Below are 58,359 nucleotides of genomic sequence, written 5' to 3' on the forward strand. Positions count from 1 at the left end.
TAAAAAAATTTAAAGTTTCACAGGTTTACATGTTGCATGTTTAAACTACGGAAATGGGATTTAAACAGTAAACTTTGCCTTTACGCGAAATCGACAATAACTTGGTATGCAGAGCTTGTAAGGAAAATGTTATACCCCCAAAACGTAATATAATTAAAGTTTTCAGTTCGGGAAAAACTCAAAATGCCCCAAAAGAATTTTTACCATCCGGTGGAAACAGTTTCATAAAAAAATTGAGTCGAAATGTGCAAAACAACATTAGTGAGACAAACGTGAAAAACTGTCATAGTACTTGAGTCAATTATATACATAAAAAAAAAACATTTTCACAACCCACAAACTTACCATGTAAAACAAAATATTATAACCACCACAGCACCAATTGGTTTTTCGTTATTCACAGGTAAAACTAAAGAACAGCATCACTTGGGTCTAGCACACATAACAAATATTCATAGTAACTGTGAAGGTATTATTTTAACAAAATAGAAGCAAGCTCAAACTTTACAAACTTATCATGTACAACACAAGTACCACAATTTCCTAAGCAACAATTATAGTTTGGCTATTCACATGTAAACACTGCTACCTGAGTGAGTAACGCATCACGTCAACCGTGGTCGTTTGAATTGACCAAACCTGAAATAAACGTTAAGGGTTTTATCCCTATTGTCGCGCATAATAACCTTAGTACCAACTGCAACACTATCCTTGTTTTACAAAATAAAGCAATTTACTGAAACTTTGCGGTCGCCAACGCAGAGAGCAGCCAGTCGCATTAGTTGTTGCCACTGTACCATAAACCAAAGGAATGAGACAAAATTTTAGGAGTGACAAGAGCGATCAACTGAAAATGGCCACTTAAATCGTAAACCGTGTTTTCCTGACTTAAAATATGAACATGCATTAAAACTATCAATTGAAATTTGTGTTTATTTCACACAAGCTTCTAAACTCCTTATCCCGCCCACATAAGCACGTGTATGTTCCGAGCTAAACATACTTAAAGCCCGTTGACACTGAGCGTAGCGTAGCGAAGTTAAGCGAAGTTGAGCGAACCTTTCGCTACAATGGATTTCAATTGGTCTGTTTACACTGGACGCAGCCTTCGCCGAGGTTTCGTGAGCATAGCGAAAAAGTTGGGTGAAGTTGAGCGAAGTTGGACGAAGGTTCCTGTACAGTCGTAAATTTTTGCCAGAAACCTTGCCGAAAACTGTACAGTAGGCTGAGTGAAGGTTTAAAAGTAACAATTTTGCTTTGTCAGTAAAAACTAGAATAGTGGTTTTCTTATATTGCCAGTTTATATATACTACATCATATTTAACGATGCATCACATATCCCATTTACTATGTTTATAATGGATATATATTTCGCACCTACATTTCATTGGGTCCCTATCTTTTTCCTGGCACTTTATACCATAATTGTTTCTGCAAGCATAATCTAATGGGTCCCCACACATGTGCATATGCGATTTGGTAACAGTAAAAATAGGGCACAATCATTGTTAGATATTTACCAACTTACTATACACATCATTTGATCTACACATATGATTGCTTTGGCAAGCAAAAACGAATGGGTCCCCACACGAGCGTTTGTGCAGATTTATGGTAAACAAACATTCTGGTTATTTTTAGATTCCTAAGGAAAAACTTTAACAACTTTAGCCTTAACCCAACTTCAAAAGTTTTTTCCATATTCTTTTTGCATCATTATTGCCATATAGTCTAATTACAAAAAGCAGTAAATAAGAACAGGAAAAATACTTTCAATTTAATCTCATGCTTTGACCTTGATATCGTCGTTCAAGGTCAGTTTTTAAACACAATTTTCCAAAACTGAATATGTGCTTGATAACTTAACGACAGCATATGCTGCGCAAAAACAGCTGATTTCTAACCACCAACACGACTGTCTCGTAAAACGTCCGTCCTTACGTTAAGCTGAGCACTCCCGCTGCATTCACCCGCCTTAACCGTAAACAAGTGAATTCTGAGCACTCCCGCTGCATTCACCCGCTATAATCGTAAACAAATGAGTTACTACCTTGAGCGTTGAGACTTCTATCTGACTGACAGTGTACACATATTATGGGCTGTAAAAGTAACTTTTTGGCCAATTAATTTAGGTTTTTAAAAACCAAACGAATAACCTACTGCAAACAACTGTTTAACATTTCAGCACATTAGAGCCTGTATTTCTTGCCTAAAACTTATTATTTTGAGGTTTAAGCGGTAAAATTGGGTGAATGCAATAAAAAGTACAGCCGTTTGTAATTTCCCAGGCGGAAACGGGTCATTGCCATGCGATCTCTTGGTTATTGTCACCAAAAGAATTTGAAAGAAATGTTTACAAAAGAAAAGTTGAAACAGGACGTATACTGCTGGAGATTACAGACATCGTTGTGCGGTGACGCGCAAGTCTATTAAAAAAAAATTGCAACCAATTTTCGCATAACGGGACAAGTAGTCTCCTGCAAAAAAATAAATAAATCGCCACTATATCCTACAATCTACATCAACACATTCCACTCCTGAATTTGTATGTAGCCTAAGCGGTGATTATGAAAAATGCTTTGCTAAAAACACCCAAGAATTTTTTACATAACCCTTGCAAAAATCTATGAAGAAAACAGCAGTTCATTTCAAGTGTGAATGTTCATTGAAATATCGCAGAAATTCGTAGGTTAATGATAGAATTACACTAGAAAATCGTACGTACTCGTTAGACCAGAACTTCTGTAATAATCGCACTATATTTCTGGTATATCATGTATGATTCGGAGATAGCCCTTGGATAAAGTTCGACTGGTTTTTTTCGTTTTGGGGGCCTGTGGGTGAACCGCTGGGTCGTTTTTGGGTCAAAATTAAGGAGGATTAGGAAAAACCACTAACATCTGCGGAAATTTGAATAAATTTAAAGCACTCTTTCTTGAACAAGCGCATTTAACAAACCACCGTTTGACAGAAACGAATATTTTTAGGTTTATTGGGTGAAAATAGGTAAGTATTTTTTTAAGGAACAGAACTCTTTGAAATACCTTATATTGCACCAAACAACAAAGCGTATAACTCCTAAATGAAGTAATTTAGCACGTTAAACCGTTTTAAACATTTCACGTTTTGGGGGGCTGTGAGTGAACCGAGGGATCAAATGCGGTCAAAATTCACATGGACCATCTTTAGACTAATATCTATAATGTGTGTAAATTTGAAAAAGTTTGAATCAATTTTTCTTGACCAAAATCGGGTAACAAATCCGCGTTAGACGAAAAGTGGAAAAAGAAAAAGGAAAAAAATATATAGACAAAAACAACATGTGTCGCCTTCAGGGAAGGAGACCCATAACAAACAGTTGACTGTCTAAAAAAATGTTAAACTAGTATGTGATTTTTTTAAATGATTTTTTGTGTGATACACAAAAATTTTTTTTAAATGAGTTTTGTGTGATGTATAGTCATGAAAACCTATGTTTTGTGTAGCAGGTACAATGAAGACATCTATTACAATAAAGACATCTATCTCTCAACTTCGCTACGCTACGCTGCGTCCAGTGTAATTTCGTCCAATTCGTCGAAAGTTCTTTTACACTGCCTAGTGCATTCATATAGCATGACAGCAATCAAAGACACAAAAATCGGCCATAGTATGAGTTTGGCATGCTTTTTTCTTGAATATTGACAATATGTGGCCAATTACAGAAATAGGAGAAACAATCGGCTATGTGTTTCAGTTTGTGGGCTCATACATTTCACACGACCTTGCATCACATAAATTGTAGAAACAAGATTTGACTCTACAGAAAATTTCATTTTGTTGAACGTGTCCAGACATGTCGTTCGGCATCAAACAACAAAATGACGAGAGGAAGTAACGATTTCTGGAAAACGTAAAAATACGAATATAGCGGCCGGAAGTAATAATAAAATCATCCTTGCTGCGATGCAACGAAGCTTAGTGCCGCAAACGGGCAAAAGATTCATTAGTGTAACCTATACAAGTTAACAGACCTTATCAAAATCCACAATGAAATAATTACACCATTGAAAGTCATATCGATACCAACTCAAATAAATTAAATTAGAAAGGTGACAAGCACCTGTGGCGAAATACGTTGATTCGTTAATCACGAGACTCACCAGGTTGCACAAAACAATCCTATGTAACGATAGAAATCGTTTAACTATTGGAAAAGCAATGCAGGCAAAACAACACGACACACTTTTGTTGAGATTCAGTCCGCAAAAGAAGCCCTGTGGCATTTTTTCAAATTGCGTTGCGCAACATTTGCACTAAACGTTGCTTTGAAGCGTGATAAAAGACGCACGAGTTTATGGCTTTTTAATATGTATTCGGATACGTTGAATTAGAGTAGTGAGTCTTTAGAGTAGTGAGATATTTCAGACAGAAAATCAAATAATCGTCCGTTATTACATTAATTTTTATCTGAAATTTATGTGAAACCGCAATGCATGCCAAGCACATTTCACACAATTCAGCACTTGAAATACAACAAAACGCTTGAAAACCAAACTGTTCTTGGTCGACTAAAGTGCCAATCGCTCCATGATATTGTTGATCTAAACCTCGTTCTCAATTTAGCAAATGGTGATAACGTTTATTATCTCGCTAATAATAAAACACTTGTATTTTATAAGTTGTACAAAAACAGTATTGTTTGCTGTTTTTTATCGTCCTCATGGGCTTAAACACACATATTACCTCAGAGGTTATCTATTGCATTCACATCACGGTACTGAAAGTGAGCGAAAATTTTCTTTGCAAGGGAAATTGTTGGTGAATTTGAATATATTTTAGTGTTATTAATGCGTAAAGATTAAACGTTTAGGATCACTTTTTAATGCACTCTTAACTTGCGATGTGGCACTAAACGCCAGTATTCCATTTTTTTGTGACAAATTGTGGTTAAGCATTACTGATTAGACAAATAGTGTAAAATAAATCTTGGCAAGACACACATTCAGAGAATAACGTAACATGTACAAAACTGTTTTTGTCTGTCAGCATGACATGAACATCATTTTACCACCAAGTTTTCTTCAGACAGCTACAAGTGTATCAAATGTGCAACATAACATGTAAAAAAAATCCTGTATCATCAACGCAGCTGCACTGATTGGGAATCCAAATAATAAGATAAACCAAATAGCAAAACAAAAGCTAAAATTAACAACTATAAGAAATCTTTCCGTTTTCTGCACCAATATGCAGACTTTTTACCTATTATTTCGAATTATTTCAATAGCGGTTTGCGCAAACAATTACATTTTTGATACTTATGATGGAATAAATATTGCAAGGCACTGGAAACGCGTGTACGTTCCGTATAATTACACATATTAATTAGCACGAGCTTACATCACGTAACATCGTACAAACACTGCCAGCTTTTGGCGATCTTTTTGACCAGACTCAACACAACGCACAAATAAAAAACCTTAGTCATAACAGATACTGACTAACCGCGCTGAGTCGCTAAAGGCAAACCAATGTAATAAATAAAACAAGCGATAAAAATTTACGCTTTTAGCGCAAACAATGTTTTGACACATATTTATTGTCCACAAACAGGTCAAATTTTATCAAAATTTCTGAATACTTAACACCTAAACACATTATATAAATTTCAAATGAGTCTAAAAAGGAAAGCAAACACCAAAAAATACAAAGAAGTTTGGGATTTACTGAATAGTTAAACAGGGGCGTTAAGTAATAGCTGTTGTTTTAATTTCACGCAAACACATAGCAGCATACTGCTTCGTTACCAAGATTGCTTATTTTTTTAAGTTTGTGACACCCTCGAAGCAGAAATGTTATAAAGGTTTACAATATTGCATAGGCGTTCAGGTGAAACCAAATAGCGTGCCAAAAACACTTCACACAACCTGCTTTGGAATGTTTAACAGCGTCTTTTACACATTGATCGCGTCATGTATGACGAGATGGCAAAACAAATCGTCTGTAAGCGCCCCAAAAAACTCGCCTTAACGGAAAAAGTTGCGTTGTTGTACGTGGCCAGCAGAGGGGCGACGGTCGTATTGTAGGATCCAACCGGGCTATGGGCGAACCTAGCAGAAATGATAAACAAGTTCCGTCTGCTTGAAAACCAAGCCGACGTAAATGTCAATCCGACGCAAAAATCTTACATTTTAAACGAAACTCTAATCTTGGTAACTTAATTGGCTTTAGAAATTTTTAATGTTTACAAATTTTATTCGTCCATGGGGTACTATATAAACAAATTAGTTTAAAACCTAGAAAAGTTTGCACCGCACTTGTAGCGTGCGATCGTTGCATGCGAATAAAGTAACACAAAACCCGGGTGTCAAGTGTAGTTAAACATACCATATTTGTAGTTAAACATAATACGGGCTACGCAAAATTTGCAGCTAGAATTTAGTTGGCCTATATACACTTATTTAGTCGCAAGACCTGACTTTACATAAAATTGTAGAAACAAGATTTTTGGTCCCATGGAAAAACGCATTTTGATGAGTGTAACCAGACAGTCGGTCGGCGACCCGTGGTTCGGTATAAAACTGTACAACGGCAAAAAAGGAACAATAAGTAACGGTTCTTGCAAACGTAAACACACAAAAGACAGACAAAAAACAAATTAGAGTTACCGGGGGAAGCAAAAATAATCACGCCGATAGAAGTGAACAGGGTATGTCGAAATCCACAATCACATAATTACACCATTGAAAGTCATCTCAAAACGCACAAAGAATAAATTAAATCAGGAAGGCGGCCAGCACCTGCAGGATAACGAGACTCACCACGTTGCACAACAAGCCCTGTTGCAATTTCTTCTTTCCGAATTTGTTGCCTAACATTCACATTTAAAAACTGCTGTGAGACCTGATAAAAGACGCAGATTTGATTTCGACACGTTGAATTATATTTTTGGGCCAGTGAGGGTTTCTAGACAGAAAATCGAATAATGTGCGACATTACATCAAAATTTTTGTGAAACCGCATTGCGTGCCAAGCCCACTCCACACAATTTGTGTTGGAATGCTTTACGTCATGACTTACATAGTTATCACGTCAGGTGTGACGCGAAGTCAAAACAAAAAGTTTCAAAGTTCCTAAAATAAAACCTCTGTATAGGATAAAGGTGTGTTGCTGAACGTGCCCAGCGAGGGGTCTGAGTACGAAGTATTATTTACCATTGGACCATTCACTAAAGCAAACCTGACAGAAATAAGTATCAAGAAATGACCTTTTGCAAACCACTAAGTTTATGTGTCAACCGCCTCACGAAATTATTGATGTGAACAACGTCTCCAATTTAGCAAATGGTTATTACGTTTATTATCTTGCAAGTAATGAAACACTTGTATTTAATAAGTTGCAAAAAAAATATTGTTTGCGATTTTTCTCATCGCGATTTTTTATCGTCCTAAGGGTATTAAACACAAAAAATGACTTTTGAGGTTTCTATCTGCATCAACATAAAGACAGGTAGCAAAAATTTTCTGCAAGAGTTTTCACACTTAACACAAGTTGTCGTTAATATTCTAGTCTTGAAAGAGTGTCAAAAAACCTTAGCAAGATACACATCCAGAGAACAACATGACTTGTACACAAATGTTTTTATCTGCCACAACAGCATGGTAAAAAACTTATTTTACCACCAAAGGTCTTTAGGCAGCTCGACTGTTCTACATGTGTATTATCGACGGAACAACACAACAAAAAACCCATCAATGCATCCAACACATCTTGTTATGAAGACACAGACACAAAACTAGGCGGAACATACGTTACTTTATCATGCGTAATGATAAAACATGAATGGGAAGGTAACGTAAACGTCGCAAAATTCTACTCTAACTATACCCACGATAAAGTAGCAATAATCCATTCATAAAACAAGCAGAATTTGTTCATCTCGTGTAACCTTAATCCATGCGCAAGCCATATGCAAATAGAACAAGTAAAAGTTAAAATATGTGGAACTCACAAAATGTAATGATAGTAAAAGGGTTAAAAATATTTTGCAAACCATTGTCACATGTGACAATAACGAAAAACGGAACAATGCAAGGAAATATATAGGCAACATAATTCTATGGACGTTATAAAAACTCGCAAACACATCACCCTAATTTCTACGTTAGTAAGCGTAAAAGAGGAAACATGAGAGAAAACTTTTTTCAACAGTTCTTTGCCCTTGACCGAAGCATAAATTTAGTCACCAGCTGCATGGAAACTAGCAAAGGCTGTAAAGAAGGCCGCGCAGGTCGACAATACCAAGTAGCGACGAACGCGCAGACGACCTTTACATTTACAAGGTTCAAAAGCAGGTGCACCCCCCGAGCGCCACCGCGTACCACCCGTGCATAGAAAGTGGTATTTTCAACCAGACAGTTGTTCAACACATTCTGAATCTAAAATTTTGTACAACGAAAAGCTCAACACACTTGTGCGCAATCTGTAAGTCAACGCTTTCCACCATCCAATTAATGCGAAGCAAAACGTCATTTAACAAAATGTTTTGGAAGGTATGTTTTAGCTTCAACATTGCACGAAAAAAACATGCTAATATGGTACGCGTACCACAGCTCTACAACAAGCGATCGACCTTCAGAAGACTCAAAATCCAGACCTCGGTCCGTGTGGTCCTGCCCGGCGAATTGGCCAAGCACGAAGTGTCTGAAGGCACCAAGGCCGTCACACAACAGCTCCAATAGTTGATTTCGGTAGTTGATTTTTAAAAGTCGTACCTTATCGCTAACAGTTTCACAGCAACATAAAATGTAGAAACTTTCAACTACAGTAATTACTACACAACCAGCTCGAAGAAATACTACACCAACACGAACACCTAACAAACGAATAAAGCAACGATCATCAAGGCGCCTACGAAGTGGCAAATTTCAATCAAAGAGGAACGAGTGCTTTTGGCTGGAAAGCAAATCACTAAACTGAACCAGTTTCCACAGGAAACATGATTAAAGTTTTCAAGAAACGAAAAGAAAACAATGTAGACAAAAGTTTAAATAATAGTAAACTTTATGATACTTTATAAGTAATAAAACTATTTAATAGATGAATATTAACGTATATAAAACAGTAACATCTCTGTTCAAATATAAAAAAATAAAAAAAACATTGATAACAAACATTTAAATAATGTACTACTTTTAAAAAACAAAAAAAAGTTCGTCACAACCTGTGTTAAGTATCTGACTTAAGCGCTCAGACCTACAGCCACCATAAAAAACAACTGCACACAAATAGGTAAACGTAACTCGCATTTAAAAGGTGCCTGGAACACAACACCAGAGGAAAAAAGGCATTTTGTGTGAGTCCCCAGGCGGCAGGTTGACATTCGCTGGCAAAATGTACTCGGTAAGCTTTGCAATAAGAATGCAAACGCATTTTCCCATCATAACAAACTGGACATACTGAAAACTACAGTGTTATTATTTTTTGGGTATCTCATCATTAAATTGCCACCTGCAAAACGAAACTTAACAAGGCAATGAACAAAATACAAATTAATTGAGGAAAACACGATTGCATGTTTTGAACAAAAACTGCAAAGGGTTTGTGAAGACTTTATTCTTTAATGCTCAGTTATGTGGCCTAATTCTGAGTTTATGGAATTCATTACCTAAATCCTATTACGCAGGATTGGCGACTGACAGCAGTTTGTTGCTCATTGAAACCGAATTCAATGATGTATTTTTCGATTTCGTTAACAAGATGCAAATGTTGCAATGCATTTCAACCAAAAAGTAAAATTTGACATACTTTAGGGGTGAATGGGAGCAACTACAAACGTTTTGAAAGTGCGGAACTGTTAAACTAAAGTGATAAATTCTAACTTTGTAAACTGCCGAGAAGCTACCGTGGAAAAAAATTAAAAGGCTCACCAAACTGCGCTTTAGTCCCATCAAGCGGCAAAACTTGAATGCAAATGAGGTCACAGCTCGTGATAAGTAATGCGGTGGCGGGGCATCACGAAGTGATAAACTCGCCGTGTCTTTGGTATGACAAAACAAACGCCAGAACGCCGACGTTCAAAGCGACACGAAAACATGCTTATTTGAAAATACAGTTTATCACCTAATTTTCTAGTTGTACCATCACGACTACAAGATAACAACTGTTTCCAGCTATATGGTTTACGCCGTTATTTATGCCGCATGATTGAAAAAAAGTCCAAACACCAAGGAAAACAGGATGCACATATCGTGTGCTCACTCAACCGTTAAGAAAGTTGTCTCCCGGATGCGTCGTGATACAAACATGACTCTCCGAACGCCGTGATCGTGAGTCGCATGTTAGGTGAAAACAATTTTACTTGTTCGTGACCATTAGTGTTCAAACTTTTGTTTGGTAAAATCGTTGTTGATTTATACTTGCTTGATACCGAGCTTTGTGTATTCAACAGTAACAGAGTTTTAAAAATTCGGTGAAATTGTTTGATATTATTGTTAACAATCTATTATTTTTTACTAGTTTTAACTTAAATCTGTTTTATGTTTGAACCACATGAAGGCAGCCCCTTTAACAGAGTGGCATTTTCACATGAGCTTTATTCGTGATACCAAATGGTGTCGCATTTTACAACCACTGCTTTTACCTCATTTGCATACAAGTTTGGCCGCTTGGTGGGAACAAAGTGTAGATTGAAAAGTTTTGCAGTCTGGCTGTGTGAGCTGAGGTGCTAGATCCATGCCACAGAACCTGGATTTGGTTTTCACGGGGTTTTTAAACCAAAGCATGTTAATAATATTAGTCTAACACAACCCAGCTGCAAGTGCACAATGTTTCAACATGTAAGTTTTCATCAGTGCAGCTAATGACAAGACATTGGCCAAAACAGGGTGCACTTTCTGCAGCTATCTTTTCCTTGTTATTGTCCGTCGATTTCACACTTATCACAGAGTTTGTGTAAAATCGATCGACCTCAGGGCAACTTTAAACTTGATTTGTCGATAATTCAATTCTACCATTATTGCTCAGTTCCAACCTTAACCTTGCTGTGCGGTGTTGTGTGCAGTTGTAGAACTTTTAACCTTCCTAATACTGCAGATTTATCACTTAATGAGCCTGCAAAATTGACATGGTCAATAAAGTTAAGTTGCCCATCTTACCCCGCATCTATTCGTGTTAATTTCAAAATTTTCTACATCTTGTGTCAGTAACGTTGTCGTTGGACGAATGTAAAAGTATAAACCAAACGTTGTCAGTCAGTGGGTCGACTTTCTGTACGCAACTGAATCAGTATAGGACGGTTCGAACGTCATCCCTGGGAAGTTTGATGTTTTAGGTTTTAAATCCCGCCCGAAGGAAATTTCTACTTTTTGTCCCACAAAAAGCAGCGTTATGCCACTTGAGTTCAAACTACGCCCAAAGTTTTGGGTTTGGGCCGGGTTCTAGCTTGAATCGGGTTTGACTTTCGTATATTTACTAATTTGATGGGAGAGGCAATTAAGTCGGGTCTTGTGTTTTCTGTATAATTCGGGTTCAGGTCAGCTTTTATACCTATGTAAAGTTATCAGCTATTGCTCCGAGGAGAAATGTGCGTTAAGCTTTCATGCCGCGCTACCTTAACACTTAAGTTGTTGTTTTGGTGAATTTAAAACAATGCATTGCCTTGCAGCACGCTGGGAAACTCCGTCTATACATATGTCAGGTCTGCGCGACTGAAATTGCTTCACGGCTCCACATCGAAAGTTCCCAAACAATCGCCGTCTCACTGCGCGCTCTCGATCAATGGAGGTGACGCGTTTCCTGACAGGAATTATTGGCTTGGATTAATTAGGGTTCTTTACTGTGGAAAGCTTTTTAAGGAAGTTAACTTAAAGTGGCCAGGTTTCAGGCTTGCTGGATGACAAGTTGATTTCTAAACTAGAATTATCTGATGCGCTAATTACATTACCACATCTTTAATTTATTCCACCCCTGTTGTCACACCCAGTAGGCGTTGCCTTTTGCGCCCCTCGCTTTTCCAACGAGTTCCCCAATTTCTCTGCCACGTGTTATTTGTAAATGTAGTCTTAAGGGTACGGCTGCTGCGTCTTTTATCATTGTCTTAAATTTATGTACATATTCTTACATTGGTGCATTTTCAACCGCGAGCTTTTTGCTGCCGTTTCCCAATTCTGTGGCACTAGTTATGTTTCTGTACAGTTATGTGCTTTTTATATTTTCGTTATTTTTTATGTTTCGCAGCTAAAAAGTTTGCGCTCACAACACTACGCATGTAAATCTGTTTCGATAATAATGTTGTTGGCTCTTAAATGGTAAAATTAAATTTGTGCACTGTTTTAAAATGCAATTTGGTTCCACCATGTGGTTTGAACATAGCCTGTCAATTTTCTGTTAAAAGTACTAAGCGACGAATACAAACTCGCCAGGTTGTTGAAACTCAAAAGTGCCGCTTTGTTTTCTAGTTACGGCAACTCGTAGTTTGTTGTCGCGTATTGCGTCATCGGGTTGCATTGATTTCCCCAAGTTCCTTCATAAACCCCAGGCGGTTTTCGCACATAGAACTATGATAGTTGATAGTCGAGGCGCTTCTCATTTTGCATTTTATTGAATTTGTGTTGAATTGCTTTTCACCAAATCCTACTCAGCTGATTGAAACCATGTATGGCAAAACTTTTCATGCATTTGATTTTCCAAACTTGTTACATGATTGTTGTGTTTAGTTCAGATCTTTTTTTGATATAACACTGACCACAAATTGTTAACACGTTGACTTGCCACCTTCCCTATGTTTAACTTCACATCGCAATGTCCTTCATGTTCTACTAGTATGTTTTGGGTTTGTAATTACTATAATTGGTTGCAATGCGGTTTGCTAAGTTTGAGAGACATGCCAGTTTATGTGGAAAATAGACGCACAACATGAAACACAGCGATTCCACATAGCGAGGACAACACTGTTCCACCGCATGTTGAATCGTGTTGAACAAGGTTTTCTCTACATTTCGTGATCACTTTGCGTTTAAACAGGATTTGCCGTCAGGTCGTGGAGCAAACCTGTTTTCAAATCTTCACTGAGGTGAAAAAAGGCAATGTTTAGCAGCCTGTCGAGGCGCGAGAAACAAAGTGGCGGTTTGCAGTTTGCTATAAATTGTCAGCAAGTGCTCGACTAAAGAAGTGCGAACTTGGTTGAGTGAAGGAATCGTGAAAAAGGCAAGATGCGAAGTAAGTTTTGTTTAACTTGAGTACTTTAGAGTGCTATTGAACTTTGTTCGGTTTACCAGTAATTGTTTAGGCAAAACATTGTAACCAGGACCTACAATTAACTCTATGTAATGTTACAGTCCGTGTTTACGGTTGTCATGCAGTTTGTACGTTTGTCATTTTTCGCACACTGCCACATGTTTTTTGTCGATGATGGGCTAAAAGTATTGTTATACTTGGTGATTGTAATGTTGCAATGAGGAATAGTGTAGGCATAGATACTGTTTGTGTCTAAGTTTATATCTAGTATTGCCAATTTGTTCGAGATGTTTTACTCAATTCACGAAACCTCAATATTTTTTAAGTTTGTGGAAAAAAACCCTAATAAATACTTCGTAAGATTGGCCTTTGACAGAAGTTGGTTGTCAGAACGTTACAACGACGCGTTTTTTGTTTTCGGCACAATATTCGATAACTGTGTGTGAGATAGACTTTGTAGTCATTAAGATAACAACGATCCGCAACATTGCCTTGAGGAATCTAGGTGGTTGTTGGCACAACCTCGGCGCAGTTCAGTGGTGTGAGTGTACGTGTGTTTCTCATAAATACGTGGAAACGGATGCTTGTTTTTCTGCTTATGTTGCTGTAGTGTAAAGGTGTGTGAAAGAACTCTCGCTAATAGTTTGACATTACAACATGATGCATATACTTTATACGACTCAACTAAATTTTTAATCTACATACACATGTGATGCATTTGGCAGCACCGAAAATCATAGGAAACCGCCGGTAACTTTGTATGGGATAAGATTGCTTGAGCATTTTCTTCATACTTTGAATACATTTCATTTTGTTCGGTTATGGCAGTCCGATATGCCACTGTGATAAGCGTAATAGTTCTGTTATTGACCAGTTAAAAGCGGTTTTCAAATTGACAGCAATAAATACAAGAAGAAAAAGATGTTGACATGTACATCACTTGTTCCTTCAGAGACGTTCCCATTTTTTGGTGAAAATACAGTTACTAGACAATTAAAATAGTATTGGTCGTTCAAGGGCACTATAATTGAGGAACGCATTTCTATGGTGTTGCCACACAAACCGTAATCTTACTGAAACCGATTTAAAGTTCTTTAAGACATTTAGCTACCACACGACTGTTTGTTGCATACATGTAAAGTTTATGGCGGAATTTGTTTAAAGCTGATGCAACTGAAGCAATCGTTTTGTTAGAAATGAAATTAAAAAAGTTACGTCCTAAATTATTACGTTCTTCTGTCAATACTGCAACCAATTTACAATTACACTTGTGTGCTGGCAGAAACATCTTTAAAACAAATCACCTTGAAAAATATAGGCACCCTATTGAATTCGAGCATTCTTTGTCTGGGTACGTGCGCTGATTGGTTTGGAACGCGTCTCTATTCTATTAAACGGGCGTTAACAGAATTGACAGCATGCCTGACAAGCTGTCTTTACGAAGCGGGTGGTTTACTGTTTTGATTTTATTTAAACTCGTTCATATTAGGTTTCTTTGAGCTCTGCCATGTATGTTTATTGGTTTGTGGACCAAGCTAGGTTGATGAAACAGACAGGCAATACCGGGTATTTGATCTATAGTTGGTTGCAGAGCTTATTGGGTTTGCCAAAGTTAATATTGCTTCTCAACTGCTCGGACAAACTTCCAAAATAACTCAGTAACACGTGCACGCGACTCATATTTATATTGTTCCGGAGAATAAAATGTCAAAATTAACTGTGCTTAGCAGGCCGGTTTGTGTGCATAGAAACAACACTTTCTTGTCATGTAACTTCGTTGTTTAAGTTGATATCAAGTGATAACACAAACTTAATAACGCTTTTCTGGCAAATTTATTGTTTCTAACAACGTACGTATGGACCTATTTCGATTTTGCCTCAGTTGAGTGTCACTGAAACCACGACGAATAGTCGCTAGAGTTTGTTGAGGGTTTGGCCATCGCACGGTCATAGAAGGTCTGTTGGGCGTCTGCATTATCTTGTAACAGCCAGTCAGCAACTGGTAACCGTCACTTGCAGGCTTTAGGCAGAGCTTTACACAACCGACATTTCAACACACATGCAGACCACCACTTTGGGGCTTGTGGGGCGATCCCAGGTACTCCGCGGTCAATATTTGCTCTGGTGTGACACCTGGCGGCTTACAAGATAAGACGAAGGCCGGAAGCGAAGCACTCGAATGCAGACGCACTGTGTTGGATGAAGGACACAGTGTTGAGGTACTGGTGTTAATGGCCAACCCATTTTGTGTATTAAAACAACAGACCGTTGCATCACGGTTTACTGCTGGTTAACACCTCACACACGCACAACAATATTTAGGATTTTCGGTTTAGAGAGATATTGTCATGCATTGCCACGACGCAGCTTTTTTACTTGGTAACCGTTAGTGACAACAGCTTGGTGTTTTGTAAAAGGCGTGACTTTAACAAGCTTTTTGTGACAAATATCGCTGCTAAAGCAACTTTATTGTCATAATGACTGTCTTTGCTGAAATTTAGAAAATAACGTTTTTTTTCCTTGTGGCTTTATAGTTATAAGAATATCTGAAACTGCTTTATTTTTTTGTGTAAAATGTTTCGATTTTTGTAATTTGTATTTACCAGTAAAAAATTATTGACATAAATTGAATTCAAAAAACTTGTTGCTACTTCCGATTCAAGTCCGATTAACACCGTTACAAATTTGCACAAGTACATGCTTGGGGACTCACGGGTTCCAGTTGCAGAAATCAATCACTGTGTAAAATACGCGAAAGAAGTAGCGATCACGCAGTATATCATTTCATGTCCATATCGAAGCTAGGTTTAAAAAATGGTTGAATAACATCGCACACATTAGTTGAACTTTTTGCAATTCACTCCGATTGAAAAACGATTTTACAAGCAGCTGATAAACGAAGACTCCAAGAGTTGTCCTTGTAATTCTGTCGGCAAAAAATGGTTCCTTTTTAGGCCGGTTTACACCAAGCGCGTGCGAAGCGAAATTTCTTTCTCTGTTTAATCAAAGCGTGGGGAAGTCCCATTTCGCGCTTCTCTCGTTTGCGCGCTTCGCGTCTGGGTTGCTCCGTGAACAACAGAAACCGTGCTTCGCGCGAGAAGTTCGCCCAGAATATATAGGAATGATCAGTCTTGGTCAGTTATGTCGGTTACTTTGTTGTCATGTGGAGGTTTACTCGGTGCAACTTTCACACAATGTCAATTGATACAAAAAGTAAAAAAATATCACTCATAAAAGTGCTGGACAGTCATAAATCGCGCTGTCATATCAAAAAGAACATAATCAATATACCATTTTCAAATGGTGATAGAATAGGTGCAGTGGTATCAGAATTAATATGTCTGGAACCAAGTTTTATAATATACAGACCAACCAGATAGATTAAATTCAAAATAACATAGTATTTGGAAACTCAAATAGGTATTAACTTTGTTGTATTTTATCCCCCTAAATTGGTAGCCTACATGTTTAAGTTTTAGAGTGCAAACAATCAAAATAAAAGACACACAAATACTTTCGAGAACAATTTCTTAAATTACCTGCACAGAGTAGAGTAGTTTTGCATTACTTAAACAACGTCTTTGGTTTAGGAGCATATTTACTGTTATCAATTGCAAAACCACATCTTTAATGGTCATAGAGGCTTTGTATTGTGTACTGTTGTTCGATTAACCCTTCACATACAACAACTAAACACAATTCCATGAAATTAATTGCAAGTCTTGTCATATATTGACAGAGCACCACTGCCGGATGATCGAACGAAACAGCTTTGTTCGCAACGTTCGCGCCTGGTGTAAACCTCGATTTTCGCGTCATTCGCGTGAGGAAAAAAAGAGAAAGCTGCACCAAAAACAATCAAATTTCGTTTCTCATCTTTTTGCCGTTTTATGTTCGGAATGGTCCAGCCAAAAATGCTCCATAACAAACGTTTGGTACGTTTTATTTGATATCCGGGTCGTAAAATTAGCAACTGTTGTTTCCCTTTTTCCGAAATGCGTTGCCGTTGATCACTTAAGCTTTAAATGTCTTCAAGTATTTATAATTACGCGTGTACAAGTCACTGCCTTTGGCTTGTTTCATGTCAGAAATCAAAACTTTCGACAAACTTGCTCAAAGTGCTTGGCACTTTACTGTGTCGTTCGGCGATAGCTTTCAGAACTTCCTAAAAATGCTCCTATTTCAAAGCGTGGTTGGTCGTCATACTTTTAACCACAGTATTATTTTATGGCGCAGCTGTGAAACCTTAAGTACGACTTGCATTTTTGAATTGGATGTTTCTGGCAATTTGTAAGGACAATCCTATTTTCATGCCAAGCAATCGTAATCTTAAATTTATTTGTTGACAGGACATTACCTGCGCTTAACAACTGTGACAGCAAGACCTGATCTGCCCGTCTACTTCTCCATGGTTCAGTTGTCTGCGTTGGTCAAGAAGAAGAGTGGTGAGATAGTTGGTTGAACAGCACGAGTAAATTTCGAATAATAGGCATTAGTATTAAAAATTAGTAACGAAATCGAATAAATGTGTCAATTTGTATGACGCAGTAACGAAATTGAAAAAATTACTTTAATAAAACCCTGTTGTTTATGTGCAAATTTCTTAACTGGAGTACCTAAGTATAACAGTTATATCCAAATTTTATTTGAATTTTAGAAGATTTAACATTCTAGATGTGAAACCAAATTTGTTCATGGTAATTGTCCTACAGTTGTGTAGGATCTTTGCTAATGTTTGCCGCATAACATTTTGCTCACTGTCATTGCAGCATAAGAGAAAATTTTATAAGTTTAGATGCAGAACTAATGCGAGGTTCACTATGTTTTGGTGGTTTATTGTTTTCCAAGCGTTCTAGGTTTATTTACCTTTTTTACTAACGTTTTCCTCTTTGTTTGTGTTTGCTGCCTGGTGTGGTCGCCTCATCGTATAAACTTACACCTCAGTTGTAACTAGTGATGCACCAAAGTTCGGATGGCTAAAACACGGCCGAATATGCCGTTTTGCCGGTTTCGACCTGAACCTCTTGTAGGGGCACAATATGCTTTACTGATGAATTTTTATTTCCTACCAAATATATGTTGTTGCATATTATATACTATAGGCACATGGGAATTTTTTTTTAGATCAGCTGTTTATTTTAAAGTAAGCTACTTAATTGTCGGTCTTTATCCCATGGGTCGACGTTAATGAATTCAAGCTGTGTTGCTTGTTGCTGGTTCCAGCATTTCACATGGTGTTGTGCAAGTTTCCATTAAACGCTAAAAAAGTTCCATCTTAACCACATAACGACAAATTCACTAATCAAATCGAAACCAAAATCGACAGAAAACCAAATTGAACATGTACCTTTGCTACGTCTTTTATATTATCTTTAATATATTTTTTTATGTCTTCTCGCAGATATACAGCAAACGTATCGTAAAACAAAGAAATTGTATCGCAATGCCGACTGACTCAAAAATCAAGCGACGCTTTGCATAATATCATGGCAGAAACGACAGCTTTGTGCAAGTTTTACTCGTTGGTAGAGGTATTGGCATTTGCTTAGATATCGCGCAAGTGGTGAATGAGTACCGATACCTCGCATACCATAGAGTTTGAGCGTCGATACACAATTATCGATCCATTCCTAAGTTAGATTCGAGCTGGGTTATAAACAATATATCTGTTTGTGTTAAACAGGTCCTTTCCTGATGTAAGTTATGGAATTGTAACTCTACCGCTTTTGCAAACCAATTACATTTCTATGAACGTCCAAAAAAACAAGAAAATTATGCACCCATACAAAACACAAACCTGCATAAAAGTCCTATTGAAAGTCCTATTGAATATGACCAATAGTTATGGGTCCCCATCGTTTTTGTCCGTATTTTTTTTTTTTTTCTTTTTTTCTTTTTTTCTTTTTTTTTTTTTCTTTTTTTTTCTTTTATCCTTTTTTTCTTTTTTCTGTCAAGAAAGAGTGCTTCAAATTTATACAAATTTGGACAGATGTTAGTTGTTAAACCAAATTCGATCCTCCCGAAGTTTGACCCCGATTGACCCAGCAGTTCATCCACAGGCCCCAAAAATGTGTATTGACTAACGTACATGAGCTAGGAGTTTTATGCTTTGTTGTTTGGTGCAATGTAAGGTATTTTTAAAAAATTTATACCTTAAAAAAAGATTTACCCAGTTTCACCCCTTGAACCCCAAAATACTCGTTTCTGTCTAACGCTGGTTTGTTAAACGCGTTTGGTCAAGAAACAGTGCTTCAAATTTATTCAAATTTACACAGATGTTAGTTATTGTTCTGATCCTTCTGAAGTTTGACCCCAAACGACTCAGCGGTTCACCCACAGGCCCCCAAAATGTATTTTTTTAAACGGGTGTACTGACTAAAGTACATAATCTGAGAGTTTCATGCTTTGTTAAAAATTTTGCCTTAATCGGCCAAATAGTTACTTTTACAGCCCATAATATGTGTACAGTGTCAGTCAGATAGAAGTCTCAACTCTCAAGGGAGTAATTCACTTGTTTACGATTAAGGCGGGTGAATGCAGCGGGATTGCTCAGCTTGACGTCCGGACAGACGTTTTACGAGACAGTCGTTTCGGTGATTAGAAATCAACTGTTTTTGCGCAATGCTATGTTGTTTTATTAAGTTATCACGCACTTTTTCAGTTTTGGAAAATAGTGATTAAAAACCTTTGACGACAATATTAAGGTCAAAGCATGAGATTAAATTGAAAGTATTTTTCCCGTACTTTTTTACTGTTTTTTTTTGTAATTATATGACAATAATGATGCAAAAAATACGAACTAAACTTTTAAAATTTTGTTAATGCTTTCGGAAAGTTTTTCCTTAAGAATCTAAAAATAACTGGAACATTTGTTTACCGCAAATTTGCACAAACGCACGTGTGGGGACCCATTCGTATTTGCTTGCAAAAACAATCATATGTGTAGATCAAATGATGTGTATAGTAAATTGATAAATAGGGTAAAAATACATAAAGTGAAAGTATATTAGAAAGCCACCTTCCTAGTTTCAAACCAAGCTTTGTAAGCTCACAATGTTTGAACAAAACTACTTTAAACTATGTAATTGATATTACAAGCTTGTAGCTTTTGTATCACAGATAAATGTAGATTGGATAACACGAATGACTGAAGTATACTGAAAACTGACATAAGTCCATAAGTGTAGTGTTTGAAAAAATCTCTAATCTTCACGACTAAATACAGACATCAGTGAAACATAAAAACGTTGCTAAAATATAGTTAATCATTCTTTTGGTCCATACAAACACACGTTACCTTAATGCAGTGATTCTTAACCTGGGTTTGTTCGAACTTCCGGGATTTACCGACCTCGATTCAGAGGTTCGACGAAGATCCTTTTTCTCAACAGTGTTTCCCAAGCAGTATTTTCCCATTTATTTTGAGATCAGTCAGTGAAAACATCAAAATGTTGTAACCACGATTTTATTTTATTCTTTAACCTAAGAAAGGACACGGCATGTGGGTTAATTTTCTTCATGGGCAGCAGCAATGCTTTATTCTGTACCCGAACCTAGTCAACAATTGTGTTTTCTCTTTGGCAAATAATGCAAAATTTTGTTTCCAGTGCAGTTTGTTTATGGTTCGTGTTGCATTTAGTTGGTTTTATAACTTTTTGCTTTCTTGTGTTTTCCTTTTTGTAGATGTAGGGCCACATTGTTGTTATAATAGTAATCTTACCCAGATTGTGATTCAAAGACTTATGTTGCAGTCCTCAAATGTTTGTGACAACAACAAACCTACAAAAGGAGAACACAGCTGTCTAAATGTAACATAAAAAAACTGATAAAAAAGAAGAAAACACCAAAAAACTCAATTTATCCGAAGAATGGGGGCCAAACCATCTAAGAAACGATTCTATTCATCCCCAAAAGAAGATAACAAAGTTGCCAAATCCAAACTGTCTCCTAGACAAGGACAAGATGATGCTGAACCCCAATCCAGCGTGACCCAAGGACTAGATGATGCTGAACCTCATTCCAACTTGACCCAGGCACCAGCTGATGCTCAACCTCTCTCCAGCTTGTCCCAAAGACAAGATCATGCTGAACTCCAATCCAGCTTAATCCAAGGACCAGATGATGCAGAACCCCAACCCAGCTTGACCCATGGACCAGATGATGCTGAAACCCAACCCAGCTTGACCCAAGGACCAGATGATGCTGAAACCCAACCCAGCTTGACCCAAGGACCAGATGATGCTGAAACCCAATCCAGCTTGACCCAAGGACCAGATGATGCTGAAACCCAATCCAGCCTGACCCAAGGACTGGATGATGCTGAACCCCAATCCAGCTTGACCCAAGGACCAGATGATGATGAACCCCAACCCAACTTGACACAAGAACCAGATGATGCTGAAACCCAACCCAACTTGACCCAAAGACCAGATGACAATGAACCCCAATCCAGCTTGACCCAAGGACCAGATGATGCTGAACCCCAATCCAGCTTGACCCAAGGACCAGATGATGCTGAATCAGAATTAAACCCAACCCTGAGACAGGGCGATGTTGCTCCCCAGCACAGCGCAACCGAAGAACTCAGTGCTACGATGCCCTATTCAAGTTTAAACCACCCTTTGCCAGTTGAAGTACAAGGCAGAAATTTGGTTTTCAACTTGGTAAGAATTCTCACCTGATTTGCCAAAGATGTCGTCGATTTAAATTCGGAATTTCTGCTTTCCTATCGGGCGGCTTTCTCATTTTATGACACGTATTTAACGCGGGTCGATCGCGAAAGGTTTGTGTGGCAATATCGGCGATATGAAAGTAGTAATTCTTCCGACAACAGTCGATTTGAATTGACGACTTCTTGCTTTATGGGGTGAACTTATTAAAACAAGTATCCGTTTTGATCACGAAACTTGTTTGTGCAGGAAAGCAAACAAGCACCACAGATAGGAGACACAAACATCCACACAACTGGACCAGTTTACAACGCTCCAGTCTATCAAAAACACTTCACACAATATGTAACAGTATATCAAACACCCGAACAAGCTCAATGCGCGTCTCAGTTGCCTGCTCCACACTATTTAGATGAAGAAACTTCACCCAAACTCCCAGCTTCGTCGCCCTCGATGCGTCCAGCTTCACCTCCTATAGCCGAACAAGCTCACTGCTCGTCTCAGTTGAATGTTCAACACTATTTAGATGAAGAAACTTCACCCAAACTCCCTGCTTCATCGCCCTCGAAACGTCCAGCTTCACCTCCTATACCTGAACAAGCTCACTGCTCGTCTCGGGTGCCTGTTCAACACTACTTAGATAAAGAAACTTTACCCAAACTCCCTGCTACACCTTTATCCTCAGCACAAAGGCAGAGCTATGCTGAACATCAACCTTCGACATCAACGGAGCACCACAGAAAACATGAACATGTTCTATCTTCTTTAGCACTAATGCTCGAACGAAGAGTACAAGAAATCGCCAGTGAAGAATCGTCACTTGCAGATTTTGCCAACCGCCCAATACCAACCGTCAACCTTGCCATAGTCAGCAAACCACAGCAAATTGACAACGAGTTTCAAGCAGAAGGACATTATCGACGTAAAAAGGAACTTTACAACATACCGCATGGTGACATCACTGGCAAAGAAATGTTTGCTCGTGCAAAACAAACAGCGCAAATAGAAGCGGAAAAAAAATTTATACCGGATGAAGTGAAAGCAAAACAGGATTACGTAAAAAAACATGGGAACGTGGTCGGTGTGGTCGGACAAGCTGGAATAGGAAAAACGACCTCAGCCAAAAAGTGGGCAAAACAAGGTTTAAAGGGAGAATTGTTCGGTGAGAGGTCATTCTTCTTCTACATTGTGATCAGGCACATCGATTTTAAAAAGAAGATGACACTTCTGGAGTTTCTTCTCTCCACCATGTCGATTGAACAAGATTACACAGCGGAACAAGAAAAAAGCATCCTCAAGGCCATTTGCAATGATCCAAATGTTGTGATGATTTTTGACGGTTTCGACGAGGCAGCTTTTAAATCATTTTCCAAAGTAGTTCCGCAACCCCAAATGCATTCAAAGTCTAAAGCGGAAAACTTTTTGAAGCATTTAGCGGGAGGAAACTTGCTTCCACGCGCTCGGAAGATTTTTACATCACGACCAACTCAACTATACAAGCTCCATCCTTTATATCGACCCCGCTTTATTGTCCAAATACTCGGATTAACCCCAACATCACAAGATGAACTTGGACGTCAGATATGTGAAGACAGATACGACGATATACAACAAAAGCTAGAGCAAAACCGCAATGCATTTGCATACTGCTATGTTCCGGTCAATTTTATATTGACTCTTGTCTACTTGATGAATTACGATGGAGATATTCAGTTTGTTTCACTCACTCGAGTCCTTGCTTTCACTTGTGGCCAATATCTTACCACCAATCATTTAAGGGGCCAAGAAGGTGAGTTAGACAAACTGGCGAAGTTGGCTTATAAAGCATTCATCAAGATGAAGATCTTATTTAAGTTAAAAGCTTTCGAAAAAGCAGGAATAAAGGAATCCGCAGCCGGTGCATTTACAAACATGTCAGTCACAAAGCATGGGAATCTCAAACTGACGATATTAGATGGTCACAAAGTTCGATATTTCTCTCATCTCATTTGGCAGGAGTTTTTTGCGGCCTTTTTCCTGATGATGATCATGTCAATTGACGAGTTCGAGAGAGTCCTCAAACAACTTGCAGACGACAGATGGGAAGTTGTTTCCAAGTTTGTTTTCGGGATTTGCGATTCTTTGGTTTTCCATCAACTCGAGCCAATTGTTCCTGAAAGTTCTCTTAAGGATTGGAAGCAAAAGAAAACTTTTCTTTTGAAATTCATCCAGTCCAAGCAGAATCTCAGTAAAGAAGAAATCTTGCAAGTTTGCGGGTGGGCCCATGAATCAAATGATCCAGAGATTGCTTCGTCTGTTGCCTCCCTACTCTCTGATGAGCTCGACCTTCTTGATTCATCTCTTCCCCCAGTGGACTACGAGAATCTTTCCTACGTGATTCAACACAGAGAGAAACCGGTAATTATGTGGTTTTGTCAAGTTTTTGTTGAGTTAGTAAAATTATTGTACAAATGCCACTTTATTTATATACGCGTTCCGTTTTTTACGTTGTTGTATCATTTTCAAAATTTCAAAAGTATACGTACAGTTAACCCTGAATACAATTATGTCGATCACAAAACCTAACGCGGTCAATACCAGACTGAAATGACCACACAAAACATGACCTCAAAAAGCCAATAACACGTCAAATGACTAACGTAAAATCCACGTATGTTGCGTCGAAACTTTACATGGAAAATCGCCGTGTGTATCGGTTGACAATCATTTTTAGATGTTTGCTGGAGAAGCATAACCGTGTTAACCATATATCTGTGTCTTGGTTGAAATATGCGCCTAAAAATGTTAAAACGCTTAAAACGATAACAGAACCAGTTTTCATGAATAAAAAAAATTCTTTGCGTCAGCAAAAATATGACTCGAGAGATATTAAATTTTGAAACAATTGATTTACAAACATATATGTTGTAATTGCCCACAAAATACTCTAAAACTTCTTAACTGATAATAATAGGATAATGTAGAGTCCGCGGAGCTAATCAATGCGAAACAATAAACACATTTAAAGAAAGATATTGATTTGAACAATGCAAACAGCGAACGCTTGCCTAGTGCGTTTTTTCTCAAAAGCAAATATTACGGTTGGTTCATAAAATGAAAAAAATCAACAAAATGCTCTGACGAATTAAGCGATGTTATGCACCAGCATCACAAGCAAAACACAAGCATAAGAAAAATACAAATCTCAGGGCAGGTCTCAATTGAATTCAGCAATAATACGACACAAACAATATGCAAATGGAAACCAATTGCTTTTAGCATTAAAGGCTCTAACAGAAGCGCCGGCGCTTTCTTTCTACGTGATGTTATAACTGCTGAATATCTTGTCCATACAATTAAACAAGACAAAATATCCCAAAACAAACTATAATACGAAAAATCTCCAAAAGTCGATACTGTCCCGTATACACATGCAGTTTCGTGTTTTGCTATATAACAGATCGCCCTACACACAAGGTTCGATGTAAAATTTATTCATAGAAACAAATTCAGTGCGATAGTACGTGATTTAAACAACGCAATTATCCTAAAAAAATTGTTACTTAAAGCTAGAAAAACCTGGGCTCAGGTAAGGGTTGTAAATGGGTCTAAAATTACGCCGAACCCGACATTTTGGTGAAATAAAGCCGGAACTAGACCTGAAAATCAGATTTACCAAGTTCAAAAGTAGTCCAGTATAAAGTCAGGCCCGGATCTAGCATGTTGTTTAATGAAACTGAAGCCTAAACCCGCACCCGATCCGAAAACTTTGGCCCGACTTAAAACTCTGGTTCAGGCGCCACAGCAACACACAAGTTACGGTCATCGCGTCCTGACCTTTGCACCTAACGCGTATTTGTTTTACTGCCATGCATAATGCAAACAACTAGAGTCATGTTGTCCAGAATAATCATGCTTGTCCAGCTGTTGTTTAACATCGCCAAAACATCGGTTGGTGTGTAAATCCTTTTAACAAAGCTAGTGTGAACATTCTACTGCTTACTTTTCATGTATTATCTTTCATTGATGAAATGCCAAATTAAAAATGGAACAGAAATAAAGTGTTTCAAAATTCGTATCATAGTTGACGAGGCGTAATCCCGTGTTGTTTTTTGTTTTCTATTTTTAATTACTTGCATTGGTCACTACGTTAAATGTGACAATTATGTTTTGCATTAAAATCAGCTAAAGAGACTCGATCTCTCCCACAACAAGATCGGCAACACGGAAGCAGCTTCGCTTGGTCCTTGCCTTTACAACACCGAACAACTTATACTGGTTGGATGTGAGATCGGAAGTGAAGGCGTCGAGAAACTCTGCGATGGAGTGAAAAAGCTAATAAAGCCGGTAAAAGTTGTTAAATTCTAAGTTGTGTAAAATATTTTTTGTCTTTTACTTTTCGTTCTAGGAACAATGAACTCATCAAAATATGAGCCAACGAAAAAAAGTGTTGGGCAAAATATGAGCATAATAAAAGTCAAATGGATTAAAGTGATTCAATTTTAAAAAAATGCATTTTATTTGCAAACGACATGGTGGTAACCAAATGTTACTAGGATTAATTGTATGTCGCTACGGCAGTGGCTGATTCCTTATTCTGTCCATGGGATGTTTAATTTAAGAGGAGACGGTAGTGCCAACCGAAATGTAGGCATTTTCCAGCTTTGCCTGACTCCAGCTTTGCTCTTTGTTAATTCTTTTAACAAAGATAGTGTGAACATTCTACAGCTTACTTTTCACGTATTATCTTTTATTCATAAAATGCCAAATTTAATCTGAAACTGAAATAAAGTGTTCAAAGAGTCGTAGCATTTAAAACAAAGCGTAATTCGAAGTTGTGTCGTGTTGTCTACTTCTATTTACTTGAATTTTTCGCTGCGATAAATGTGATAATATTTGTTGCATTAAAATCAGCTGAAGAGACTCGACCTCTCCCTCAACAAGATCGGCAACACGGCAGCATCTATGCTGGATCCTTGCCTTCGCAACATGGAACAACTTATACTGATGGGAAGTGTGGTCGGAAGTGAAGGCGTCGAGAAACTCTGCGATGGTGTGAAAAAGCTCACAAAGCCGGTAAAAGTTGTTGAATTTCGATCAAAGTGATATACAAGATTTTGTATAATGGCAAACGTTGCAACCGGTTATTTGTTTGTTGTCAATTGTTTGCACATTATATCTCTGCGCTAATCAGTAAAATTTAGAGGTATTAGTTTTTGTGGCGTGTCTTGATTTAACAAGTGTTCCAATCTTAACATCACTTCACATCACGTGACATCCGTTTTTAGTGTAAAAACAATTTGTAGTATGACGTCATACTGTTTCATTTATTTTACAACAAATTAATTTACAACTTACTCATGTTACTTGCGTTTAACTTATTGTTGTCATTTAGATGGAACTTCTTGATCTATCTTACAACAAGCTGACAGATGAAAGCGCTGAGTCATTGGCACGATGTGTCCACAACCTGAATGTTTTGGATGTTCAGGCCAATACCTTCACAGAAGAAGGAAAGAATCTGATCAGATTGAAGTCGCGAGGAAAAGTCGAGTTTTGAATCTGAAGTAAAACCTGAGCATTTGTTTCCATAACAATTTCAAACAAATTTAATCTGTTCTTCACTAATGATGGCATTGGTCATTGCCTGAACGCCCGATGAAATAAGTCAATATTGTCAAGTGTCTTGATCAGTATCTTTTCCTGACGATTATCAACTGTCACTTTTGTTTTAAACATTATTATTTGCGTTTAAAACTGACAAGCATAGTCGCCGAATATGAGTGTGTGCAAGGTATTTTGCATCAACTTAAAAATCCTGAAACTAACTGACGTTTTGTGTCAAACCGATTTTATGCATAAACTGTCGCAAAACGCTCATTAAACTGTAACAAGATAAAAATATGTTCTTCATAAACGACATCTAAAGTGCGATAAGTTTACATAAATCATTTTCTCCCTGTTATATTCAGGTTTTCTACCATTCGTTCCTACTACCGTACTTTTACGTCGTTTTCTGCTTTGTATTAGTGACGTTGATGGCAGTTGCTTTTTTTGCTGCGGAGAATTTTTCATAGTTGGCAAATTCAATTGTTTCAAATTCACATCGGTTGAATACCCTGGCATAATGTTCGGCGTCCATGCACACCACTTAATGTGATTATAACGTTATGAAACTAACTGGGAAATCCGACAGATGTTAACATAGAAATATGCTTGTGTTATGAAAATTTTGGAAGATTTGTTTTTGCGTAAATGACTTCTGAGATGCATATAAAAATAAAGGTATTTAAATTTTTATTAGACATTAGATGTTTGTCTCGTCTAAATTTGCCACATATCTCGCACACCCTCTAGTGGTGTCCTTACAGGTATTTTTGTTAAATTGTTTGCACCAACTTATGTCGCTCATATATAATGGATTTTATGTTTTTATGGTTTGCGCAGCCTTTCTGCATTGTATATCTGTGCATATCATGTTATAATGTTTCCTTTTTTCTGATGCATATTTGATACGTCGGTCGAATCATTATTACAAGCTCAGATTAAACTAACATTTTCAGAAACGGGAATGCCTGCGTTTTTCGCACAATGTGCGGAGAAACATGCAAGCGTAAATGTGCGCACAATGTGCAGAGGCCAAATGTGCAGGTCAAAATGAGCAAGTCAAAATGTAAAGGTGTTTATTTGAGTTCTTAATAACCGTACCTTACGCCAACCCTAATAGCCTTAACCGTAAGTTTTTTAGGAGATGTAGGCTACCGTTTTAAATGGACATTTGCACTATTGGGCCAAAACTTAACTTTAAGCAAACAATTAGAATAAAAAGGCGGAATATTCTCTAAAAATATGCGCACATTGTGAAATATTCACCACGAGTCCTCTTGATTCGTCGGGGAACGCGTGACCCAAGCAGTAATTTAAACAATAACATGAAAGCACAAACAGTGGACAGCACGAGATGATAAACAGGAAATGCAGAAATGCCTAGCTGGGCAATACTGGTAAGCCAAACCAACAGTTGTGTGTATTCAACAAGAGTCCGTTTAGGGGCGCAAGAAACGAAGTTTTGTGTTCATAGTGTAACGCAGTTTGACAGGCTCCACGAGAGGGAGGGGCAGCTGGTTCGCTGCCACAGGTCCCGAAAAAGTCTGAATATCAAATTTCACTGGATCATGAATATCAAGGTTCATAACTGAAACGAGCAACTCCGTATGAATTTTAACTAATTTTTAAGCTGAAAAATGTTGATGATGATTGACCAGTATAGCAGCAACACATGATGGAAGTTTCATTTCACAAGAACATATATGCGGTGTACAAAAAAAAATCTAGTAAATGCTAAGGAATGTAATCATTTAAATCTTTAATTTATTCTGTAACTTAACAGCCAATAAACTGTCCAAAATATCACAGAACGCAAAAATTTGTCAACCAATACGTGATTTGAATATTTGACTATCAAAAACAAAATGGGACTATAAGGTTTAAACCGGTTTGAAGGTTCGGTAGGCGGAATTATCCGGTTCTATCAAGTTTGAAACTGTAATATCCCGGCTAAAACCCACCCAGAAAACCAGTTTTTTTATTTAATAGCTCCAGACAGAAACATTGAAGGACTTAACAATTGCTTTTGATTAAATCAGCTTAAAATTCAACGGTTTGGAGTTTAAATGTATTGATGTGTTTCGGTGGACGAATTTGTTCAGCAACAAAAAAGGACCAAGACCACATCTTTGAAATGCAAAATGAACTGAAATCTCGACTGATATGCTTGAAAGTTGATCTATGTACTAGAAATGGTCTCCATTTTCTTGGAATTATCGCACGAATTATCGTGAGTGTCAATTTGAAAGTGTCAAAACGTTGACTGCGAAAGAAATGTTTATGGAATCTACAGCGAAAGACATAAAAGCAATGATAATTAAAACTCTGTGTACGATATCAGCAGAAAAGTTTATGTCTTTTGAGGGACAATGCAGAAGCATGCAAACAACCCCAGACTTTAAATATCTACATCTATGACACGACCGACGAAAGTGATTGTTCCGACGACGAGTTTGCAAAACTCTGACGTCGAATTTGATCGGCTTCCTCCTTGGTACGGTAAGCCAAAAACGTACTTGTATGGTGCGTTGGTAGATACGTGATACGCACAACTAAATGCGTACCGCATAGTACTGACGTCCTTGATTTGTACCCAAACAAGTTTAACAAAAAAGTAAGCATCCGTTTCCACCCTGCTGTCAGAATTATGAGATCAACTAAAGAGCAGCATCTGTTACCACCCTCCTGACAGTAAAGGATTAATGTTGCCCTGAAATTTATTGTTTTGACTAATGTAAAGTTATTTCAGGCACGGTTAAATACTTATCTGCTGTTGTTGTATGCTTTACAACGTCGTTATCACTAGTTGTAGCAATACCCTGTTCTAAATACTTGGAACAAGCAAAACATTCATGACATTAAAGCCAACGAAACAAAGGAAAAACAAAACACATACAAACACACGTGGTTAGAAACTTGTGTTGGAATGTCGGTTGTGTAAAGTAATTAACAGAAACCAGCAAAGAACAGTTTTCGCATTAGCGAATGCAAATGCAATGCAGACGCCCAACAACATTTCTATGACCGTGCGATGACCAAACCGACAACAAACTCTAGGCTAGCTTTCATCGTGATTTGTGTTACACGCAGCTATTTTGACAGGCCAAAGGGATTGACAAATCAATTCATAACCAGCCTTCAAGGAAAACCCTTCCATTAACAAACATGTTCCAACACAGGTAAGAAAAGATTGAAAACCAGCCAAACCATAAATTAATGTATGCAGAGCCAGCTTTGCTGGTGTATTTTGACTAAATACTGGGTTTTAAAAATATAAAAACTCTACCACCTACTGAAAGACCACCCAGTACGAAACTTTTGTCATTAGTTTGTCTAATATGTATACCTGCCGTAATCTGCCGCCGTACATAAGCCAAGCGAACTATAACCCTCAATGACCTTTTGAAGTGAGATTAAGCTTTGCTGGTCAAAACGATATCTTTATAATTTAGCATTATTCATTACACGTAAAAACATGTGAGTGGCCTGAAAACCATGATTTTTTCACCGCACGTAACTAAGATGCAAGCAACTATGCAACACTACATGAGTTTACTATATTACATTAATTTACTGTATTGCAGGCGCCACTGAAGTTATTTTAAACAAACCGGATGTCATTATAAACAGTGAGCTACTATGTCAACAACGCAGAAGTAAACTCTCCACAAACCATCTTTATGATTTTTTGTTTGCGATTGCGCCGTTATACATCAAGTGTAACATATACCGCCAACACTTTTTTTTTTTTTTTTTTTTTCCCCATTTGTTTAATAGAAAATGATAAATATACTTAGACATGCTTAAAAACCCTGTGCCGAGCTAGTGGCAACACAATCTCCAACCAATGAGAAAGCGTCACATAAACACAAAATGTACGAAGATTCCAAATTCAGTGCGGTATACTTGTATTGAAACAACCACACGAAAAAATACAAATTGTTCAAATCTAGAATACAAAACAACGTTTTGAAGACTTTTACTTTATCATTCGATATCTATTTTCAGCCAATTATTTTTTCTTAAATTCTATTTTCTTTACATTTTTCTTCTGCATCACCATGACAAGAGTGAGAACCAGAATGATCAACATTATCAGGCAAAGACCGATGAAGAGATATACCTCCATCAGAGTGTTAATGTCCCGATTGACCTCTGAAACAGAAGAAGTGGCATGAGCATATCTTCAAAGTAGTAACCAAAAAGACTACAGAATTTTTGCTAGGATTTAATTCGACCAGCTTTTTTTGAAAACTCCAAAAACTACAGACCCTAGTGTAAAAAAAATTCCAACAGTCGAATTTATGTTTCACACAAATGGCAATGGTCTGACTATTAGATAAAATTCTAACAACGCAATGAATGTTGCGAAAAATACATCTTACCCAAGGCAGGTCTTCCCATCTTTAATTAGAAAATATCCTTTAGGACAAAAGCAGTAAGCTAAACCCGCCGTATTAACACCACACATGTGAGAGCATCCCATATCGTCCTGTTCAAAAAAGTTATTCAAATTCAAAAAAAAATTACACTCATCACAGCTAACCAGCAGTGACAATTTTAACCTTTACCTTGCTGCAAACAAACTTGTCATCCGCAGAAAGTTCAGGTGCAAGAACAAATGGTCCTAGAGAAATTAGCTTTGTTGCGTCGTGAGTTTCATCGACAATTGATCGTTTGTCTGCGTGATGAAATTGTCCCGGCATGGAACAGTCCTGACCACAGAAAGTTTAACTGAACTATATGAATCAGATTTATTCTTTTTTTGATTGTTTTTTTTTTGTCAGATTGCCTATTTATGTTGCTTTTTTTAAGTTGGTGACTTGAATTTAGTTAAACTTATTGATTGCACAGTGTAAATTGTTTCCTTGAGAAAGACACTAATGGTTATGACAAGATTGCAACTACGCTATGTAAGCTTCTGCAAGCCATAATATTCTCATTGACTAATATCATTGCATGTAACAAGTCCATGCAACATTTCTTATCACTAAAACGTATAGATTGTCGGTACAGATAAAATAACTAAGATTCGTACCATTCTACAGTCGTTGTCTTCGTTTGATTCACAGATGTTCATACTGCATGAAACCCAAACCTCCTGCAACTCATCTTGAATACCAGATCAGCTAAACCCCAGGAAAGAAAATCCAAACTTGCGAGGGTCAGTCAGGTTTTAGATGACATTCCCGCCAGCGTTGATAGAATCAGGTGAAGCGCAGCTTAAAAAAGGAAGTACAGTAAAACTTTCTTTGCCGAAAATACAAGCGCTTACCCTCCAATGACAACAGAATAGACAGTTTCAATTTCGTTCTCAGTAGGTCTTAGATCACAATGTATTCCCTGAACATTTTGTGTATGAAGCAAACTGTGTATTAACGTGTTTTGTTATATACTATACATGCAAAACTAAGTTGCTGTCTGCTTCGACATCAATGTTAACACCGATATAAACAGGTGATCCGATTGTTATAGTTTGTTCCATTTCAGTTGTAGTAAAAGTTTCCGATGTGTAACGAGTCATTTCCATGTTAAACGACGATGATGTTTTACCCAAATCCACCTCAACGTGGCTTCAAAAAAAAATTTCACTTCTAAATCGCTTGGTACATTTTTATTTTGCCTGGTGCTCCTTTGTATGGCTTGTTGCGTGATGGTACAAATAGGGTCGTAATAGACAAATAAGTACACAAAACAAATAAGTACACAAAACGATATAAAGGTGCGCCAAGCGATAAAAAGGTGAACCAAGCGATCCAATCGATGCGTGATCCTGCATATTTTAGAAGAACCCGTGAAAATAATAAAACAAACACAATTACACAACTAGTGTTGAGAACTGTTTGATAGGGTTTATGCCTAGGTCATTAAATTGGTGCGGAAAGAGTTGTACAAATTTCGAACCTGATCATTGCAAACAGCGGTTGACTTAAAGTCGCTATTCCTGAACGGTTGTAGGCGCATTGAAACTCCACAACTGTAGATTCTCCGCTGCGAGTTATTATTTGTGAAGCAGAGGCATCAGCGACACCAAGCGAGACTTTGTATGTTACCACGATTTCTGAGTCGCTCTCCTGCAATTAAATAGCATAAGTCGAAAAACTAATAGACCATTTAATAAAACAATAAAGAGCATGATGCAATTAAAAGCAAAGCTAAATTGAATACAAAAAAAATTTGACATGATGGAATTTGTTACAAATAGTAAATCCATTAACTTATATTCGCAGAACATTGCTCAATTCCACCAAGGAAATTCATGTTATACTGGTCAGTCTGATTGTCCTTTAATGCAAAGCAATTGACCAGAGGTGTCAAATCGTCACCGATCATTTCAAGTTGATCGCCTGCTTCGAGGAGCAACGATCGGACATAACTTCCTGGGAGGCTATGGAAACAACAATAGATTGGATAGAGATTTAAATTTAGCAAGATTATAACAGCCCTTAATATTGGGGTTTTAGATTTAGTTGTTGTTTTTTACGTTACCTCGCCGAAACTCCAGTTGCTGTGCAGTTAGGTGAAATTACTGAAAAACAAAAATTTGGTAAAGGCAAATCCTTTGTCTAGTAAAACGGGGCATATCAAAAACCTATTGCGGGTATTGCACTCATATAACAAGTTCGAGTAGTTACAGCAAATAAGGTTGCAGACTTTAAAGATAACCCAATAGTTACAGTGTAGTGATTAAAATGCAAAGGCGTTGGATTTAACATCATAAAAGTTTAAAATTGCCTAAAGTCGATTGAATCTTGTATATTGCTGTGTGTCCTAAATTGGATAGTTGTTCGTGTTTGTGTGTTGGGTGTCGCATTTTCCAGTTGTTACGGAGTCAGGAAGCTTGTGTTCCCAGTCGTGTGCCTGTGATTTAGTGTTCTTTGCTGAATTTTGTACCATGTGTTTGCGCTATATAAGGTTTAATGTTTCGTGTAATAAAACACTTTGCACTCTGAAGTCTGGACCTACACTCCGGACTGTACACATTGGAGCGGACTCTCCACACTTAACACTTTGGAGTCTTTACTCTACACACTCTGCATTCTGGACTTTACACATTGGACAGTGTGAGCACACTGGCCTCAGTCTACAATAGCGACGAGCTATGATGTTTAACTTTGCAGTCGCCCTCCCACAACAGTAACCCTTTGCGAAATTTGTTGTGCTGAAAAATGTAATTATTCTAGTGGTACGTTTAACAGACTCGAGTCGTAATGCAAACAAGACCTAAACTTAAACTTGAAACCGAAATGCTTAGGTATTTTTCTGATAATGTTGCTGTCCAACACGAAATGAGCACACAATGAGATATTTCGAAAAGTAGGAAGATATAATTCCAAAATTTTGAAACAATACTCTACGCTATTCAAAATTTTTGCTATTAATACGCATCAGTTTATTTAATATTCATCGATATAATCATGATGACGTCATCGCATCAACGAAAATGTTGTATAAAAAATACAAACTATACAAAGAGCCACAGCTACGTGCTCCACAAAAAAATGTTTGTGCTATACAGCGTAGAGTATTGTGTGAAATTTTTGAGAATCGTACTGTTTTTAGCTATTGATAAGTCGCATTGTGAGCCCATTTCTAGCTGGATTGATGCTATGGGTTTTATTTTAAGGTCAAATACATGCATTTTAGCAAAACCAAACCTGGACAATTGGCTTCGTCATCGTCATAATCTAAGCAATCATGAAAACCGTCACAAACATATTTGTCCGGAAGGCAGAAACCTGAACGACATTTATGTTCGCCAGGTCCACATTCACCTGTAATATTACATGCAAAAAGCAGCTTTAAAAAATTGTTGTTTGGAAATAAGACGGTTTGCTTGTGAAATGACCCATAGCTTATCTGCATGCGTTCAGTCAGTCGGTCAACAAGCATTCCTATATAGCATGGTGTATGCAATATAAACTTTTGAAGCTTAATTGGTAAAGCGTAGGTCCCGAAAAGACCACTGCCGTGGGTTTGAATCCCGCCGCAGTCTGGATATTTCTAACCTACTTCTTGCCATATGGGAATGCTTTGTGACCTGTTGACTCGGCATAACGCCTTCAATGGGCCTGGCGTAATATGAATTGTACATGAATGTGTCATGATCGCTGCTCTGTACCGACGCTTCAGGGCTGATCCCGATTTTGAAATTATATCTTAACTTAAAAAATATATATATCTGATAACTTTGTATAAGTTTTCAAATAAATTGGACAATATCACTGCTTTTAGGTTCACTTTATCTAAAAAAGCTGCTTCATATTCGTTAACTGTGTATCGATATTTCATTATGCAGGATTTTACCCTACAAAACGTAATTTATTACGCGACCAAAACATTTTAATAGTAATACTTTTGCGGGATTACAGGCACAGCAGACTGCCGAAAAGTAGGCATGGTTTGCAATTGTTGCATACGCAACTGTGTAATCAAATACAAAATAAGAACTGCTTTTTTACCAGTTATGCAATCGCTTGTGAAGTTGGCGTGGCAGTAGGGTAAAAAGCAACCATGATGAAGCCGTACACATCCATGAACATTGCAGTCTAATAAACGAGGTCCACAACCGTTCTCATCTGCGGGAAAAGAGAAATAAGTAAGAAAAAGAGAAGAGAGAAAAAGGAAGTAGTACCATATTAATTGGCGGTATATATATATATATATATATTTATCCACAGTAAATAAGAATCTTGACCACTTTTAGTACATGTGAATAAGGGTAAAAAATGCAATAGTAATTTGATAGGAATTCAGCAGAAAAAAAACTATTGTGTATCTTATCTTACCCAGATTTTGTTCACTTTCGTCGCATTCTCGTTCATCATCCTCGTCTATGCAGTCCGGCGCTCCGTCACAGCGGTGATAGTTTGGGATACAGGCTCCTGAGTGGCACTCAAACTCATCCGGGCCGCATTGACCTGCAACAAAGTGTTGTTTTGAACTGGTTACCATAAAAGTGTTTACCAGTTTACTTTTGTACCTTGTTTAAACCCAGGAGGCTACCTAATACGAAGTCAGATAAATTAACCACTTAAGATCATTTGGCAAACCGATTGTTTCACCGATATATAAATATAAATATATTTATCACTAATAAGTGGGTACCATTACAGTGTTACCGAAAATTTTATGGGGATTGTTGGGTCAAACAAACATACTTCTTTGTAACAAACTTTCATCGGTTTCCTAGCTGTCTGTATAAAGACGTCATGCGATTTGCCCTCAGGACAGGTGCATAAACTGACCACGCTCTTTTTTTCTGTGACCTGTCATTTCCAAATTCAGCTAAGACGTTGTATTTAAAAGGAAGCAGTCTACTAATTTTATGGAATTTCCCAATTATTCTCCGGTAATATCCCATGAATTAGGTGCGTCAATTTCTTGCGTCATTTGATGCCTATCAGAGTGTGTGTATATGTCATTGTTTTCTGTTATGTTGGAGAGTGTTCTTTTAAGAGCACTTGTACGGTACACTTGTTAAATGTAGTTATATTGAGCTGAGTGCCAGATTACTGTTGATTTGGCAGTTGATTGTTTTAGCCTTCTGACTTGTGTGTCGTAATTCCTTGTGTGTTACTTTTATTGATATTACTTGGTGGAGTGGAACTAGGTCTTGTTTATAGACAGGTTTTATCTTCACAATATAATTTAACTTTGGCTAAAAGTCATAATTCTTGTACAAAAGTAATAAGCGACCTAGTGAACGGATGCAATAATTAGCATAAGCTTGAGAGTATGATTTACATTAACGTAGGATTGTACTCTAAATTATGTGAAGATTTATGACATCCCAATTCGTTACGTTAGACTAAAAAGGCTAACTTGAAACTTTACATTGGTGCCCCGAGGATGAGCAACTGCTTGGTAAAAATCATTGTCCCACATAACAGAAAAAAAGGACCGATGTACACAATCTGGTGGACGCAAAAAAGACGCAAGAAATTGGCGTACCTTCAAATTGGCGTACCTTAAAAATACAACGTACAACGATATGATGGAACTCACATGTACAGCGTGGTCAGTTTACTGACCTGACCTGTGGGTTTTGTCCAAGTTCCTGCCAAGTTTCCTACTAAAAATAATTATTTTCTAAATCATCATTAAGGCGTGCGAATCCACAACGCTCACAGAAAAGGATCCTGATTAAGGCTTTTTTAAGTCTGTATTGGGTCAGGTGCCAGACCATTCGGCCAAGTTCCTGCCCCTATTTAAAATTATTTCCATCAACAACAGCGTGTCAGGAGCACACGAGCGACATCTAGTGGATTGCAAGAAAAATATCTTACCATCGCAAACTGTCGGTTCATCACCTTCTTCACAGCGGTTGTAGCATCTAATGTAATAATTCACGCACTTCATTGATGGAACGCATTGAAACTCGTGGTACCTGCAGCCCTCTGAAACTAAATGCAAACATTTTTTCAAAAGGTAAAAAGAAATTTAACTGCATAAAATAATCGCATTTTTGTTTGTTTGTGCATGTGGCAGGGTTGTACCAAAGACCGGATCTTTCGGGTCGGGCTCGGTTAGGGTTTGAGCTTAGTTTTCTTCGAAACAACGGACTTGATTCGAGCCTGATTTTACACTTTCTGTCAGTGTTTTCTATTAAATAAAATTAACTTTCTCAGTAACTAGTTGCTTGACCTGTCCACAAAACGACTTGTTAAAGAACATTGTTTATTGTCTTTGTTTTCGTTGATTTTGCAAAGGTTTCAATGTTTAGCCTATTTTATCAAACTTTCGGGCCTATATGTCTTTCTAAATACAGTGCCGGATTAACCATTAGGCAAAATAGACACGTGCCTACAGGCTAGTCAAAAATCCAGGCAACTTTAAAATCAGTAGAATGATTTGGCAACACTAATAATTCTAATTTTTTAGGTGTCAACCCTAATTTTCGGGCCAATTATAAGATGTGCCTACAGGCCAGCAGACCTTTAATCCGGCACTGTCTAAATATGATTCGAATTCTGGCCGGGTTCCATCGGGTTTGGGCTCCTGTTTCAGGTCCGTTTACATCTTTGAGGGCAAATTTACGTACTTGTGCAGTTGATTTCGTCGTCGCCTCCTGCACAGTCCCAATTGCGGTTGCACTTCATGTGTAAAGGAATGCACGCCCCTGAAGCGCATTGGAATTCGTCGGTTGTGCAGTTTCCTGCAAGAGAAAAAACGACTTTTAATTGATACATTTTGTACATTTAATATACAAGCCGAATTAACATGCTAAAAAAGGAGGGGGAATTGTCCAGGACACACAAGCTATCGCCTAACACTGTCTACTGGATAAGTAGCTCGTATCAGGTGTAGTAATTGGTCTATGATTTTATTTGAACTTAAAGCAAATATTTCCTCAAGCAAACTAATTTGTAGGTATTCTAAAAATGAATATATGTTGTTAATTATCGTTAATTTAGGGAGACAAAGAGATGATAAGGAAAACACAAAACATCGTAACCTGTATTCTGCCTTGAAATTTAAGCATATTGTGTCAACATCAGAAAATCATTTACGCAAACTAATTGTCATAAACAGATATCATCTTCGCTTTACGTATATAACATCATCGTGTGCGTAGCATTATCATTATATAAAAAGATTATCAGGGTATGTGCATTGCTTAAAAGGCAACTGTGTTTGGCCAAGAAAGGTAGTCAGTCTAAAAACCTGCGTTGTTTGTAAGTTTTACCACATACTAAAAAATTGAATGGTTTAAAATCAAACTGAGCAACTTTACATATTAAAACAAATTCAATTTCTTACCGTCACAATCCACTTCATCAGTACCATCGGGACACCATCTTTGTCCGTTACATCGAAAAGATGGAAATATACATGATCCATCCTGGCACTCGAATAAGCTTTTTGCGCAGGGTTGGCTTGTTACTGACAAGAAATGCAAATGTTATTGTTGTACTTGAGATAATCCGGCAGGGTTTCTGTTATTGCCAAACTCCACCCTTATTCACTAACACAGTTAGCTTCTCTAGTCCCCTCGACTGGTCCCACCAACGTTTTTCCCCGATCGTGTGAAACACAATGCGCCAACCTCACTCTCTACATGGTGAGCTGCACATAACTGTTCATAATAGGGTTTAGCTATAGCGCGTTTAGCTGTAACCCACCAATAGTGTCACTATATTGCGCTCCATTTGGTGCCATTTACCGTTCAGTTACCGTGGCATTGTGTAGCCATATGTGCTTTTACTAAGTGAAATAAACTAAATTCAATTCAACTATAATACAGGTTAACATTTTAAGATGCATTGTATTGACTGTTCTAGAGCAGGGTTTTAACTATCACGGTGTAGCAAAAAAAATGCGACTAAAGAAGGAATTTTCCATACGTGTTTCTATCCCAACGCAGCTTTTAAAACAAAGATCGCAAAAGATTTTGCCGAAGTGAAGACTTGATGACATTTTATTACTACGGGTGTCTACCAAAATACCTTTCATATTCAAATCGTAACAATATTTTTTAATTTACTTACCGGGTTTAATACAAAAGATGACACAGATAGCTAAAAAATTCCAGTAGAAGAATTTCATCGCTTTATGCGTAAAACGTTAACTTAATAAAACTGGTAAACAACACATATTTGAAAATAAAACTTAACATATTTTTTAAATAAACCAATATGTTATTCGGTGACCACATGTCTACAAAATATTCCAATAAATTTCTGAACACCCGCTGTACGTATATGCCACCTGTACCTCCACTACAATAAACAGTACCATCTTATTACATCGCCTCATTAAGGGACGATTCAAAAACCGGATACCGAACTGTGTCAACCAACCGTTGTTGAGTCATTTGCCTCATGTATGTATGGTTTGGTAAATATGGCGATGTGTTGGGCTATAAATACAATGTACAGCGGTTCTTAATAAAGTTTAGTTTCAATGGAAGTTACATTTGTTAGTCAAAGCGCTCCGTGCAATAAATAGCATATTTAATGTGCATCTATGTTCCAAAGTTAAAAACTATATAATAAACTGCAAGCAGAAGCGAATATTTGTTTGTACAAAACACATAAATGTCTTATTACTAGGGCAAATATTTTTTGACTTGTTTTTAAAATAGGTCAAAAATTGTCAAAATTGTTTACAAAGTCAACATTTTTTACAAAGTTAAAATTGTTTACAAACTGCATTGTCGTGGTGTTGTAGAGGTTGCACTGCCAGCAAACTATTCGTTTTACACCTTGTAGCCTACTTTATACTGTTGTAATTGGCCCATTGCCCCAATTATTGCGAATCATAAACCATCAAGTGAGTGAAACAATTAGGTTGATATGGCGTGATGCTCAACACACCTCAAAACGTGCAAAATTTTGGTAGGTCCCAAGTCATTTTACGGCAGCTGCAGGTTAGGTGCAGCTCTTGCTTCGGTTTTGCTTGAGATACTTCATGTATCTTTCGTTTATACAAATGTATTGAATAATTTTCGTTGTGTCTCAGCTGCACTTTTTTGGCAGTGATTTTTAATCAGCTCATTCCCTTTTCAGAATAGGTTAGGTTTATGTTCAGATTTTTGCCCTTCTCTTAGACTTTTGCACATTCTTTCGCTCTAGTTAGATTAGCCTAGCCATATTTTAACTTTTTGAACGATAATGCGTAATTTAACTACTTGAATTCTTCATAGGTCAAAATTTTGTCAAAAAAAAGTTTTTTATGGTCAAAATTTGTCAAAATTTTCAATTTGTAGGTCAAAATTTTTCGGTTTTTAGGTCAAAAAATAATTGCCCTACTTATTACCAACTGATGATCATATGACATCATTGTCAGGAGGATTTATGTTTTATGCTTCACAATGCATGTTAATTTACAACAGCTAGCATTATGCAAACTGTTATTTGTTGAATGCGTCGGCAAGTCGTAAAGCTCTGTCGGGTATTAAATACCTGTTGCCGAAAGCGTAACGATTTCCGGACATGCCGCGTCTCTTGTTACGCGCTTCTATATGCTGCTGCTGCTGCTACCTTTGCACGAATATACCATGCAATCGCTAAATCTCCACCAAGAACAATGAATTTCTTTCAAAGCGGTTTAAGTGCCATTTTTTCGGAGGCATCTTTTTACCTTTGATTTTCATCAACTGATTCTAAAAACCGATTTAGGATAAATAAATAATGACTATAAACGGCATATAGTTATACGCACATTGAAACATAAATGAACCAAATTTTAGGTATTTTGGGGTGATTATACTTTGCATTACTGGACCTTAAGTTGATGTTGTGGTAAAGTTTTATTTATTTTCAGCCGACGAAAATCTCTGATTGGTTTTAATCGTGTATTTTGTCGTTAATAAGACGCTCCTTTACATCAGGGCTACTCAAACTTTCTTGCTCTGCGACCCCATTTTAAAACAGAAATTTCTACGCGACCCTTGATGGGTATGATGTAAAGAAAATACTTATATTATATATATATTCATATATATATACCATCTTATGGCGCCTACAGAGCCTGAATTAATTTCTAACTTAATACACAGATTGATAGTCTTAGATTTTATGACGTCTTAATATATATTGTGAAGCTTGTGATATCAGCTTTTTCGCATTGTTTGCACACAATAGGCATAAAAAAGTCTGGGGCATATGGCTACTAGGCTGGCAATACCCTTTTAAGTTCTACAAAATGTGTTTAGAGCAGTTTGAATACACGGGAATGATGTTTAAACAATAAATGTACGTATACGATTTATTGTGACTGACCTGATAACGCATAAAGTTTCCCGACCCCAAAATTATATTATGCGACACCAATTGGGGTCGCGACCTCAGTTTGAGAAGCCCTGTTTACATGACTTCCCGCTAATACGCATAAGATTTTCAAGTTTGGCCCAATAAACTATTGCCAGTTGTATTCTGTGCGGCAGAAAATCTACATTTGTAACTTATTTAAACACTGGAAGAACAAACTTACAGGCAACACGTGCAAAGTTTTGGATTTGTATTCCGCTGCACAACTGTTTCGTCAGTAAAAAGAATTTTTCTTGATGCGCAATATCAATTTGAACCCACACATCACAACAACGGTTCTGGAATAACATGGGTGCAAATATTTATTGCGTTCACAAAACATCATCGTAATTGGTTAGATTCTAGAAAATGCGAGGCTTTGTTATTAAATGTACATAAGGCCAAAATCTTACCCGAAAAAGTATTTTCAAAAAAATGTTGATTTCAATGGTTTTAGCGTTAGCTATAATAGCGTGCAACACAGAAAATCTCATTTCTGCTTCAGCATGTGAATTGACTGGAGTAATTTCGATGAAATATTGAAATCCACTGAAGTTATGCCAAGTTCGTCATTCAGCAGAAACAGATGAACACAGCATAAACAACAAGACTAACAACAGCATGTTCAGGAAAACTTTCTAAAAAATAGCAATTTAACCTTTGCATTAATATATGTTTTAACTAGAAACACCTGTTTTTGTACATCGTAATAATGACGATTGAAGTAGGAAAATTTAGCTGCATATTATGTGTGAGTAAGTTAAATACGATTCTTTCACTAAAATTTTGCATTTTTTGTCTTTGTATGATCCGACAATCAGACGACAGTCCGAAAAGTGAAAATTCCCCTTTTTCGTTAGTGGAAAACAGGGTCATCAGTGTTTAAACACAGAAGTGAAAAAAAGCAAACAGAAACAGTAAGGTAAATGATGCAGTACACAAATCAAAATCGTTTACAAGCGGACGGGTAAACTTGAACAGAATTAAAAAACAACAAAAGATTTGCTTTGCTTAAACCAGGATGTCCGAACATATTATAACAAACCATAATATTAGGAGCAAAACTGTGAAAAACGGAAACACTAAGCTCGGTGTCTGCAGACAAAAATTTCTGCAGTGTTGATAGCAGACTAATTCGGGGCCAAGCAGATAATGGGCATTGAATGAACACGTGTTTTGTTGTTTCTATACCATGACAAGGCACAGCGACGATATTGTTTTGGGTTTATGTTCAGTGGGCTGCTTGTGACCAAGTCTTAGCATGCAATGAACTGCGGTGAATTTGAGTTGAGATCAATGTAGGACCTACACCTACATTGTAGGTGTAATGTATTGGTTGTTGGAGTAAAGAAGTGTCTTTTAAGTTTAAATTTAAATGCTGAAAATGACTCCAAGCAGCGACTTTCTTGTGAAAGCTCGTTCCACAAGCGAGTGGACTTGCAAAAAAACGATTAAAATTTTTGATTCTTAATTTTTTTTATTAACGTTTCAAAGTCTGTAACTCATATGACATTCCAATGAGCTGCATATTACTTCATAAAATCCAGCGTAAACATACCAAGTCAGCCGCTGTATTTTATTCGTTTTACGAAAAACAAATGCATTTCGGTTTCATAAGCATCGTCTGTGTCTTAAACAATATGAAAACAAACGACAAAGCCAATAAATTAATGCAAAAATACAAAAACACTCCTAAGCCAGGGATAGCGAACCTTTTTCATTAAATGCGTCATATATAAGATCATAAATCGGATGGAAAACAAACTGGCTCACAGACTTTATTCTATGTCAACATCAATGAAAAACTTGTTGCTACATATTCTCTGCAAGTCTTGATATTCTAGGCTTATAATGCGTAAAATATGGCTGCGCTTTTACTTAGGAATCTAGCATTACCATATCAGCAAAAGCAGTTCCGGACAAAAACACCAATCAAACCGCATTTACCAGTTTATCTTACGGTTTACGCAATCAATTGCTTTTTTTGTTCAAAATTCAGCATCGATTTATGCTACCGGGTTGACTATGTAATGACCAGAAGAACATGAATGCTATCAAACCTAAGCAATGACAACTGGTACGAGAGCAAGTTGTACGTTTAAATATACATATCTGTTGCCTCACAACTGACTCAAAAATCTGTACTTTAAGACAATAGGCAATCTGGCAAACACCTTAAAGTTAACTGTTGTGGTGCTTTTAACCTTGAACGTCTGGTAACCCTACCTATAGTAATCAGTATAAATTTTAAAAACTATACAAGTGGGTCACTAAAATTCACGTGGTGGTCACTTCCTGACCCGTGGGTCAGTGGTTTGCCGTTCCTGGTTTAGAAGAAAATAGTTTGCAAGGTTTACGCGGAAGTAATAAGAATAGATTGAAGTTTCCAATGATTTGGAACAGCAGCGGATACAGCCATCAACGTTACTAATACCAGATACTGGATTTCATTAAGCATCACTGCTTTAAGGTATTACATGCTTTGTCAATTATATTTTATTGCCTCATATTTAGACTTACACTTAACAGCCATCAACTTTACCAATCAATCAGTTACTGGAACATATAAAGGTGTTACATGTTTTTCAATTTAATGTTGTTGCCTTATATTTAGACCCAATCACATTTATACTTAGGTGCCAAAAGTACCAAAGTTTATACATGTCTTTATATATTACATGACTTGTGTTTTGACGTTGGCTACAACATTTTGCTTTACACCCATCAATGTTAGTTTTTATTCAAACCAGTGTTTATCATGTTTATCCCTGTGCTGTGAGCCTGTGACACTTGTGAGAAGGTTTTGTCGCTTCCTTGTGTGTTTCAATACAGTGAAATGTGGGTGTGCAGCGCAACGATGAAATTATTTCACACCAATTAGTTATAATAGTTATAACAAAATAATGGAGTTCGGGCCTGTTTGTGATGTTTGGAACGGGTTCGGGGTCGTTTTAGGTCCCGCTAAAACTATTTTTCTTTGGTAGACTTCCGCCGAGTGTAGCTGACTAAGTTAAACAATAACAAAAAACTATCTGATATGTATTGCTTAATAGTTTATGAACTATTCTTTTCCTGGGTTTATTGCTTATCGTCATTTAGCTGCAAGTTTGTCTTTGTGTGTTGAAAAAGAAAAATAACAAGTTAAAAAACTTTACAATTATCAAGGGGGATGCGAAGGTAAATATCACATCGATTAATTTACCGTGTCACCAAATTGACATTTGCGCAACCATGTAAAGAAACACTAAAAAGGAAATACAGCTCCACATGGTGAATTGTTATTTTTTTTGATAAGCAACATTTTGCGGCGGCTTAGACGTTTTTTATGGAGGATCAATACGATACATATCGATCAGTTTGGTTTAAACAACATTTACACTGACACTAGATGTCAGTACCGAATAAATAGGCGATAGTAAATGACACAAAACCTATTTAAATAGGTTGTTGCTGCGAGGCTCAAGGTTTTCGCAATTTTTGCCTAATCATCAGTTTATTTTTTATTTCACTTTTATTATTACAAAAGTAACCGACGTGTACAACCCAAAAACTAAAGCTTTTATCGATTTGCCACATGAGTTTTTGAACTTTATGAGATTTTTGTGTTTCTTCGTGCGTCATTAGCCTGACAAAGGCTGCAGGAAATATACTGCAAGATCTTTAGCTTTAAGTTTTGTACAAAAATTAAAAAATACATACGTATTTACTAGTTCTCCAATCGCAAGTAAAAAATACGATTTCAAATAAAATAAAAACAATTATTACCGATATACTGAAAGTTTTTCTACCAAAACGCATAAGGCAGTAAACTAGGTTTTGCTTTCGCAGTGAAGCAATTAATCCTGTCATACGGGGCAAGGAAATTGCTTTGACGTCAGCTCCATAGAGTTTCCGCGTAACCGTAAAATACGTTGATCGATCATTTACCTACTTTGTCGTGCAGAGTAATTTTTAAAGGTGTCTTGTGTATACAGGTAAACTGTAGGAAGCATGTATGGATGTCTTTTGTAGCACAATATTACATTAATACGTTTCTGTTTGAATAAGGATAAATCACATCGTTAACGCAATACAGGCATACAATGACGTTGTAATTTACGGTGTACTGTAGTGTTAAATTACCGAAGGTTGCGATTGTTGACAAAGATTAAATTTAAAACGTGGCGTTGTTAGTTTTTGATTTATAGTTATTTTAGAACTGTTTTTTTTTTTGTTACTGATATAGCTATGTTCAGACAAATGTGGGTTCAAATTTGCCCCTTACATCAGGTAATTGAAATTTATATAAATTTGTGTTCGAAACATAAACGCATGCGTAACGTTTATATTTCGTCGACCGGCCCCTTTATCACCCGACGCAAAATAGGACAAACAGCTCGTCGGCGTCAAGTCTGTGGGCGCTGATAACACCGTAACGACTGCAGTGAATTGAAGGCATGCTCAACGATTTGTTTCCTTGTTACTACGTTTATGCGATGCGGTTTGCAACGTGATGTCAAAGTTTAATTGTTTTCCAATTCTAGCAATAAAACACAATCGGCGGTTAATTCGATAGACAGCAATTTGAAGCATCGAGATTTTCTGTAAATACTCCAAAATAAAATGCAGAAATACTAAATGCGGAAACAAGGGCTTGGGACATTTAACATGATAAGACCTCAAGAATTTACCACCCAATGTCGTAACTTTGTTTGCTAGTTACTGTTAATTTTCAATTGCAAAATGGGGAGCCAATGCTCGTCCTCTACAAGCAAGCAAACCGAAGTAGGCTACTTAATTGTGCAATTGCTTGTTTTTGTTTATTTGTTGTTATTCGTTTGCGTTTTTTTAAAAAAAACATTTGTTTACTACTACTATACTACCAAATTGAAATATGAAACTACCAAATTTATATTTTCTTGCAGAACAAACATGGTGTGTTTAGTTTTATTGTTTATGTTGTGTTTATCTGTTTCTGCTAAAGGACGAACGTGGCACAATTTCAATGGATTTCAATATTCCATAGAAATGACGACAGTCAATTCAAATGCTGAGGCAGAGGGGAATTGTTCTGTGTTGCAAGCTAATGTAGCTAACGTCAAAACTACGGCAATCTTTGAGTTTCTAAAATCATATTTAAACCTGACAGGTGATATAACAACAACTAACACATTGGATCACATGGTTTTTGTGTAGTTTTAAAGTAAAAATTGATTGCATGTCTACTTGTCTTAGATCCCCCTTACTCATTCTACATTGGTGCAAAAAGAATCGAGAACACCAACAACTTTCAGTGGAACGATGGAAGCAACTTATCTGTTCCAACAACTATGTGGCAAACTCGGCAACCAAATCACTTATTTGGTGATAATTGCGTCACCGTAGGATATACGAACTATCAAACATATCGATGGTATGACGTACCATGTGCAAGACACATGTCAAGATACATTTGTGAAAAATTTGTTTCAGGTAACCATAATTACAAGTTTAATGAAAGCAAGTTTTGCTGATACTAATTACTTGTTCAAAACGCATGACAGAAGAAAAATATCATAAGTCATATGACACAATCTCAACCATTTCTAAAACTTTTGTTTTGAATTTGCAGCTTCAGTCAAAAGCAACACAGCAACCATCGCTTCAGCAATAGGCGGAAGCGTTATATTAGTCATAATCTGCATCGCCATTGTTGTTGCGACATACTTGAAAAGGAGGTAACTACGAAACGTTTATTTACAGCAGAAAATAAAGTTGAACCTTTTTAAGAGACAAGAATATTAACCTGTTGTTTTTTTCAACTTGGTGAGTAAGACTTTTCGACACAGACCTAACCACTTGTGCTGTTGCATCTTTGAGTTTTTCCATTATCCAGGAAGTAATTTACTTTAACTTTCACAGGAGAAACAAACCGGTAAACGAAGCAATAGTGACTGAATACAACGCGGGAGGTAGGACTATCAGAGTTACTGATACTTTGTAATATGCTTGTTGTGGAAATCATTTAAATCTAATTACGATGTATGTTTCTATGTGTATACTCCTATAAATTTCTTTTTCCTTTAACACGTTTTATCCCTACTTTTTGAAAGCAGTTGTTTAGTATACATACGTAAAAACCTTCAATGAAAAATTTAATTGTTTATTGTATTTAACAGCCGACAAATTTGAACACGAAGAAACGTACAACATTCCTCAAACTGAAGATCAGCCATCATATCAACAAAACGATGACGCCTACCCATATGACGCAATCCAGGAGTCAAGTCACAAAAACATCGGCGCTGACGAAGTTGCACAACCAGCAGTGGGAAGCAGCGATGTCTATGCTCAGATCAGAAAGTCGAAACAATCAACAAAGGTTCACGACAATGAACAACAATCACATGATCGAAAATACGATCACAATCAATTGGATGAAGCCAGTTACGACAATTTGCAACTATCTCAACATGTGGAAGTCCACTATCAATTGTCAAGCGACACCAATTCAACTAATATCTATGATAACAGAAACGAGCCTAAACCGGATTCAGCTTACGACGAATTACGACGTGACAAATGAACAAAACAGCAATCGGACATGATTTAGCAATTGAAGCCATGTTGCTATTTCACCTTCTCTATTTTTTTTATCTGAAAAGATGTACTCTAACACCTGTTATTAAAACCTTCTCTGCAACGACTGTTTTGTGGATGTTGTGATGATATAGCAAAGTGCATAATTTTCAAAACCTTTGCATCAGGGGCGGTTCGTGCTAGGGTGCTGCGGAGCTGCAGCACCCCCTAGATATTTTCAACTAATATTCCTACCACAACAATATAGATAACTTTCATGATACTCAATTTTTTATTCCCAAGTATAATTTTTATAAGTATAATTTCCGCCTTGATCGGCATTTTTTCATTTAAAAAAAATTATGGCATTAATATGTTATCTATAGTGGAACTGCAGCTCCATTTTCATGACGAATCGTGACGTTTCATGGCGTTTTGCACTTGTGCGCATGCGCACTTGGAAAAGCTACATGCCAGACGAAATAGGCGACTGGGTGCTGCGGCTCGCGCAGCTCCACCAATCACGCAGCGTGTGAATCGGCCGCTGTAGTTGTGTTGTCTGTTCCGGGTCTATGTTGTGCTCCAAAACCAAATCCGTTTGATATATTCTAAGTTCGACATTGAGTACAGATAAAAAAATATTTTGCCCTGTTTTAATTTATTTGTTTGAAGGTTAGTCGTCAATTTTTAAGATGACTGTAACTGGGCTTCAGTTTTTGCAGTTATCATTGAATTAGAAAGTGTATCTACCACCTTGAAAAAGGTCATTTAACGCTTTAAAAGTCACGATTAACCTTTATAATAAAAACCTGAATAAAACGTTAAGAAAACTGGGATAAAACATCTTCTATTCCAAATATGTCATGCAGGAATAAGCAACCACAAGAACCAGTGGCGTAGGCAGACGAACATTTTGGGAGGGGCCAAATAGTTTGCTGTCTAATAACTTTTTGCTAATGTTTGGCGTAGGGCATGCTTTTACCAAACACGTGACTTGCCAAAGCTTGGTTCGACGGGACAGCCAAACGCTTTATTAATTTATTCGATGTCTACTTAAATATAAAAAGCATGGATTTCACCTCACAACTTGGTGACAACAGTCATTTTTGTTAATTTATTAATTTTTTTGATAGTTGAAAGACTAAACCACAATGATGAGAGGCAAAACTACACTAAATTAAAGTTTCTCAAACTACAACTTTGAAAATTTGGGAGGGGCCATGGCCCCTTTGGCCCCTCCCTGGCTACGCCACTGACAAGAACTACTCACACTGTAAAATTAAATGCCTCACTGAATATCAGGCAACATTAAATGCAGAACAAACAATTGCACAAGCAACAGGAATTTTGAGATACCTTAGTGATGACAATTTCAAGTTTTGGTTTCTTAACACACCATGTGGACAGTATTTGCAACCAAGTGCAATCTTGTGTATTGATATAATGGACATGTTATTTTTCTTTAAACAGTAGCTGCTAAATTGCTTCACAGGAAATGTTTCTTAAGAATGAACATTCTACAGGGGAGATAGTAGTGACCACCAAACATATCCTGTTGTTAGAAAAGTTACTGAAACTTTTAAAGGAAAAGCCAGTTAGCCAGCAATTTCCATGTGTCTCTCAAAGGCAAAACGGTTCTTGAAAAGGATGTCAACACTGAAAAGGATGCAAACTTTTCTAAGGAACATCATTATTTCCAAAAAGACTTGCACTTGCAGTGATAGCACCAAATAGAAAAAAAACAGTTTCTTGGTTGTCATTTGGAAATCAAGGAAGAAGCTATCAATTATTTTGCTTAAACTATAGCTTTATGATTCATTTTAGTTGTAAAATAGAAGCACAAGGTTTAATAATATGTTTTAAGTTTAAGTGAGAGTGTAACTTTCAAAGCTTGCAGAGTTTTGTACTTCAAAAAAGGAATTATATATTTGCCACCAAATAAAGCAGCAAGTTTAGCAGTTAAGAAACTTACAAACAATTAATAGTTGTACACAAAAATTAAGAAAAGATGTTGAATAAACAAGTTCTGACACAAATGTAATGTGGTTGTTGAATTTGTCAATTATGATACAAATAAAAAGCTTTATGGCTATTTTTTTGTGTGGCAATTATAATCTGTGACGTGTAATGGAATATGTTGAAACTGCTGACTGTGGCTATAAGGTTCTTAAATGATACATGACCATATTAATGACTGAATAGCAAGTGTGTTAGTTAGTAGTCATTGTTATAACCAGTTTTACTTAAATGTTGTCCAATTCAAATACTTCGACCTTTTTAGACTCATTTATTAATAAATTTTTTCTATATACTGTTATTGTGTCTTACCGTATTTACAACCGCTTTGTTTCGAGTCTGTGTCACGTGTGTTTTTGTGCCACATTATTACTGCATGTTATTGAATTTGGCCCGTCGCAGTGCAAGTAAACAAAATTCCCCAATGATACCGTCTGCTGTTTACACCCGTGTACATTATTGCGTAACAACCATTACGTCACAATGGAGTTGCTAATTAAGTTTGTGTTACTTGTTTTTCTACACAAAACAATGACTAGAAATGTGGCTTTTCTATATATTGCCAACTTATATTTGTCAAATAAAGGCTAAAAATTGGAGCAGCACCCCTAGAAATTTTAGGCACGAGCCGCCACTGCGACTGTGGATAAAAATACTGCTTAAAACCGCTTCTACTTAAGGTTGAGATCATCTAACAAGTTTGCGTTTGTATTAGGTCAAATAGGACAAAGATTTTCATTCAAAGGACTTACTGAAAAGTCCATTAAATGTTGCAATAATGCGGTCTGCACACGTTGGCAAATTCAGAAAAGATAAGATCGGGTGGTAGCGATCGAGAGTAGATTACCATAAATGCAGCACAAATACACACAGAGGTTTGTGTTCAAAACAAACATGGATTTGGAAAGCACATACAGTGTTAAAAACGGTTACGTTTGGGCAAAAGCAAGACCTCACGAAAAAATCCAAGATTTGATGTTTTTCGGTTAAACTAAACAAATAAAAGCAAAAAACAGGAAAACCGAACATAAATCTGAACCCACAAACTAAATGTTAGCGTTCCATCTGATCTAATGTTCACGATACTAAGCGCTGACAATATAAAAGAACAAATGCATAGAAAACGGGTAAATATGCGTAACATAACAATTCAGTATATTGGAGGTAAAGACGTAAGAAGAGAAGAGTTCTAAGAAGAGTTTGACTCTGTAATAATGAAAAGTCTAACATTGCAACGAAATGTCAAACAGAAAAAAATCACAGTTTTAACAGTTACAGTTACGGAAACCATTTATCACGAAGTTCAAGTTTGGAACCATATGACAGCAATTAAATACACAGCAACGAATTTAGCAGAACTATGATATTTTTACAGCACTGAAAGTTTTAACAGGTGAAAATATGAAATGCACACAAGCTCAAAAACCAAATAATAAATCAACAAAGGAAAATATTCGACCCAAGGTTCATTCATAATAAATTGCAACAAAATGAATTATCAGAATAATAACAACGTTACGTTTTTAAAACGCTGCAAAGTCAGAATGTGCGGAAAATCTAAAATTAAATCTGAAATTGGTTGGACGAAGAAAGAACTCTAATAATAATAGGCATTATAACGAATATATCAAATATTAATCGGAAAATGGCATGACGTCAAAGTCAACATATTGACCAATAATGTCATCAGTGGTGGCGATAGATAAACAGGGTTGTGGTGCTGAGAAAGTTTCTTGTATTGTGCAAGGTCTACAAGACCGTGCGTGTTAAAATGATACAATATGGACGGATATACAGACACACTAAAGTAAGAACTGTTTTGTAACAAATATGATTTAATGCTTTTATAAGAACTTTTACGTCAACAAAAAAAGCTTAACACAGCATTATCTGCATCACAAGTGCGACATATTGACCAAAGGTAATGTTTTTTTGTTTAAGCGTCGTGTCCTGCACAGCAATGTGTGGCGCCCATATCTGTTGCGCACAATAATCAGAGTTGGTATTAAGCGCAATGTTTTAGTTGTTGATGTTTGAATTTGTTTTTAAGTGGTAAGTTTTCATTTCATGTTTAGCACTTAACACTCCCTCGCGACTTTGATCTGATGAGATACTTCCCTGCTATTGTAAAGTCGTTTCCCCAAACATACAAATCGCTGATGTTGTGAACACATCGAGACAATGACTCAGCACTTTCATCTGTCAGGTCGTTGAAAGTCAGATCAAGATATTCCATCTAAATAAAACAACTGCTAAGTGAATTCTATCAGCATCACTGACGTATTTTTACGGAACCAATTAAAAATTTATGATGTCATTTTATCACGTAAAACAGCATGATGACAGGACATTAAAAAAATTAGAAAAGCATGTATTCTATTTGTCATTTAAAATAAGTTAGGTAATATTCAGCAGAATGCACATTGGTACGTCGTTGCAACCAACATCATATTTTCCAGTTGTTTATTAAAAAAAAAAAAAACAAATTCACCTGCGCATTATTCTTTACATGTAGTGTTTTACCTTTAATCATTTTTAATTTCGTTCCTGTTTTTCTTACTTAAGTTTTATCGTGACGAACATTTGGGGACACCGTCCAAACGTTTGAGAATTGAGTTTATCACGTAAGTCATATTTAAGCTGCTGGTTTTACATTGACCACATTGAACTGGAATCGTTTTGTTCTAACACAATGTGTTAAACAAGTCGGAAAATAATTGCCTGGAAATTGAAAACATTTTTAGCTTAATTCGATTTTCTCACTAAAGTGTTTCATTTCACTGTCTCACTGTTCACTTGACAAGTTTTGCCCTGCGTCACAGGTTCCTGGAATCTTCCAAAAATCTTTAACACAAATCCACTTTTAAGGGATATGTACGGTTATTTATTTCGCTGCGAGTGTTAAACATTTTAATTTTGTCATGGTGTATCGTAATGAGCAGTGTTAAATGATTTAATAAATTCGATTAACTACACACAAGTAGACACAATATCTCTTTGTAAAATGTACTCCAAATAAAAATCCCGGGGGCCTAAAAGCATTGCATCAAAGTTCAAAGTGTAATTGAGCCTGAGTTAAATGTTATTTTTGGAAGTGCAAAATATTTATAGCTTCTACTTTGTCCAATATACTGCTGGTGAAAGAATCGTTTTTGTGCAGTGTGTAGTACACAAATTTTTTAGAAAGAAATAGTTAGGTCTTTCAAACACGATGAAGGAAGACGGTTTGAGTTTTGAGTTTATCAAAAACGACCATCTTATTACGCCTGAGAATTACCACCGTTTTACACCTAGTTTAAAATTGAAAAGTAACGAACGGCACGTTATTGTTCGAAATGAATTTGCAGCTTTAAAGTCATGTATTAGTTGTTCCCTTGACGCATTTCGTGTTGATGCATTGTGACGATGTGGGCTAAATAAGTCCAAATACAAACACACAAAGCCAGCTCACAATTCAAACTTTGCAAAACAGTTATTAGATTCTGAGCTATGTCAGAAAGTTTTAAGCGTTTTTTATGTAAAGACTAGCATCCCATGAATGTCAGAAACAACTAATACGATGACGTAGCACATATTACCCTTGCATATACACTATTACCAATTTTGAAACAATTATATATTTCCTACACTTATTTTGTACGGACCACATATTACCCACCGTCTTTTACAACCTTAGTTGTTTCTGCAGGCAGAAACTCATATGTCCCCACACATGCAAAGTTAAAACCAATACATTTCAAGAGATCACTAAATTTGGTGAAAAAATGTGAAATCAAGATGCGGACCCATAATAAAACACTAGTGGGTAGGTACTTGATTTGAGATGTTGCGTTTGGTTTATATGCCCGTTGAAACAAAAATCGCCTTACCGTTTCAAACCATTTTGTCTAATTCTAAGCACACCAGTACTTTGTTTAGAATAGATATAGATGCATCAAAACATGATGATCCTCTAATAAACATTTGGAATATAAAACTATTGCTGGATTGCCCCCACGCACCGTTATCCTAGGGCAGTGTGCTACAACAGAGACAAGATTAAAGCATAGTTAGATTGTGCGCGAACAACCTCTTTTCTTTTGTTACTTAGCATTGCTCGACTTTAGGAGGCCGAGCTCAATCTAAGTAGCTAGTTGCTGGACTTAACTTGCCCTACAGCCTTAAAACGTCTTGTTTAAGCCATTTTTATGTTGCTCATTGTGTATGTCATCTTTATTATAGGCTTGTTAATCAATCTTTCGGACCTAAACGGGCTTCTCCAAAACGATTCGGGTTCGGGCTGGGTTCGGGCTCAAATTTCCGGTCCGCTGAAAACTCAGTGAAAGGCACAAATCACGCAGGGCAGAACCATTTTTAGTCTCACTGTGATACCGGAACCAATTGAATTGCCAACTACTGATTCAACTTCGTTTGGCATTCACTTCCTAACAACAATATTCATTTAAAAATGAATATCTCCATCGTAATTCACCAGGTAATTGATTGTTAATATAAAATTGACAGGAACGTAACAGTATGCAAATACATTAGGATTTTGAGTCAGTTTTTTAAGTATCTCACTATATTTTTTGCCACAAAGCTGACGTCCAAGTTCATTCTGTGATGTTGGAGTTAAACCAAGTATCTGGACTATAAACTTGGGTCGGTATGACGCATGGAACTTGTACAGTTGAGATGGTCGTGATGTAAAAATCTTTCTAACACGTGGAAGCAAGTTTCCTCCAGCTAAATGCTTCAAGTAACTTTCTGCAGAATTTTTTCCGTGTATCAGAAGTTGGGAAATTGCAGAAGAGTTTTTTGATGTCGTTATCAGCGAACAGAATTATGACATATTTCAAATTTAATGTTTAGTGCGTATGCTTTATGAATCAATCCATTGAGACCCACGTAATTACTAAAAATGGCTATCTAAATGTTCCTTATAATTGTTCATAAAATGAATCGAAATTTCTTACAGGTTTTTCCAGTTGCAGTACAGAATCGCAGAGTTGTCTGACTCCTTCGCTTCCTATGTTACAACTCCAAAGCACAAGCTCGTCGATATTGTGAAGACAGCGAGCCAATAAAGTTGCACCCAGATCACCGATATCGTTGAAGGAGAGATTGAACTTCTTCAGCTGATGTTAAAGCAAGACACATGAACATTCGTAACAAAGCAAACTTGAGAATTTAACAATGTGACGTTTGTTAGGTTAATACAGGTTAATTTACCAATTATTTTTGTAAACCAGGGGTGGGTTATTAGTTTTTGAAAAGGGGCCACCCCCCAAAAAAATACTTTTTGATTTTTTTTTTAAATAAAAGCAACACTACCGTTTTTTATGCACATCATAAATACGCCATTAAGAAAAGGACCGTACCTTCAAGCATAACAAATGCAACCCGCGTCGATTGTTTACATTTTTACTTTTAGTCGTGACCCGGTTTAACAAAGCAACAAAAACTAAAAGTTAAATTGTTCTTTTATTTAATGCTATTTTGGGTATTTTTCTGCAATAGTTTTTATTTCCCAACCGCCTGTCAGCAAATATAAAACCACCCTCTCTATTATTGGTGTTAAATTCGTTTGAGGTAGTGAGTTATGTTGAAAAAACTCCGACTTAATATGTTTATCACTAAACACAAAGTTGGTACACAAAACACAACTCCGGTAAAGATTTTTGGAATATTACACTCCTATTACATCTGGGATTTGAACAGGCACTGCATGCTGAGTCTGACTTTAAATGAAGTAAGTATTGGACCAAGAAAGCCGCCCCAGTTTTGCACGAAATGCCTTTGTTGTGGTTATTTGTGAGTTGATTGCTTGTTAAATTTAAGTTAATGCTATCGGACAATGTAAATAAACTAACTTTCTAGTTATAGGAGTTAAGCTCAGACGAAATTTTGAAAGAAATTAAGTGGGTAGATTAAATTGAAATAAAAAAAATTGTGTCAACACACGGTTTATTACGTTATACATAGTTTCTTCTCCATCATTGTAATGGAAATATGCAAATCAAAATAAATTATGATGACATAAATTTGCAAACTAATTTCAACATTAAAAGAATTAAATTGCACCAGTTTTATTCTGCTATGAATTGCGAAAAACAGCGTTTGTATATTACTATGTGAAAAAGTTATAAAATTACGCGATTAGAATAAAAAATATTGAACCACACGAAAACCCAAACTGTTGACAGAATATTAATCGCCTTGGTTTACAAACAACACCCAAACTTTTGTAACGTTTATTTGCGTTGCAGTACAGAATTGCAGATTGGTCCGACCATTGTACACAAAAATGGTTAAGTATGGGAAATATGAATGTTTTATGTGTATCAAACAGAAAATGTAAATGTAGCAAGTATCTGACACAGCAGTGTTCATCTGTTGACTACGGTCGAAATGTTGGCATAATTAGTGACTTTTTACTGTAACATAATCTGTTAGTTTCACAGCAATAAGCTTTGTGTCGCGTATAACACAAAAGGCAAAGGTTTTGAATAATCAGATAGCTGCGTCACAACAGTGTTACCCAACCTTTCTTGGCTTATGGATATCTGAACAAGAACAAAAATTATGTGGCACCCAAATGGCTAATTCGCAACTGATCCCAACAATCGTTGTACCCAGACATAGAATAAATAATTAATACATGTTATTTCATTCAATAAATCGAAATAAAATATCGCTGAACATCGTCCTAACGAAGAATACCGAAGTAATAAAACACTATAAATGATGGCAGCGCTCCTAAACATACAAATTGCACCCAGGGAGAAAAAAATTAAAACTGAAACACTAAATGCGTATCCTGTATGTAATAATATTTACAAGTATTATGTCCCACACAATAACTCCAAATTGTAACTAAACTATTCTTGTAATTTTTCCCACAGATAGGATGAGTTACTTACATGCGTTGTCAATTGCAGTACGGAATCGCAGAGTTGACTGACACCTTCACTTCCGATGTCGCATTTCCAAAGCACCAGATACTCGATTTTGTGGAGACAACGAGCCAACGAAGATGCACCCACATCACCGATCTTGTTGTTGGAGAGGACGAGTCTCTTCATCTGATGTTGAATGAACAACAAACACATGTTAACACATGACAAAGCAGGAATAAAAAACTTCATAAATATTACATTTACCAATTCTGACCTTCAAACAACAGGTACTATCATTAACTTTTAAATTATTGTAACATGGTTAACAAGCCACTTTACCTACTTTTGCGTTGCGTGCCCAATATTTGCATAAAAATTAAAACCACATCAATATCGGTTTAGCTCTTTGTTAAAGCACGAAGGAAAAGTTATTAAACTAGTTTTGCTTTTTGAATCAACTAGGTTGTCATACATTTTTAATTAAATTTAGTTTTTTTCATTTTTATTAAATTCTTTCCCTTCTTTAGACAATGGTTTTGGAAGCACAACGCAATCCTAAACACAGTAATACCGGGTTAGCTTTGTGTTAAAGCACGATGGAAAGGTTTTGGACATCATCAGGAAAAAGAGATGAATTATCAAAAGCGAGCTCATCAGGAAGTAGGGAAGCAACAGACGAAGTAATATCTGCATCCTGCATCT

At 36.8% G+C, this 58,359-nt stretch overlaps 5 protein-coding genes across 5 annotated transcripts; 2 read left to right on the forward strand and 3 right to left on the reverse strand.

Moving 5' to 3' along the window:
- The first annotated feature begins 20,908 nt into the window (after positions 1 to 20,908).
- LOC145225190 (NACHT, LRR and PYD domains-containing protein 12-like) lies at positions 20,909 to 28,407 on the forward strand. The gene is made up of 5 exons (XM_080091869.1): positions 20,909 to 21,881; positions 22,137 to 24,284; positions 26,052 to 26,213; positions 26,781 to 26,942; positions 27,262 to 28,407. Exons 1-5 carry the CDS (start codon positions 21,087 to 21,089, stop codon positions 27,424 to 27,426), a joined length of 3,432 nt encoding a protein of 1,143 aa, XP_079947995.1. The 5' UTR covers positions 20,909 to 21,086; the 3' UTR covers positions 27,427 to 28,407.
- Positions 28,408 to 31,485: 3,078 nt separating this feature from the next.
- Positions 31,486 to 32,838, reverse strand: LOC145223708 (uncharacterized). Its single transcript, XM_080090102.1, has 5 exons — positions 32,749 to 32,838; positions 32,512 to 32,695; positions 32,045 to 32,188; positions 31,859 to 31,965; positions 31,486 to 31,657 (listed from the first exon to the last, which is right to left on the reverse strand). Exons 2-5 carry the CDS (start codon positions 32,551 to 32,553, stop codon positions 31,486 to 31,488), a joined length of 465 nt encoding a protein of 154 aa, XP_079946228.1. The 5' UTR covers positions 32,554 to 32,695; positions 32,749 to 32,838.
- Positions 32,839 to 33,686: 848 nt separating this feature from the next.
- LOC145223709 (modular serine protease-like) lies at positions 33,687 to 40,049 on the reverse strand. The gene is made up of 9 exons (XM_080090103.1): positions 39,965 to 40,049; positions 39,237 to 39,359; positions 38,518 to 38,631; positions 37,763 to 37,879; positions 36,263 to 36,394; positions 35,936 to 36,052; positions 35,132 to 35,248; positions 33,963 to 34,002; positions 33,687 to 33,861 (listed from the first exon to the last, which is right to left on the reverse strand). Exons 1-9 carry the CDS (start codon positions 40,020 to 40,022, stop codon positions 33,687 to 33,689), a joined length of 993 nt encoding a protein of 330 aa, XP_079946229.1. The 5' UTR covers positions 40,023 to 40,049.
- A 7,088-nt stretch (positions 40,050 to 47,137) lies between these two features.
- Positions 47,138 to 48,890, forward strand: LOC145225412 (uncharacterized). The gene is made up of 5 exons (XM_080092099.1): positions 47,138 to 47,354; positions 47,441 to 47,677; positions 47,817 to 47,922; positions 48,107 to 48,156; positions 48,364 to 48,890. The coding sequence occupies exons 1-5, from the start codon at positions 47,138 to 47,140 to the stop codon at positions 48,768 to 48,770; spliced, it is 1,017 nt and encodes a 338-aa protein (XP_079948225.1). The 3' UTR covers positions 48,771 to 48,890.
- A 3,960-nt stretch (positions 48,891 to 52,850) lies between these two features.
- Positions 52,851 to 57,870, reverse strand: LOC145223711 (ribonuclease inhibitor-like). Its single transcript, XM_080090104.1, has 3 exons — positions 57,682 to 57,870; positions 55,735 to 55,896; positions 52,851 to 53,015 (listed from the first exon to the last, which is right to left on the reverse strand). Exons 1-3 carry the CDS (start codon positions 57,868 to 57,870, stop codon positions 52,851 to 52,853), a joined length of 516 nt encoding a protein of 171 aa, XP_079946230.1.
- Positions 57,871 to 58,359: the final 489 nt, after the last annotated feature.

Source organism: Phallusia mammillata, chromosome 4, assembly GCF_965637545.1.
Source record: "Phallusia mammillata chromosome 4, kaPhaMamm4.hap1.1, whole genome shotgun sequence".
Taxonomy (NCBI): domain Eukaryota; kingdom Metazoa; phylum Chordata; class Ascidiacea; order Phlebobranchia; family Ascidiidae; genus Phallusia; species Phallusia mammillata.

Excerpts from the sequence above, each read along its gene's own strand:
- LOC145223709 (XM_080090103.1), bottom strand. The coding sequence starts at position 40,022 with ATGAAATTCTTCTACTGGAATTTTTTAGCTATCTGTGTCATCTTTTGT. Across the intron at positions 34,003-35,131 it reads TGACGAAGCCAATTGTCCAG|TAATTTCACCTAACTGCACA; the intron begins GTTTGGTTTTGC and ends TTTGTTTTTCAG. Across the intron at positions 33,862-33,962 it reads GCAACTGGAGTTTCGGCGAG|CCTCCCAGGAAGTTATGTCC; the intron begins GTAACGTAAAAA and ends TTGTTTCCATAG.
- LOC145225190 (XM_080091869.1), top strand. The coding sequence starts at position 21,087 with ATGGGGGCCAAACCATCTAAGAAACGATTCTATTCATCCCCAAAAGAA. Across the intron at positions 24,285-26,051 it reads TTCAACACAGAGAGAAACCG|CTAAAGAGACTCGATCTCTC; the intron begins GTAATTATGTGG and ends CATTAAAATCAG. Across the intron at positions 26,214-26,780 it reads TGAAAAAGCTAATAAAGCCG|CTGAAGAGACTCGACCTCTC; the intron begins GTAAAAGTTGTT and ends CATTAAAATCAG.
- LOC145223708 (XM_080090102.1), bottom strand. The coding sequence starts at position 32,553 with ATGAACATCTGTGAATCAAACGAAGACAACGACTGTAGAATG. Across the intron at positions 31,966-32,044 it reads ACAAGTTTGTTTGCAGCAAG|GACGATATGGGATGCTCTCA; the intron begins GTAAAGGTTAAA and ends TTTTTTGAACAG. Across the intron at positions 31,658-31,858 it reads GATGGGAAGACCTGCCTTGG|ATATGCTCATGCCACTTCTT; the intron begins GTAAGATGTATT and ends ACTACTTTGAAG.
- LOC145225412 (XM_080092099.1), top strand. The coding sequence starts at position 47,138 with ATGGTGTGTTTAGTTTTATTGTTTATGTTGTGTTTATCTGTTTCTGCT. Across the intron at positions 47,923-48,106 it reads GCGACATACTTGAAAAGGAG|GAGAAACAAACCGGTAAACG; the intron begins GTAACTACGAAA and ends TAACTTTCACAG. Across the intron at positions 48,157-48,363 it reads GACTGAATACAACGCGGGAG|CCGACAAATTTGAACACGAA; the intron begins GTAGGACTATCA and ends TGTATTTAACAG.
- LOC145223711 (XM_080090104.1), bottom strand. The coding sequence starts at position 57,870 with ATGTGTTTGTTGTTCATTCAACATCAGATGAAGAGACTCGTCCTCTCC. Across the intron at positions 55,897-57,681 it reads TACTGCAATTGACAACGCAT|CTGAAGAAGTTCAATCTCTC; the intron begins GTAAGTAACTCA and ends CTTTAACATCAG. Across the intron at positions 53,016-55,734 it reads TACTGCAACTGGAAAAACCT|ATGGAATATCTTGATCTGAC; the intron begins GTAAGAAATTTC and ends TGTTTTATTTAG.